We start from the raw sequence: 63,079 nt of genomic DNA, 5'->3' as shown, positions 1-63,079 counted from the left end.
ACGAAGAGTGTAATGGAAGCCTGAATAAGGTGTTCATGCAGGATGGGCACCTTACAAGTGACATCGACTAGATAGATGTAAGGAACGGATCAAAATTACTAAATTTCTTTTTGTTTTAAATATAGAAAATAGTGCCGGGAGGATCCCAGCACTCATATGTTAAGTCTAGAGGGGGACCAGGAGCTGTGGTTTCTTAGAATTAACTGGTAAACCTGAGAACTGCAAGGAGAATAGACCAAATCCATGATTGACCAATTAAAGCAAGGTGTATTTCAGGGTCCAGTATGGACTGGCCAGCCAGAACAATTCAGTGAAGGGCCAACAGAATCAAGCTGAATCAGCCATCTTGGAGATGAATTTTGAACCAGAGCAGCTGAGTTGTACCAGACAGCTCTAGAGTAACAGTTCTAGAGTTCTGAACTAGAAGAGATGCACTTACTCACCAGCAAACCTCCAAGAGGACAATTACATCAAGTGAAACTGTGGGGTTTGACCAAGATGCAAGACCAGTTAGCAGGACCAGGTTTGCCTCTGGCTTTCTCCCTTGTATACTGCACTACACAAACACAAGTTTTGCACATGGGTTGTGAGGCACCTGTAGCCCAGCCTGAGAGAATATAGCACCTTTAAAAAAATACAAATTTATTTTAAAAAAACATGCTCTTCCTCCAGTTACTAAAATTCCAGGGCCTTCTTTGTCCTTGTGTGGCAATAAAGGGTTGGAGAGAAAGCCTTCAATAAAAAATGAGTAATCTAACCTGGGGAAGGTTTGGGCTTTACCCAGCTGCCTCTGGGAACCCAGTGGTGCTGTGTGGAGTATACCCTCCCAGGAGACTTTCCAGAGGACACTGGAATCCCAGATCGGACTGGAAGCACGACCTACAGAGTGCCTGAGCCACAGGGAGCCAAATCTTCCAGACCTTTCTGCTGGCAGGGAGCAGGAACCGGCAAGAATCAGACCCAATTGTCTGAGTGGAGAGGCGTGAAAAATGTCAGCCCTTCTCCTCTGTGTCTGACGTGATATTGGAAAGAGGGTGAAGGAGATACCAAGCAGCTTCCTCCTTCCTAGGAGCACAAATTCAGTCTCACAACCGGATACGGAAGCAAACATGAATCCGATCTTAACAAATCTTTCCATCTTGGCAGGGAATGGTTCAGCCCCCAATTTGAGGAAACCGGGAGCCACTGGAGAAATGCAGCCCTAATAACACACATGTTCTTTTGCCGGTTATTAAATATCAGGAAGGCAATGACAGGATTCAGCTGAACAAAGTCCCTGGAGGCTTTCGGTTATTTTCCAAAATCTTTGTCTCAATGCTGCCACCAAGTGTTCAGTGCCCTCACTTCTCAAACCTCAGCTTAACCGGTGACGGGGAAGCTGTTTAACCCTAGAAGAGAAAGATCAAACTTCTTTGCCTTGGGGGAAAAGGCATCTGTGACGTATTTTGAGTGGGGAAATAAAAAAAGTAAGTTACAAAGCAGTATGTACTTTTGAATCCGTACACACAGATTGTGTGTGTGTGTGCCAACCTTTTCATATGTGTGTATGCATAAAACAAAAACAAAACACCTGACACAGAGCTGAGAATACGGTTCAGAAGTAGAGCACTCGACAAGTATATTATGAACCTCCAGGGCCTCATACCAAAAATAGGTGGATGGATGGGTGGGTGGACAGACGGATAGAGATCAAGAAACAGTTATCAGTGATCATTATCTCCAGTTGTGGGATTTAGGGATATTTTATTACTTCCTAGCTTCATCGTCCAACTTGCAAGAGTATATTGGCCACAGATAGTGCATTCATCATCTAATGGAAAACACTACCCGAACCCCGGTGGCTTAAAACAGCCTAATCTCATTCACCCACAGTTTGGGCAATCGCAAGTGGGAAATCATGCTCACTGGACTTCCATGGCCTCTCTCTGTCCAACACCAACCAGAGCCAGCTGAGCCCTTTCCACTGGAGTCTTACCTGTTTTTACCTAGTTTTAAAGAATCGCACCTCCTGGCATCGGGTTGTTTCCTGTTTAAAGTGCTGTTCAGAGTACAGGGTTCTCCTCCCACAAGGGAAGATTCGCATTTCCCCCTTTGTTTTGGTGTGAACTCCCAGTCCTTGGAGGATTGGACACTGTATGCTGTGCACCCTCAGACCAGGTAACAACCCATTCTGTTTAGCTTCTCTTCTATGGTTTACAATTGCAGAAAGCCTCAGAGGAAGGCTTGCCAGGCAATAGAAGGTAAAGGTTGAAAGGCTGCCTGGGGCAGGGGATATGAAAAGAATGAATGTTCAAACAGATGGAGTCTATAGCGTTAGGGAAAACCCCCGAAGCCTGGGGTACAGCCAGTGGAATAACACTGATCTAGGGTGTGAGTCCCCCTTAGAACGAAGTGGGAAAAGCCACTGGACCACCCTGTAACCAGTACCTGGGGAAAGACACAATCTGCTTCCTCATCCAGGAAAAACTGCTCTACCCCTTCCCAAGGACTGTTTCGAGCCTGACTCTGATTTCTATTCCCATCGAACTGTGTGTAAATGAATTAGGGATTCTTTCACGAAGCAGACTGAGATTTATTTATAATCTATACGAATCAGAAATGAATTCCATTTTGTGACTGAATAACATTCCATTTGTGAATTTGTCTTATTTATCCATTTCCCCGTTGATGGACTCTTCAGTCGCTTCTTCCTTGGCGCTGTTATGGTTAAACAATTCTTGTTACTAAAAGGCCACCGTGGTACTGACAACCACCATCATTTGTACAGGCCCAAGGAAATTGTGTCCCACCTTTAGCTCAGCATTAGGTAATGGCTGTCTGCAGTCTGATGCTTATGAGAAAATCTTGGTTTGGTTTGACTTTGCAGTGGTAGAAACAAAGAACTTTGTTCTATCACTGATCTACATCCTCGGCTCCGCGAACAGAGTCTGGCCTATCAGAATGCGAGGAAGTGGAGGAATACACTGGAGGGGAGCAGCTGTGTGCCGTGTCCTGTCTCTGTGCCCTCGGTAAGTTTATGCACGTGATAGGGGGTTCATTTCCCTGCTCCGGGAATGTGCGGTGACACAGGGAGAGGGAGAGTTTGGGGGCCTGGTTTTAGGATGGGAATTGTAATCAAAATAGAGGTAAGAAATAAGCTACTTCTGAGGAGACAAAGTGTAAATGGAGTATGAATAAGCCACTGAAGAGGAGTCTTCGACACTGAGGAAATGAATATGAAGGTGAGATTTGGGAAATTTATCTCATGCGCATGAATTCTTCAGGTAGATAGACTGCGCATGCGTGCGTGCGTGAGCGCTTGCGCATGTCGTGCATGTGCACATGCGCGTTCATGCGCGTGCGTGCGCATGCGCGTGTGTGGTGTCCTGGGAACCAAGACCAGGGCTTTGTGTATGCTAGGTGAGTGTTGTGACCTTGGGCTTCATCCGCAGCAGATTCCGTAAGTATGGAAAGAATTGGGTGGGGAAAACCTATCCATCAGTTTCAAAGCCCTTACTACAGTCTGGACAATGGCTAGGAGGCAGAAACTGATCATGCTGAAAGACAGAACACATAAACTAACACGAAAACAGAAGACAATAGGACAGAATGTCTCTCAAAATGGAGGTAAATACACACACACACACACACACACACACACACACACACACACACACAACTGCAAAAACCCTGATACTTCCACTGAGCCAAAATTTGAAATTAAACTCTTGGCGGGAAATGTTATTGCTATGGCAATAAAGCACAAATAATTATTCATTTTTACCGGAGAAGAGACTCCTGGCATCATGCTTTTAAAGAGAAACTACTATAGTTTTCAAATTTGATAGGTTTTTGTTCTTAAGAGTGAGTTTGCCTGATAATGTAGTAAAATGACCTTGCAGCTAAGAAATTTGTAGCATTTTCCTTTTCCTGTAAGGAAAGCACCAGACAGCTGCCCTACATAACTGAAAACATATCCCCTTTGGAATAAGTTAGCTTAAAGTCATTAAACATGGTCTCCGCACCAGATCGTGATGTGGTTATGGACACACTACCACCCCCTGGAAATATCTCTTCTGAAAAATGTATGTTGTCTTTATAACACTCAATATGGTTGCGTTCCTGTGGCAGGCTGGAGAGCTTGGCACGGAGGGGAGTGGGGATTGTTCTCTGTTTGAGAATTGAGTGTTTTATAATCGACTGAGCTGCTAAAAGCAGGATCCCTGGGCAGCAAATGGCGTTAGTAACTCTGGGCCGTGGACCCTCAAATCATTCCTTGCTGTCAGAGTCCAGCTGACACCTTAAAAAAATAGTCTAAATTATGCACAAATTAAAAGGTTAAGATGCACAACTTAAAAAGATGGTGTACGGGGTTGGGGATTTAGCTCAGTGGTAGAGCGCTTGCCTAGGAAGCGCAAGGCCCTGGGTTCAATCCCCAGCTCCGAAAAAAAGAACCAAAAAAAAAAAAAAAAGATGGTGTACAACTATAATCCCAGAATTCCAAAGGAGGAAGTAGGAAGATCAGGGACAGCCTGGGCTACATAACAAGACCCCAGGGCTTAGAGAGGTTCACTAAATATTAGGGTCTACAAAATACCCAGGCAAACTTCAGTAGGTTAGATCGTTTGCTCTCTGGCAAAAGACCGGAGGAAATCTGAGCAGATGCGTAGCTGCGCAGTCTCAGCCCAAAAAGTAATGGCGTCATCCTCCGTGGAAAGCTTTTCCATGGTGATATGGCATCCTGGGGAGTGACTTGCCAAGCCGTTGATACAGAAGTTTGACAAAAAGCCCTCTGAATTTTGCAAAGGTTCCAGGGAAGATGGGTGCCCCTATGGAGAACTCTTTACTCATAAAGACCATGAGTTACAGATAATTGATTAGTAAAATAAATGCAATAGAAACATGCCCCTGATTTAAGGAGTGGTTTATATTTAATACTCTTGGCTTCCTTTAGTTTTGGATCTCCTTCTCTGCTGTTGACACCGAAACAACTGGTTATCTCAAGATAACAAGGGAGGTGACAAGACTGTGAGCCTTGAAATAACCGAGGTGTGTGGAAGGGATGCGGTGCCAAATCAGGAGCCTGAGCTGCCACGCACAGAGCGCAGTAGCTCCAGAGAGTTCCAAAAGAGCAGCGCCTCGCAGCGCTCAGCATTTACTTTTTCCTCGCTTGCCAGGGAATTGACTGGAACAAATCGTCTCTTACCCCTGACTCACCAGCAGGGGGCGGAGTCAGGGTTGCGCAGCCTCTAGACTGGGCCAGAAAACCAGAAGAGGTCTTTAGTGGAAGCCTGAATTCAGTCTGTGAATTCCAGCTCACTCCTTTATTTTAAATCTTTCCGTGAGAAAGTCACAGGATTTAATACAGGAGCACATATGTGATGACGTCTGGTATTTTCAATAGCCACTAAGGTTTATGAGAAGCAGCCGGAATCTAACGCTCAGAGCTCTGTGCATACGTATGTGTGTCGTGCACGTATGTGTTCATGTATGCTTATGTGAGGCGAATGCACAGGCACATGTGTGCATAAACCAGAGGTGGATGTCCAGCGTCTTCCTCCATTGCTGTCCACTTTGTTTACTGAAGCAGGGACTCTCACTGAGCCTGGAGCTGACACACTGGCTGGCGAGCCAGCCTGGTCTTGATGATCCCATCTCCACCTCTCTGCTTCCCCGAGTTACAAGTGGGCCATCCTTCTCACGCAGCTTTTACTCGGTTGCTGGGATCCAAACTCCCACCTTATGGCTTGAAGACCTTTACCACCCCGAGCTGCCTCCCAGGTCTCAGAGTCAGAGCTTGTTTGTCAGGTTCCTAGGAATTAAGATTACCCTTTAACAGGTTCAGGTCCTACCAAGCCTAGCACTCTCGAGGGATATGTGGACACTATTTAACTAAGAAGATGCAGCAAATTTGGCTCTCGAGTTCAGATTCCCTTCTTTCTAATGAGGCACCTGTGTATCTGAGTGAGGACATTTGGAGGGTTGTTTGTTTGGTTGGTTGGGGTTTTTTTTTGCTTGTTTGTTTGCTTGATTGTTTGGAGAAACAGACTATGTGGCTCAGACTCCCAAGTGTGAGACAGGGTTTCACTGTGTAACCCTGACTGTACTGGAACTTTCGGTATAGACCAGACTGGCCTCGAACTCAGAGATCTGTCTGCCTCTGCCTCCTGAGTACCGGGACTAAGGGCTTGTGGTACCACTGGCCAACTAACGATTATACAGGTTGGGTACTGAGGAGAGGAAGGCCTGAGCTTGGCAGAATTGTTTTACTTCTTTAAGCCTTACGGTGGGAGTATACACAGAAATGCCTCTTACTCCTCCCCCACCACATCAAAGCACATAGTGGGACTTACATTCTGTACCCCTATTAAACTCGGACAGCACATTTGGTTTCCTTTGGTCGGTGAAAGGTAAAAAGTGGAACTTGTCCATCCTGGGTGGTATGTAAGAACCAGGGTGGAGTTCTCATGCTTCCTTATCTTACCCCATGGCAACTGCACTGGCCTGTGTTCCAGAGAGGGGATAACCTGAAGAAGGCTCACAATAGGATGACAGTGGGGCCAAAAATTAAGCCAGTGATATTTTAAAATAATAAGGTATTTGGAATTGTTTGTTAGGATAGTGGAGTCTAATCCAGATGACTGTTATAACCCCAGCTTTCTCATTTGTCAACGGGGATATAATAACGTAAAATCCTTAAGAAATTGTAAAGCTTAAAAGATTTAGTACACACTTTAAAAGATTTAGTACATTGCCAGACACATGGGACTTCAGTGGCAATGAAAACTATGAGAGGGCTGGGTATGTTACCCAGATGAAGGAGTGCTTGCCTTGTACTCATGGAACCCAGGGTGAAATTCCCAGCACCCCATAAAGCCAGGTACGGTTGCCCACAGTGGCTCATCATAGCATTTGGGAAGTGGAGGCAGTATCAAGGTAATTCTCAGGAGCATCTCAGCCTGAGATGTGTGAGACTCCATATTTTTAAACACTGGGGTTGCAGGGGGAGATCTCAGCCCATTCAACTTTTTTTTTTTAATTTCTAAGACAAGGACTATGCTGTCAACTTGATAGAATCTAGAATTGTCTGGGAGCCTCCGGGCTTGATTGCATTAATTGAGAGGGGAAATCCACCCACTGTGAGTGGTACCATTCCCCTGGCTAGGACCTTGGACTATAGAAATGGAGAAAGGAGCCAAGGAGCAGCAAGCACTCATCCCTGTCTGCTTTCTGATTGTTTGTGATGTGGCAGCTGCTTCATGCTCCCACCACCTTGCCTTCTCTGCCATGATGGACTGTACCCACGAGCCATGAGAATAAGCTCTTTCTCCCATAAATGGCTTTCCTCATGATATTGTATCACAGCAACAGGAAAAGAAACAAAGACAAATTCTTACCATTCATCTATCCCAGGCTGGCTCCTCATTCACATACCTGTGCCTCAGCCTCCCAGAACCGGGGTTACATGTGTGCAGGACCACACTCAGCTTTCATTAGGTTTCAATGAAAGAACAAATCTCCTACCCATCAAGCTGCCTGTAAAATGTTTTACCTCTGCTTAGATTCACAGATTCTCACATCCAAATACTGTCATCTCACCAGCATATGTCAACACTGGTGGTTATAATTTCTCTTTTATTTATCATTTCTCAAAAACATAAATTTTACTCTAATAATAAGAAATAAAGGGCTGGAGAGACGACTCAGCGATTAAGAGCACTGACTGCTCTTCCAGAGGTCCTGAGTTCAATTCCCAGCAACCACATGGTGGCTCAGAACCCTCTGTAATGGGATCTGATGCCCTCTTCTGGTGTGTCTGAAGACAGCGGCAGTGTACTCACATACATAAAATAAATAAATCTTAAAAAAAAAAGAAAGAAATAGAACCTACTAAACTAGGATTTCCTTTTTCCACACTAGAATAGCAAGTGTCTCTTTACTGAGTAGCTGCTAAAATTCTTTACTCTGCCCTGTTTTAGCTGATCCTGAGACTGAACGGTCTTTGGAGAGATCAATGTATGCGTAAGGGGTGCTGTCATCAGACGATGTCCTGAATAATGAATCACCTTTCGGTTCCCTAAGTCACAGAATGATTGTTGTGTAGCCAAATAAAAGCTAGCCTTTCACAAGTTGAGGACCTGACAGAACAGAGGAAAAGCCAAGAGAGACAACAAACAGAGTGTTTATGTTGAGCCTGTTTTTGTTGTTGTTGTTGTTGTTGTTGTTTTGAGGAGTGTTTTTCTCTTGGGGAGGGGCTTGAAGCCTTAATTTGCTGCTATGTAAGTATTAAAGAGCTTGTTCCTAGTTTCCTCACCATTTGATATAGCCCAAGGTGTGCCTCTGTCCATCCTGGTTGTTACAGCTGATGTTATCCAGGACTGGGTGGTTTAAAACAAGAGAAGTTGATTTCTCACAGTCGCCAAGACTAAGGATTGGGTGTCCGGTGAGAGCCTGTTTCCTGGTGTTTAAATGGCCAGTTTCTCACTATTTCTCACCAGGCATAAGGAGGAAGGCACCTCTCCAGAGCCCTCTATAAAGGTACCAGTCCCATCCAGAACTCTGCCCTCACACCTCCCAAGACCCCACCTACCTTCAAACACCGTTGCAGCAGGGATTGGGTTTCAAACATTCCAGCTGCTGTAGACACCATCTCTGCCCACAGATCTTCTAATTACAATTAAGAGAATAACAGATGCACTTGAATTGCTGATTAGGTGAATTAACAATGCAGAGCAGAAGGTAGACCCCAATTCAGCATTTTCACAGAATGCCCACTTTTCCTAAACTGTAATAAATGCATCAAACTTTTGAAAGCCCTGTAGACCGTAGCCCAGTCTAGAATAGTGCCCTGCTTAACTGCTCCAGGTTCAAGCCTCAGTGCCGGGAAGAGTTTAAATATGTGTGTGTGAGATGATGCCACAGATGAGGCAGGTACAAGATAGAATGAGGCCTGTCATTGGACGAGAAGAAAAGATGGGCGGGAGAAAAGTTTGAAGGAAGAGGATACAGGAATGGAAGAGAAGGAGGGAGAGAGTAGCCAGGGACAATATGGCAGCTGACGTTAAGATTCCACGCTGCACCTTTACAGGTTGTAATGAATGTTCTTAAGGGATGGATGTGTACAGGGCTTTGTATGTTTAGGTGGGCAATTATAGCTTATCAATTGGATCAAAGGTTATTGTGTTGTGTGTTCTTTCATGTGTAGATTTAAGTGTAAGGGAGTGTGGGGCGGCTGGGCTGGGCCGCCACGGAGTTGGGATGTGTGTTTCTGGCATGGAAACCTGCCTTTGGGAACTAGATAGGTAGGTAGAGGGATTGCTGCCAGGCTCAGGGAGAGGCCTTTGGCAGTGTCGTATGGGATGGAGCAGAGTGGGTGAGACACTTTGCTGACTGAGAATTAAGATATCTACCAGATATCTTGGGGCACCGCAGATCTAGAACAGGATAAAAGACTGCTTTATATTTTATATTTTTACAACAACGTGTGTGTGTGTGTGTGTGTGTGTGTGTGTGTGTGTGTGTGTGTGTTACAGTATACACATGTGATGGCTATTCCTGGTTGTCAACTTGACTATATCTGGAAGGAACTACAATTCAGAAATGGGGGGCCACACTTGTGACCTGGATCTTGAGGCTGGAAGACACAGCTTTTGATTCAGATCTTGATGTGGGATGACTCACACTTTTGATCCAGATTGGCACACGCCTTTAATCCAGATCTTAGGCTCACCTTTAGCTGAGCCGTACCTTCTTCTGGAGGCCCTACCTAAGGACAATGGAAGGTGGGTTTGGTTTGTCCTTCTTTGGCTGCTTGCACTCACTTTGCCAGCACATTTGTTCGAGCCTACAGATCTCCAGGTTCCAGATTATATAGAAGACCCGCTGAGCCACCCAGATTAGATTATACAGAAGACCCGCTGAGCCGCCCAGACTATACGGAAGACCCGCTGAGCCGCCCAGACTCATGGGACTGAGCAACTACTAGATTCGCCTGTGAGTCCTTTGGATAAACTCCGTTCATGTATGTTCATTCCATACGCTCTGTGACTGTGGAGAGCCCAGACTAATATAGACGCACAGATACACATACTTACACATGTATACCCAAGGTATGTGGAGTAGCCATGGAAAAGTGCAGTCTCTGAGCAAACAAAATGAATGCCCGAAGGTCAGAGAAGGTGGAACTTCACAAGGGAACTGTGCACACCAGCCCTACACATCCGTAAGCCGTACCTTGTATGACTAAGCGAAGAGCATTTGAAAACATCCAGATGTGTGTGGATGGCCGGTTAGACCCAGATGTGTGTGGATGGCCAGCTAGAGGCAATCAACGTTCAAACAGCCTTTTATTTTATCTCTGTCCTCACCATCCTTTTAACCGATATTCCCATCCCCATAATTATCTATGCTTTGAATTAAGGTTGTTACAAGACAGCATTGTTTTAACCAAGGAATAAATTACATGGTGAAGATCTTCACACCGGGGGACAAAGCCTTGTGGTATTAAATCACACAGGTCAAGATAGGGAGGGACAGGCGATATTTTACTGTTCTGATGGGGCTCCATCCTCTGATGTGCCATTTATATACATGGTCAGACTTCTGAAAACACTTTCTATGTGACTTCTGGAGCGCTGTGTGCTCAGCATTACCTAATTTCCTCATAAACCTCTTGCTTTTTAATCAGCTAAGTGGCTCTCTGCTGAATTTTCCCTTTTATTGATATATTGTGAGGGTTGAGGCTATGCCCAGAAACTAAGTGATTCCGCGTGGATGAAATGGCACATCACCATAATTATGATAGAAAACAGAGTCGTGCCTGGCCATACAGAAGACCTTGAGGAGACAAATGTTTACATTAAAGCTTCCTTAACTGGCAGGCTCTGCTACTGCAGAGAAAAGGATGCTCTCAAGCCAGGCTTTTCCACAGAAATCTTCCCAGCGGCTCTCACAGGGTGAATGGCTCAGTGTCTCCTCAGGACCAGGCCTTCTTTCTCCCCTGTTGCCTACTGTCTGGGGCCTTGATGCTGGCTTTGATGCTGACCTTGATGCTGGCTACAGGTTAAAACTGGATTCCATTTGCCCCTTATCCATCCGTCTCCGTATGAGTGAAATGTGTCTCAATTCTTCCACGACCCCACCCCACAACGGTTACCCTGGGACAATCCTTTCTGAGTGAAGTCCTGATAATATGCCCATTAAAACAAACACTAGCCGGTTAAGGTAGTGCATATCCTGGTTCCCAGCACATGGGGAGGCACATGTGGACCTCTGTGAGCTAATGGCCAGCCATCACTACATAGGGTGACCCTGTCTAAAACGAAGCCAAAATCCATCAGACTAGTGAGATGGCTCAGCCGGTAAAGTGAAAACATTAGAACCCGGGTTGGGATTTGGAACTCCCACATAAAAGTTGGGCTTTGTCACAATTATCTGTAACCTCAGGTCTGGGAGGCAGGGACAGGCACATCAGTCCTGGGGCTGACTGACCAGCAAAATGAAACAGTGTTCCAAGGTGAGAGGGAGGGAGGGAGGGAGGGAGGGAGGGAGGGAGGGAGGGAGGGAGGGAGAGAGAGAGAGAGAGAGAGAGAGAGAGAGAGAGAGAGAGAGAGAAAGAGAGGGAGAGAGAAAGAGAGGGAGGGAGGGAGAGGGAGGCTGTTTCAAAAACTAAGGTGGAAAGCAATACAACCTAATATCAGCCTCTGGGGTCTGCTCACATGGAGGCACATGGGCAAACAGGTCTGCACACAAATGTATACCCACCTTTACACACACCCCTGTCTCCATCTTCTCTCTCCCACCCCCCAGTTTAAAATTCCCTTAACAAACAATATGGAAGCAATAAAAAATGAGATTGCTAGCACAAGTAGTCCTGGGGCCACCCCCTAGAAACACCACTGATTAAATATATATATCAGTTGGCTGTCAGATACCTTGGTATCAGGGGGGAGAAATGTTATCTGCCCATCCAAACACAGCAATAACGATTGCATCAGCCCTTCTCTAAATTGTTGCCACATCCAGTTACATAGTGTATCCACACGGGGGAGCCAACGAGCAATTCCTTCATATTGTTCATTAGGCGTTGGGGTTTGAATGGGTTTTGAGAGGTTCTAGAACCTTTGGAAATGTGGCCTACCTGGCATTGATGCAGGTAAAAAACAAAAACCCAAACTGAAAGGGCAGTTTAAATGGCTCGTGGAGAATGAGAGACTATTTCATTCCGAAACATTTTACACTCAGCATGGTCATTCAAAAATACAAACTGTTGATTGCTGCAAAGGACACATGTGCACACTCGGACCCAGCGTAGCCCCCAAGCAGATAGGTCATGTCTGCCTTGCCTCACCTGATTCTGAAAAGCTGCATAGGAAGGAGAACGTGAATGCACCAAGCTGTGTAATATCTCCAGGGGGAAGCAGAATGGTGCTGCACAGCTGTAACCCTGGCACTCAGGAGTCTGAGGCAGGAGGATCAGAAGTTCAAAACCAGCCTGGGTCATACAGTAGGGCAGTCTCACAAAAAACAGGGGCTGAGGAGATGGCTCAGTGGGTAAGGCGCTTGCCACACAAGTGTGAGGAGTGAGTTCTAATCCCCAGAATCTATGCAGAGCCAGGCAATGAATGAAGGAGATTCCATAATGCCAGCGTTAACTGAGGGGAGACTGACGGTGTCCCAGAAGCTTGTGGGTCAGCTAGCCTGAAGCTACCCTTCAGGGGACAGCAAAGAGACTCTGCCTCAAACAAGGGAGAAGGTAAGAAATGATACTCTCTGCTGTCCTCAGATCTCCATTTAAGATCTGAGGCGTGTGCATGCCCACACCCACACATATGTGAATGCATGCATGCATACATACATACATACATACATACATACATACATCACATGCACGCAGGCATGCACACACACACGCGCTTGCTCAAAGACAAAAACAGGAATCAAACACTCGGATAGAGCTCCACAGGGAACCGGGGTTAATCTCAAACCAATATACACTGTGTGACTCTATTTCCATGAGTTTAAAGTCTTTTAATAATATGAACACTTACCCCAAATTTCTTTATTATACCTATACAAAAACCATTTACATAGAGTTTTCTAAAGGTGACATCCTGGTGGCTGACATTATGCTGAAGCTGCATGTTCACGCCGTGCTGCGGAAGTGTCAGAAACCCACGAGCATCATAAACTGGTGTAAACAAGGAAGACACTCTCCTCTCAGTCAGGATTCCAGAAGCCCAGCACCGACCTACTTTAGTGTTTCTGGTTTGGAACCACTGCTCACTGCTCCTTTCTTCCATGGGAAATGATTAGCATTTTGTTTCCATTTTAATGATAATGCTTTTTTTTTTCCCAACCAGAGACAGCAACCAACTTCTCAAGCTCTTGTCCTGCTAGGAGAACTTGCAGCAGGTAAATTCTCTAAACTGTGGCTTAGCGAGGTAAGGACAATGGGGATGACTATTCCTGGGCACCAGGGACATTTTTAAAAGGGTAACAGGAGTGTATTTGCTTGGGAGAACTTTCAGGATGTAGTGTGGGGCTGAATGTGGGATGCCCAATGTAACAGGCGTTGAGAGCAGTTTGTTCTGGAACTCAGAACACAGGAGCAAACGTGGCTAGGGAGGAGAAAGAGGACAGACGGGCGGGACTTGTTATAAGACATCAAAGAACACAACTGGGAGAGGATTCCTGTACTCATTAGCTGCTTTCAAAGTAGTCACAGTTTATCTTGGGAGTTCTCGAGTGCTGCCACGCCCATTTTCCGCACCACCTGCCACCAAGGAAGCAGCCAGTGGGTGTCTAAATTCCATAAGGCTCATACTTATAGTGACTGCCCCCGCAGAACAAAAATGTGAGGCTTCCAACAGAGGAATCTTATTGCACAACCATCCCAGACTGTCCCAACTCCTAACTACCTAAACAGCCCTGAAGCAGGTCCCCCATCCTTCCTTCTCTTCTTATATGTGTCTCTGAGACCCCAGCAAGGGGCCTTGCACTGGTCTCTCTGACGGTGACAAGAACTGGCACTCAACACACAGAAACACTGCCCTCGGACTCTCTGCTCTGCTTTGGTATTTCTAGTTTGGAATCACTGATCAGCGTTCCTTTCTACCATCTAACCACTGATGTAATCCAATACAGTGGGCTTTCCCTCTGAGGCTGATGTCCCCTCAGATAGGCCCTTGGCAGTGGCAGGCTCTACTCTCTCCCGGTGGCATGCTCGCTGGAGTCTGTGGCTTGTCCAGCTACAAGACTGCAGAGTGGGTCTCTGAGAGACCACTCTCCTCAAGCTTCAGTCCCAGATTGTCGATCCCGATGCTGGTGACGGGGGGTACGCTGCTTTCTGCTGGCTCTGCTGTGCGTGTTGGGGTGGAACAGTACAAGATGAAGCCTACCATGATGACTGTGAATGACAGGATGTAGAGTCCTGAGAACTGTGAAGAGGAAACAGGCAGTTAGTCACACTCCCTCACAAGCAAGGTGCTGTGGCCTGTTGTCAGCCGAGATCTACCTTCACAGTCTCTTCCTGGAAGTCATCAATGGAGATGTCAACACCCTAACCCTCTCCTACACACTGGTAAGTACTGGGCTCAGACTATAGAACCTGGCTTGGCAGTGAACGGGACCCTTGGCTTTTGTTTGTTTGTGTCAGGGTCTCAGGTAGCCCAGCCAGATCGCAAACTCACTGGGTAGTCAAGGCTGACCTTTTATGTCTGATCCTCCTATTTCTTCTACCTCCCAAGTGCTGGGATTACAACTGTGGGCCACCACATCCGATTCGTACAGTGCTAGGAATATAAAGCTTCAGACATGTTAGGCCAATGAGCACCAACTGAGCTACGTCCCTGACCAGATCCTTGGGTCTGTGGGTGGAATCTCTTTGCCTTCTCTATAGCAATCCACTTATGGGGGCCCATCCAAAAAGCTGTCTTACAAAATGGAATAATTAACTGGCAAGTGTGGACACTGTGAGAGAGCCCAGCTTATGGTTCTATTCTCCACCATCTGCTTGGCATCTTCTGGGCCTACATTATCCACTGAAATTCATCTCACTAGGTTTAACAAACTGTCGTATCTCTGTAGGTAATTCTCACAATAACAACAACAACAACAATAATAATAATAATAACAAAATAATAATACCCCCACAATAACTGAGCAAATGCAGAGGGTCAGGACACTATTCTGGAGGAATCTGAAGTCCAGTGGGCTGACCAGAGCAAGGACACTATAGAGAACAGTTCCCATAGGAGGCATCTGCTTCCCTTCTCCAGAAGGACCGAGACGGAAAGGGCCCATGTTAACAGAGGCACCACAGGATGGAGGAGCTCCTAATCCCTCATCTGCTCACCCTTTCTTTTTCCTTCACTTTATTTTATGTGTACTGTGTTTTGCCTGTGTGTTTGTCTGTATATATGGAGGCACAGCCAGTTCTGAGTCACCCTTGAGTGCTGGGAACTGAATCTGGAGCCTTTGGAAGAGCAGGTGGATCTCTCCAATTCCTTTAACCTATTCTTCCTGAGACTGAAAATGACCACCCGGGGCAGAGTTTGAGAAGAGAAGACCAGTCCTTTGTCCTCTTCTGACCTCGGCGTGCGTGCACACACGCACGCACACACACACACACACACACACACACACACACACACACGTACACACACACACGCACGCACACACGCACACACACACGTGCGCACTCTCGCGCCTACACAAAGCACATCTGAAACTCTGAGGATCGTGGTAGAGCTGCCCTTTGCTCTCTGAGTCTTCAAATGGCCTTTGACCAAAACCAATAAAATATGATATCAAAGTCAGCTGCCAGACATGCCGGTACAAAGGACCATTAACAAAAGCTCTGGAAGGGTAGTCATGGACAGCGTGCTCCCATTCTGAGAAGAGCAGTGTGAGGTCATACCCCCGACCATAGGACACAGAAACACACTTCTTCATGTTAACCTCAGGAGCACTTGATGATAAAGTATTAAGATCCTAGGCTGAAAGGTTTGGGGTTTGTGGGAAAAGTATGTTATGATTCAAAATATAATAAGTATGGACAAGTGTACCTCAAACTATAAGGTTTTATCCCTTTAGCTTTATCTCCTCCTGGACATTATTTTACTTAGAGAAGAAAATAAAAAGTTAAATCACTAATGGTGATATGGTTGGTTAAAAAAAATAGGAAAAGTAGGGCCAGCGAGAAGGCTCGGCAGGTAGTCACTACAGCACGGATGCTAACAGCCTGAATTCAGTCCTCGAGACCCACATGATGGAAAGAGAGAGTAGATCCCCAAAAGTTATTCAGGTCTTCAGATAAGCCATGCCACAAATATGTGCTCACACACAAATAAATAAATGTAATGTAATAATGATTCTTTTAAATATAGAGAGAAGGTTAAACAGGTGAGGAAGGTCACAGATAGCCACTTCTCTAAGTTGGAATCCCAATACAAAGCAGCCTTGTCCCCAAGAGGGCCATGTGCAGCCTCAGTGCCAACTCCCTTGGGAGAAATGTGTTTGCCCTTAACAGTTCTCATAGGAATATACATGTATGCACACACGGACAGTTAAGGAAAGAGGAGGCTATAGATTTGAGGGGAGAGGGATAAGATCTCTGCAAGGGTTTGAAGGGAGGAAAGAGAAAAGAGAAATATTGTGATTATATTTTGATCTCAAAGGGTTAAAAAAACCCTGTGCCTATCATAAAAACCACTCCTCTGATTCACTTTAACGTTTTTATGCGACGCTATCAATAGCCAATAAATATTTCGCTGGTGTTAATTGAGAGATTCCTTCACCAGCAAGTATTCAGAGAGATCAGGCTCCTGGCCCACCTCACCTTGGGTGGTAAAAAGGTTTACACAAGATACGCAGACATTTCTGAGAACCCAGCGAGCTTCATGTACCAATACTTCAGATAAGCCTTGTGGGTTCCTGGCTCCTAGGAAGAGAATACATCAGCCCCAAGGGTTCCTGTTTGGGTATCCAGAAGGTAACCAGGTCTGCACTCCTACCACACAGAAAGTAAAGGCAAGAGGATCCTGAGTTCAAGGCCATCCTCTTTCACACAGTGAGTTTGAGGCTAGTCTAGGCTTGTCTCAGAAAAAAAAAATTACCACTAAAGATGGAACTATTCTAGCCACACATGCATAATAACAGGCCCAACCCTCCTGCCCTTCATCAGCTACCTCAGACCTTTTATGTACAAAAAGAGATGAAACCCACTGTATTTAATCACTTTGGAAAGTCTCAGAAGGGCGATTCTCTTTCAGACCAATTTCTAAGCTATAAACAGTTACAGAATGGGTGAGGCCTGTCTGGGGCCTGTCTGGTAAGGTTAAAGGGTTTTGGTTTTTTTTTTTTTGTTTTTTTTTTCTTTTTGAGATCCAGAGTCTTATAGAAACTTGTTGTAGCCAAGCATAGTGGTGTGCAGGAAGCAGAGGCAGGAAGATCTCTATGAGTTCAAGGCCAACCTGGTCTACAGAGCTAGTTCCAAGACAGCAAGAGCTTTGCAGAGAACCTGTCTTGAAAAGTGAGAGGGGTGGGGAGTGTGTTGGGGGTGTATCTCAGTTGGGAGAATACTTGCCCATTGGTCCCATCTTCAACATAAACTAACCATGACAGAACAGAAGTTGAAGATCATCATTAGCTGCACAGTGAATCTCAGGCTAGCCTAGGGTACCTGAGCATGTCGCAAATAAATGGGCAAACTCGTCTTAAGTTTTCTTGTGTCTTCTTATTTGAACACAATCTATTTTCTTACCTTATACTCGAATAGGAAAAGCCCAAAGAAAAGGCTGTAGAGGTCAGCCGTCAGGATGCCCAGGTTGACTGAAGTGGCACTAGTGACTTTCATCACCAATGGCATGAAGCTGTACAGGCAGAACATACAGAGGGCGAACGCCACAAACAGCAGGGCTGTGAAGAAACGCAACGGCTCAAGTCAGGAAGAGACATCAGGAGACAAGGTGCTTAGGTTCGAATGCCACAAAAAAACTCCCTGGTTCCCTGCAAAGCTTCTCTTTACCAGTCGGCCGTCTCTAAAGAGACTACAAAGCTTTCTGGAAAACGGTAATCGTAAAATAACATGCTGTGCAAATCCGACAGGGAGTTAGATGGTCAGCAGGCCAGCAGCCATCAACCCGCATCATTCACCGAGACAAAAGGCTGGCTGTGATATAAAAGTTCAACCAAAGCCAGGTCAATATCGCATGTCAAAACAAAATTCCTCACTGGCCTTGTGTGCTTTTATTTGACTGGCCAGTTGCTGTGGTACGTATGATTGGATTCACAATAAAGTATTTTTAGGACATCGAGGATAGACATCAGGCCCACTACATTTTATTTAGCCCATTGCTCTACATGTTCCAAGAAAGAACAATATTATTCTCTACTTTAGATCAGTGCTGACCGTGTAGATGTTGACAGCAGTAGCAATGTGTCTGTTTTATAAGCACTTTTTAAAACCCCGTCCTATGCTACACACACACACACACACACACACACACACACACACACAAAGCAGAGAGGCATGCACTTTTGGGATATCTAAGATATTTAAATTTCCCTGCATTATCTCATCATAGCATACAATCTTCAGCAACATTTGTGTACTATTTAACTACTTCTTACTGATCATTAAGGTTCAAACCTTTCTTAACTCCCCTAGCACCTTCTGCATTATCCCCACAAATGTCCAAGGATATCAGGAGTGGAGCAACAACAGTGGGCAGAAGGTGATTATACGACCATCCATCACTTGACGTTAATGCTTCACAACATACAGGAAGCCCGTGGTAACCTCTAAGAGTTCAAGGACCTAAGATGTGGGCTTACTTGCTTGATAGCTAGTGTGACAAAGGTGAGTCTTGGTTTTATTCAGAATTCCTAGGAAAGAAACCCTACTTCTTCAGATGAAGATTAAGACAGAGGCTGGCCCACCAATGCTCAGAGCAGGCTGTCGTCAAAGGTATGAATTCCCGAAGATATGAAAATATGGCTGAATTGGCGTGCATTTTCGTCAGTTAAAGGACAGAATGCAGACTTAAAACGCTGTCTGTTAGGTACCTACCAATTTTCCAGTCCCATTGAATCCGGGCAATGTCTTTATATTCCACAATCAATCTAAGATCAAAACAAGAAGCCGGGTAAAGACTCACGTGTTAATTTCTCTTATTTTGTAGAAAGTTTAGAAGCTGTAATTTGGCCAAGATAAAGAGTTATGTTGAGCTTTAAATTTTTTTCTTAGAATAAAAAATATCAACCGGGCGGTGGTGGTGCCTGCCTTTGTGCAGCACTCGGAAAGCAGAGGCAGGTGACTCTGTGAGTGTGAGACCAGCCTGGTCTACAGATCGAGTTCCAGCACAGTCAAGGCTACACAGAGAAGCATGTCTCCGAAAACAAACAAACAGACAAAAACAATATAAAAATATCTAGATAGGCATGTGGCTCATGCTGGTAATCCCAGAACTCATTAGGCTGAAGCAGAAGGATTGCCATGAACTCTAACCTAAGCTACAGTGTAGAACCGTGTCTCAAAACCAAACAAAATTAAGGTCCTCTATTAGATTTTATCAAGTTATTAATTTCAAATGTGATTTGGGGTTAAACAAATATTAGTTGGAGAGGGTAATCATCTACCAAATATTTTCTCATTAATTATTTTAGATTTGTTTATTTTTAATTTATGTGTATGAGTCTTCAGCCTGCATATATGTCTCTGTGCTATGTATGCTGCCCTTGAGGTCAGAAGAAAAAGTTAGACCCCTCGGAAATGGAGTTACAATGATTGTGAGCTGTCAGGTGGGTGCTGAGAACCAATCCTCCTAGGTCCTCTGGCAAAGCAACAAGAGATCTCAACTGCTGAGACATTTCTCCAGCCCTTATTACTAATTAAAAAAAAATAAAAGTAAGTCTGCATGTTAAGTAATGGTCTTTATTTTGCTATTTTATTGGCATTATATTTATGTGTGTGTGTGTGTGTGTGTGTGTGTGTGTGTGTGTGTGTGTGTGCGCGCGCGCGCGCACCTGCCACAATGTGGCGTGGAGGGGAGAAGACCACTTGCAGGAGTTTCTTCTATCATATTGGTCCCAGGAATTGAAGTTAGGTCATCAGGCTAGGCAGCAAGCATCCTGAGGCATTTTGACGTACTACACATATATGTCATCACACTTTGCTATAAGTAATTCCCCTTCCTGACTGTCCTGCCCCCTGGCCCCACATTCGTTGGTTTTGGTTTTGTGAATAATTTTAGATTCTTACAGCTGAATGCCACTGATGATTGTTCCAAATAGTCCCACCATTCCTAAAAATTCCTGTCTGCTCAGCTTCTTCACGATGTACTCTTCACACACGTTAGACACAGCGTACAGGGAAGCCCCAAGCAGGACCAGGATGTCACCGATAAGAACGTCACTCCCTACAGGACAAGACACAAAAAGAAATGTGTTGCCAACAGGTAAGCGAGGAGTTACAAAACACTGCTCATTTGAATAAAACTTTATTGACTCCTAGTTTCTGTATGTTTAAAGGCTCTTGCCCTTCCTGTCTGGCACAAACAACACTGCCATCCTTTTCACATTTTTACTCCCTGGGAGGCCGACCGACAGAGTGGAAGATGGTACCGTATACCATCATGAAAGAAAGCCGTTTAAAGACATGGAGAATTCATAGAATGAACTGCAGGGAATTTGTTTAGAAATATGGGAAAAGATGTTCGGTTAAAAAAAAAAAAGTGGTTCTATCTTGATCCAAGGAGATATTAAAGTTATCTTGGAGATCTGGTGAATTCGGACCTAGTTTAACATCTATATTCCAGTCAGGCAGTGATGGCAGCCACCTTTAACCCCAGTACTTGGAGGCAGAGGCAGGCAGAATTCTTTGATTTCCAGGTCAGCCTGGTCTGTGGAGTTGAGTTCCAGGACAGCCAGGGATATACAGAAAAAAAGAAAAAAAAATCTTGTCTCAAAACAACACAACAAAACAAAATAAACAAACAATAAAAACCAAGGTTTCCAGTCCGAGTGGAGCTGCGGATGTCCTCCCACAGCAGTGGGGGTGGGGCGGGGGTGGGGGAGCTGAGGAAGGAGGGTTTTGAGTTTTTGAGTTCAAGGAAAGGAAGAAAGGGGAGAGGGAGGAAGGGAGGGAGAGAAGGAAGGATGGAAAGGAAGGAAGAAGGAAAGAGATGGGAAAGAGATGGGAAAGAGAAGAAACAAAAAGGAAGGGAGAAAAAGAAACAAAAGAATGCCATAAAGGGGAGAAAAAAGAGAGCTAGCTCAAGAACAGAGGGTTTCGGAACAACACATCCAAAACGATTTAAGAAAAAGATGATATCTACAAATATATTAAAAATAAATCCTTAAACATATTTAAACGGGAAAATGCAGTTAAACAAGAAAACGACCACCAAACATTTAGCAGCAACTGGGAGAGTGCTACCGGAAACCGGAAGTACCAAGTGCTGAGGAAGCCAGCTCACCTCACTGAGGAAGGGGTCAGCCCAGCAGGCACACACTTGCTCGCAGCATGGATTCATGCTGAGTTCTGTCCCAGTAACTGACAGACTAACCTGAAAACACGAGCAAAGACACTCCCGTGGTGGAGCAAGTGACACAGTCTCACCTGAATTATCCTCTCGCCCGGCTAATATGTCTGCGCCAACCATGGTCCCTACACCCAGCAGACAGACAAACACGGCAATGAAGTGGATCACTTTGTATCTTGCCCGGAGAATAAACCAGGAGAGAGCCATCAACACAGGGATCCCAAAGCAATCCAAGAGCTGCGGGGGAAGAAAAGCATGCAGCCTCAACCATTTCAGCAGCATGAGTACTAACAAGAGAAAGCACCCAGGGAACGCTTGTTACTGATGGCCCTGAATGCAAGCGCTTACCTGAGCTGACTTGTTTGCACAGTCCCTCTGTGAGACTGGGACTGCAAGCCAGGTTTTAGATGTGCACACAAAGGCTATCGAGAGATTAGTTGCCCCAAATCATATGGTTAAAGATCAGGCTGGGGATGCAGCTCAATTAATAGGGTGTTTGCCTAGAAGTCACAAAGCCCTGTGTTTGGACTCTAGTTTGATATAAAACAGTACTTTAGGGGTAGAGGCAGGAGGACTAGGAGTTCAAGGTCATCTTTGGCTACACAGCAAAGTCTAGACCAGCCTGGGATACATCAGATCTTCCTCAAAACAAAGCCACTCAAGGCTGAATCTGTTCATTTTACCCTGGGGCCTCTGCTTCCCCCCTCTGTGTTTATCTTTAAATACAGAAGGCAGAGTTTCCTTCCAATACATCCATTTACACCGCCAGCAGATATTTATTAGATATATCCAGTGTCCAGGACTCTGTAAGAGGGTTTGGGTGTGCAGCTTAAGTATTTGCCTGGCAAGCACAGGGCCATGGGTCGGTACGTCATAAGAGGAACTGAAATATAAAGTTGAACAAGATAGGAGCCCTAACCTGAGGAGCACAGACTAGACTGGACAGACAGGAAATTAGGAGTCACAAAGTCCAATATTTAATTGTAACTGAGCAAAGTGCTACCAAGTACAGGTTACAGTGAGGCAACAAACAGACATCATCTCCCTGATAGAGAGTTCAGTTCTACCATGCTTGCTGCCAGCAGATTCCCGTTCATTTTTAGCATATGTTCCTCCATCATTTGAGGTCCATAAGATGCTTGTACCCCCATAACTGCTTTTCTTATCAAACAGGGATGAGGGCTATTCAAACTATGGCAAATCCAAAATCAATGGCAAGATAAGGAAGAAGAGAGAATTCAGTTACTCGGTTCTTAATTTGACAGTGTGTGTGTGTGTGTGTGTGTGTGTGTGTGTGTGTGTGTGTGTGTGTGTGTGTTGTGTATTCAAGGACAAAATACATTGGAAAACATTTTTAATTTGGGGGTGGATGTGTAGGCCAGAAGAGCATGTTGAATCTCCTGGAGCTGGAGTTGCAGGCAATTGTGAGCCACTGATGTGCATGCTGGGAACAACTCCCGTTAGCTGCAAGGGCAGCAAGCATTCTTAACCCCCGAGCCATCTCTGCAACTCCTGAAGGCTCATTCTTGATGCACTGAAGTACGTACAGAACTAATATGTAAATGCACGCCACACACTAATTACATTCCTGAAGTTGTCTACGATCAGTCTGTGGGGTTTTAAGTTTGCTCCTGGTTTCCTCCCTGTCTGTTAAGTCATGGACAAGACAGACAAAGCCTTAAGCCCCCAGCAGTCTGTAGGATCGCAACTAAAGCAGTTCACTGCTTGTTTTCCCAGCAAAGCCATCACTGGAGGCCAGCATTTCACCAGTAGTCATGGGCCTGCCATGTTAGTTACTCTTTAGTCTCCCTGAGCTTCCTTGACTGAACATCAAACCACTAAACAATGTCCTGGAAGACACCAGTGGAGTCCAGCCATTATAGCTTAACACTGTCAAAGCTAGTCTATCTTTTAGAACCCTGGAGGGAGCATGACCTTCAGAGACTTGCTTATGTCATGGGAAGAACTGCATAGGCTTCATCTCCAACTCTACCACTGAGTAATCCCCAGCCAGCCAGTCTCTGAGCCAAAACCCAAAATGCCGGGACCAGATCTAGTGACCTCAGGTTCCACCCTCTCTGAAATGCCACCACTCCTTGTCTGACACGTGTTACCTTGGGCCGTGTATCTACAGGAACTGCCTTTCTGAATGTTTCCTTGGGGTGGAGGTCTGTTTGTTTGCTTGTGTGTTTGTTTTGATACTTTACGTTCCAACAGTTTCATTTAATATAAGTTTTTAAATTATCATATTATCACAGTGAACAGAGTACTACATACCCTTGGATAGCATGGGTATAAAAATGAGTTTGACCAGAGTAGAGGCACAATCGTTTAGTCTGTGCTCACATTGGAAAACACCGGTTTTCACCAAGCCTTGCCTTTTCAAAGTAAAACATGTTTTGTTTCACCTCAATTTATTGATAGTTTCTAGAATTTGAAGATCTAAAGAATATATCTGTGTTAGGATAGTGAGAAAAATGAAACCTCAACAAGTTACAAGAAAAAACTAGAGAGCTCAGTGGTTAAGAATACTAAATGGTTCAAGAGGACCAGACCAGAGTTCAATTCCCAGCATTTGCATGGCTCACAAAATCCTGTAACTCCAATTACAGGGCATCTGGTGCCCTTTTTTGACCACCAGGTACACACATGTGTTACAGAAATACACACACACACATACACACACACAGGCAAAATGGTCATACACAGGGCAAGAGAGATGGCTTCGAAGTTGAGTAGTTGCTGTTCTTGCAGAGGACCCACATCCCTGCATCCACATGAAGGCTCACAACTGTCTGTAACTCCATTTCCAGGGAGTTTGACACCCTCTTCTGACCTCTGAGGGCATGAGGCAAACTACATGGTACATGGCTACGCATGCAGGCAAAAGATTCACACACACACACACACACACACACACACACACACACACACACAATTAAAAACACCAAAATACATAAAATAAAATTTAACTTTAAAAAAGTTGAAAGAGGAGGGTCAGGGTGGGTGTTTACCTCACAAGCCTAAAACCTGTGTTCAGTCCCTAGCGAGTGTTGCACAGAACCAATGTGGCATTGTATACCTGTAGTCACAGCCCTTGGGAGGTGGAGGCAGGAAGACCAGAAGTTCAGGTTCATTCTCAGCTACAATGGAGACCAACCTGGAATACACAAGACCCTGTCTCAAAAATGTTTAAAAAGCTATAGAAACCAGGCACAGTGGCTCCTACCTGTAATCCTAGTTTTGGGGAATGGAGGAGGTGGGAGACTAGGTGGCTGAAGTAGTAGGATTGTGAGCTCAGTGCATAGTGGATACCAGGCTATCCAGGGATATATAGCAAGACCTTTTGTTGAGAAACAAAAGAGTTACAGAATCATTAAACCCTCAGGTCTCATCTGGCTCACTTTCATCTCCATTCACAGAACATTTTGATGTTATGTAACACGTTAACACGTGTTAATCAGGACCGTGGCACGTCTCCTCATTCGCTAACACTAAGACAATTGGTCTCTGTCTTTCTCCACAATACAAAGTGCAGACATAATATTTTCCTTTCAACCCAGAAAGAATAAAGCCAGTCATGGGCTGGTGAGATGGCTCAGTGGGTGAAGGCTTGCTGGGTAAGCTTGGGGGCCCCGAGTTCAATCCTTGGAACCCATATAAAGGTGGAAGAAAAGAAGTGAGTGCATACAGATGTCTCCTGGCCTCCACACGGTGCCATGGCACACTCGCACACACAGTAACAATGGTAATAATTTTACAGTAAATCTGTGAAGAAACAGGGACAAGAGTTTCCCCGTTGTCAACACCTCTCCCTGGTGTGTCCAGCAGGCTCCTTCAGAGGGTCTCTCTGTCCTGCTTGACTTGCAAACCTCCATGTCTGCAGTACAGAGCCACACTTACTTCTGTGTTCACGTCCAATGTGATGTCGAATTCCTGTCGACATCACAACAGCGAGCGCAAGCTAAATATTTATGCTCATTTTGCTCAGCAGTGTTCGGATCTGCTCTAGTGTAAGAAACCTCGAAAGTGGTTGATGTGTGTACATTGTCAGTGACTGGGAAGCACCTATCACCCACCTGTGTTCAGGACTTCTTCGAATACACAGCTTCCCGATAAAACTAGATAAACTTATACAAGTACATGTCCTCTTCTAGAAAGCATAGAAGCCAAAAAACATCCAAACCCTCTCTCACCTGGACACTGGTCAGAGTCGTGTACTGGTACGCTCTGACGATCAGATAATTGGCTTCCACATCGGCAAGCCCCAGGAGAGTATACTTCCACCATTTTCTTCTCAAAATCTCCAGAAGGTTATCACTGCCTGGTTGAAAGAAAGCTGAGTGAGTAGAAGTCACTTGATATGACATGACATGACAAGGCATGACACGACACACATCAATCTGTAGACCAGAAAGTTAAAACAAGGGTCTGCTATGGATTTCAAATCCTAATTTCAGTGACCCAGAGGCTAGACATCTGTGTCATCACCACCAGGACTGCCTAGCAGGAAGCTGAAGACTACACAGTTATGCAAGGAGAACACCAGGGAGAAAAGAAGTGGGACACGAATACAATATTCAGGACCGGGGATGGGGCTCAGTTGATAGGGTGACTGCCTAGCATGCAGAGTCCTAGGTTCCATCCCCAGCACCACAGAGACCTGGCACAGTGATACACAGCTGTAATCAGGAGGTAGTGATGGGAGGGCCAGCAGTTCAAAGTTAGCCATGGCTATGTAGGAAGTTAACAGCCAGCCTGAGACATAAGTCCCTGTCTCAAGCAATAATAATAAACAATATACCCATCTATGGGCATGACTAAAGCCATTTCTGGCAAGTCACAGACTATTCTGGAAAAGAAAATGTTTTGACAATCTAATAATTGCTTATCAAAACCCCCTAGCATGAGTTTCTTTAAAGAAAACATAGCAAGCTCATTCTTTAAAAAAAGACATATTTTCAAGTGAAATTCGAGCCAGCAATAAGCTTGAGGAAAGCCTTAAATGATTTTTTTAAAGATATATCAATTTATTTTATATATATGAGTACACTATCGCTTTCTTCAGACACACCAGGAGAGGGCATCAGATCCCATCACAGATGGTTGTGAGCCACCATGTGGTTGCTTGAAATTGAACTCAGGACCTCTGGAAGAGCAGTCAGTGCTCTTAACCCCTGAGCCATCTCTCCAGCCCTAAATGAATGTTTTTTAACCACCGTACACACCACAGTTCTTTTGTTTTAAATTAAATAGGATTGACTCATCTCTGGATTCACAAGAGATCAAGAACTGGCACATATGTTGGGGAGGCTTTGTGGTAAGATGATCTACAAAGAAATGGCAGGGCACAGTGGTACAATCCAATCCCAGCAGTCAGTGGGTAGAGCAGGGTGAGTCTCTATGAGTTTGAAGCCAGTTTCGTCTACGCAAAGGAGCTCCAAACCAGCCAGGGCTGTATGATTGAGAACAGAAATGAACAAAAGGAAGGAAGGGAGGGAGGGAGGGAGGGAGGGATGGAGGGAAGGAGGAAGGGAGGGAGGGAGGGAGGGAGGGAGGGAGGGAGGGAGAGAGGGAAGGAACTAAGAGGCAAAACAAACCTTTGCTTCCTTAAGTTACCTTTGTCAGATATTTTACCTCAGAAATGAAATTCACATAGTAACCACATGGCTATCACTTCTTGGCATTTTGGCTAAGATCAAGAACATTAACCAAGTAACTGTAGTAGAATAAAATAAGGTAGAAAAGACTTCTCCTGCTACCTTGATCTCGAGAAATGGCTGAAACAATGGCTGTTGACCTTCCCAACCCACTGACTGCCTGGCAGGCTTATGTAAAGTTATGCCTACTTGCCAGCCCCACCTAGCACAAAATGAGAATACCAACTGGACCCAGCACTGAAGCCCTTCAGGAGCTGTCCTGTCTTCGGTCCACAGGTAACGTCTCCTGGCTTCCTCTCCGGCTGGTGTTGGTGTGTTTATTCCAGAAAGATTCCTACATCATAAAATTCCAGCCACCAAGAACATCCTGAAAATCCAGAGCCGGTCCTCAATGCATGACAGAAAAGCACAGGACAGCCATGGCCTCAAGGGACCACACTGATGTGTCTGTGAATCACATGGTCTTCCTGAAGACAGTGCCTCCAAAGGAAAGCAGGGTTCAGCTCTCACAAGTCAGCTACTTCTGCCAAACCCCAGATACCACCCTGGAGACCTTGCCAGCTAAGGTACCTCAATGTATTTCTCCGTTCTCACTACTGGCTTCTATTTCCTACAGCAGTGATGACAATCAATAGTAACAATGTTATAGTCAGGTCTGCTGGCTATAATCCCAACTACTCAGGAGGCTGAGGCAGGAAGGTTAAAGATTCAAGAACCACTTGGTTAAGGTGTTTACAACAATGTTTTAAAGCTTGACAAAGGGCTAGAGAGATGGCTCAGTGCTCACAATCATGGGGAGAGTTCCGATCTCAGAACCAGAGAAGAGGCAGCATCCTGCACACATGCATGTGACCCCAACTCCAAGGTAGGTGGAGTCGGGAGGGTCGCTCAGGCTTGAAAACATAGATCTAAGTTCAGGGAGGAACCCTGCCTCAAAACCAGGAGAGTATTGCAAAAGAATAGCCGATGCGTTCGTCTAGCCTCTATGCATGCCTCAACACACATGTACACCGAGACTCACGTGGACACAGGACATGCAACAAATAAATCTTCAAAGATGTAAAGAGAGGATTGGGAACAACACTGTAAACTCAATCCCTAGAAGCACGGGAGGGAGGGAGGGAGGAAGGGAGGGAGGGAGGAAGGGAGGGAGGGAGGAAGGGAGGGAGGGAGGGAGTTATTAATCTAGCATCACAGGAACTGACTCCCTTAGCAGGTAACAAACATATTAGTAGTTTTAAATGATAGAAATGGAAATACTGCACCCTCCTAGTTGGTTTAAGTTACACACACACACACACACACACACACACACACACACACACACATATACACACCACATACACACACAACACACACACATACATACATACCACATACACACATCACATACACACACCACATACACATACCACATACACACACATCACATACACATACCACATACACACATCACATATACATACCACATACACACATGCGCACACACCACATACACATACACGCACACCATATACACATACCACATGCACACACACATATACATATACATACATATACATATACACACATATGCACACATACATATACATACACACACATACCACATATATGCACACATACATACCATGTGCACACACACATACACACACATATATACACACATACTCAAATATACACATACATACATACATGTATACACATACACGCCACACTGACACATGCAGAAAGGGTTTTAAAAAGAGAAAAACACGAAATGGATGGACCAGTGAGTCCCCCGTTTGACATACCCGATTGAAACGCCAGCATCACGGTGTAAACCAGGAAGAGCAAGCAGTAGTTGATGAAACTCTGAAGCATGGGCGTGTTCACTCTGTACTTTTCTGCCAAATACTGGCTGGTGATGGCTGTGCCACAAATACACAAGGACAGCATCTGGCCCAGGGCTATGGTCTTCAAAATATCCCTAGAAAATAAGAAGGAACTCAGATTGACTTGGAAGAACCTGTAATTCACACATACACACACTTTCTGCTATCAACGCAACATGAATTACTGTGGAAATAGGAATTATTCTGTTTTATTCTAATAATTATCCTAAATAATTATGCCTTATCATTCATGCATATGTGTACAACGTGTATGTGTCCTGTGTCTGTATGTAGATGTGTTTGTACATTCATGTGTGGGGTTCAGAGGACAACCCTGGGTTTCCGTCTTCCTGTTTCAACTCTGTGAACAGGGTTGGTTTGGTTCACCGATGTGTACTCCAGCGGTCTACAAGCTTCCGAGATTCTCTCATCTCCTGCAGAACCACTGGGATTGCAGATGTCCACTACCAGCTCTCCGTGGTTTCTGGACATCTGCACTTTACCCACTGGACCACTAATTTATTCATTTAATTTAGAGGCACAGTCATGTGACCCAGGCGGGGCTTGTACTTGCCACGCAATGGATAATGACTTTGAACTCGTGATCTACCTGCCTCCACTTTCCTAAGGCTACTTAAGGTCACGTACCACCACACCCAGTTTATGACGTGCTACAAACAGAACCCAGAGCTGCATCCATACTAGGCAGACATTCCACCAGCTCAAACATATCCCAAGCCTCTCGATTTCAGGGTATTGCTTACCTCATGAGCACAAGGGTTGAGTTAATATAGTTTGAAATATTTTATTTTTATTCTTTTATCTTTCTCATACCACCCATTTCCAAGAAGACTCACTCTTTCATTCAATAGCCATCCATTAAAAGATCATTTTGTTTACTTAGCTCTCCGTGTACTACTGGGGTGGGGTGTATCATATATGTGTGCCTACACACACACATACAGAGCGAGAGAGGGAGCGGAGGAAGAGAGGCTAAATAAATTATTCTTTTTTTAAAGAAAAAATGAGGAAGTGTCAGCAAAATGGCTCTGCATATTAAGGTGCTTGCTACCAAGCCTGATGACTTGAGTTCAATTCCCAAGCCCCACATGGGAGAAAGAGAGAACAGACCCCGAGAGTTGTCCTCTGATCTCAACACGCACACCGTAGCCATTACCCTCCCCCATACACACTCACAATAAAGAAATACATATCTGAAATAGGAGACTGAGGAAGGAGGACCACTTACAAGTTCAAGGACAGTTTAAGCTACAATGTGAGTTCGAGGTCAGCCTGTGCTACGAAGTGAGACTGTCTAAATAAATAAGTAAGTAAAAAAAGGGGAGGGAAAGGGGATGGGGAAAGAGCTTGGGAAGCAGGCAGCAATGGAGGGCAGGATGTGTCTGTCATTTTCGGAAGACGGGTCGAAAAGAGTAAGAATCAAAAATCATACAAATATCAAAGGCTTAAACGTTTAAAAAAAATGCAGCCATAGACATACCATAAAAACATGGAAGAATTTTTAAATATGTTATTGCATTTATTTACTGTGTGCCTGCACGCTCACTCAAACATCTGTGGAGGCCAGGGAGTAACTTGCAGGAATCTATTCACTCCTACCATATGGGGCTGGAGACAGAATTCAAGTCACTTAATTTAACAGCAAGCACCTTTATCCAGTGAGCCCTCTCACCAGCCCCCAAGAGTTTTTTTCTTTTAATATTGACTGCTGGGGTTCTGTGGGTGTGGCCTGTAGAGTTCCTTCCTGCAAGGGACTCTGTGGTTTGGGAGGTAGCTAGCTACCCTTTCCTTATTGATCTCTCTCCCCAAATCCTGCCTCCACACTAAAACAGCCCCTTTCTAAATTCTGATCTAATGGAATCACTCCCTGGCTAAGGCCTTAAGTGGGTCCCCTCTGCCCTAACATGAGAGCCCAACTTATTCAAAGTCCCACCCAAGCCTGGCCTCTCTCTTCTCATCACACCCCTTCCTTGAGCGAAACTGGCAAAAGTTGGGTATTCACACTAGAAAGCACAGAAAATGCAATCAAGCCCTGAGAAGCTAATCAAACCCAGACCATGGTCCACATCCCATAATGATCTCGATAGCAATGATACATGTGAAAGAGGTGAGCGTAAGAAATGGAGATGCTGAGCCCTGTTCACACATTGCTGAATTCCTACAGCCCACTCATTAGTCTACAGCAGCACAGTTAAGCAAGCCATCCCCCAACAGTGAAGTATGACAGAGAGAGAGAGAGAGAGAGAGAGAGAGAGAGAGAGAGAGAGAGAGATCCAAATTGAATGCGGAGACTTAAAATTACAGCAACAACGAACTTCTCCTGGCTCCAAATCCTAATGACCTCATCTATAATGGATGGGGGAGGGGGGCTGGAGGGAGGTAGGGGGAGGGGAGCTGGAGTCAGGAGGGCTAGAGGGAGGGGAAGGAGGGTGGCTGAGGTAAAGGGAGGGAGGGGAACTGGAGGGAGGTGGAGGGAGAGGGGCAGGGGAAAGGAGGGAGAGGTTTAAGAAAGAAAGGGAAATAATGGAAGGGCTTCAGAACCATCTCAGGCCCCACAGGCATTTTACCAAAGGGGCCTAGTCAGACTGCACACCATACAAAACAGCTAAAGGAAGCTTCTGGAAACAACATGCATCCCGCTGTGGATTATATCCTGCTGGTCTTTTCATACAGAACCTCCACTGAAGTGAACTTCAAAGAGCAGGATGTCCACAGCCTACAAGGTGGACTTCCCAGTTTCTGCCTGCTTGCTGTGGGAGCAGGGTCTCCAAGAGCCCATGACCTCGGGCAGGAGTGGAAAGACAGAAAACAGGATGAGTATTTTACTCTCTGCCTCGCTTCTGTTTGCATATTTCTGTGAATTTGAGAACTTAAAAAATAAGAAAAGGCACGTTATTCCCCTCTCTTCTTTCGTCCAGAAAACTCTAAAGTACATAGCTTAGTATTTTTCCACTCCAAAACACCAAAATACAGCAGTGCATTGCTTTAAATAAAATTATATTTTCTTTTATTCACGCAGTAAATTCTTTTAAAGTTTTTATTACCATATATTAACCCCCTTAACACCTTCCTCCTCCGAATCAGTCATCTTCCTCTATGGTGTGTGTGTGTGTGTGTGTGTGTGTGTGTGTGTGTGTGTGTGTGTGTGAGAAATAACTTAATTAGGGTTAATTACAGGAGCATAGGCAGATAACTTGCCAGTAGCTGTCCTGCCAATGAAAATATGTCTCCTTTCCCTAGCAACCATTAACTGCCTTCAGCTCTCCAAGGTAGGTTAGAGCCTTAGGAGTCTCTTCCCACTTCCATAATGTGCTAATAGGCCCAAGCATGTTGAGGTCTCGTGAATTCATAATTCAAGTTAATCATGGCTGCTACGAGTTCACGAGTGTAAGATCCGTGTTATGCCTGGAAGGCAGCAGCTGTTCCACAACACTTTGCCCCTTCCTCCAGCTTGTAACGTTCTTTCTGCCTCAGTCAGTCAACTGCCCCAAGCCCGAGGCACCTAGAATTATTTTCAATATAAATATTCCCAGTCCAGATTCTTTGCTGAACCCCTTATCTATAGTACCCCACACACTCGCTGCGGCTCACATTCCAAAACCCTAAGCTCCAAGAGCAGGAAGACACTGTAGCCGTCATAATCAGCGCAATGTCTGCTACACTGAGGGTGCCTAAGGGATGTTTGCCATTGTTGAACATCCCCAAGTTTCTGTTTCTGTGAGGATCTAGACCAAACACCAAGGACCGGGACTTCCTGGAGAAAGTTCCCACAGGAAGAGAGGATAGGCTACTTCCTGATAAACTTCAAGGGAAATTCAAAAGAGGCCAGCACTTGGTATTGTGCCTAATTCAAAGACAAATTCTGTAGAACATACATAAGAGACAGACACAATGACCAGTCTCCGACACTTCTCATAATGACCGCCACCCTACCCTGGCATGCGTGCAAAACGCCCACCACCCCGTGTCCAGCTGCTCTTTAGAATAGCTCCAAGTTGGACCAGACATCCGTCACTTATGTGTATATTTCCAAATCATCAGAGGCTAAAAAATAAATAAGAGTATAGCCAAAAACTCTGCTCAGAGCAACTTAACCATATTCTAGGGTGGCATAAACATCAGTGAGTTCTACTGAAGCATCTCCTGGAGAAACAGGAGGCAACTGCTCAATTAGTCTCTCCTCCTCGTTTGATTTCTTTTAAAAGAGGTCCAAAGGACCAATAAAGCACATCGTTTGACTGTCATCCACGGCTCCCCTCCATGTCTCAATAAATCTGTGGTGCCAAGTCGCACGTTGTCAGCTGAAGACAGGTTTTCAGTTTGAAAGCTGAAAGGTGTCTATGTAGTTTCTTTGGGGAGATTCAAACACCTAGTTTGCCTACTACCTGTAGAGGAATACTCACTCATTAACCCCAGCGCGAACCTGAAGTGTGAATACCAGGGTTCCACACTTCACAATAGGCTACCCAGTTCCATTTCCAGAGCACTTAAATTATATTTAATTTAATATTAATTAATGAATTATTTAATAATAATTGAGCTCAATTAACTCAAGTAGATTTTTCTCCACACAGCATGACTGATGGCTGATCTTTGCCAATGAAAATGAGTTTAGAGTTAGCATGAAAACACACCTTTGGGTGTGTACAAGAGAGTTTGTTTTGTTTTGTTTTTTCAGAAAGGTTTTGTGGAAGAAGGCAGGTCCTCTTGGAGCACAGATCGCACCATCCGGTAGACTGAATAAAGGGAGAGTGTGAGCACGAAGCCCGAGTGCATGGCTCTGCTTCTTAACTCTAGGTGCCCTGCGACTGTGCCAGCTCCTGCTCATGCCAGCAATCCTTCCGTGCCATGATACCCTCAAACTGTGAGCCATACGAACCTCCTCCCCGTGCTCCATCAGGCATTTTGTCCCAGCAGCCAGAAAGGCAACCAGCACACGCGGAATAGCAGCCTCGATGACTTTTGCTTCCTTGAGAGCTCAGCTATGGTGTTGATGAGCACAGCTCTAGCCGCACCTTTCAATTTTTAATGGGATATAAACCACCTAGCACTTCTGTGTAATTGCCAGAGCCTTGAGATTCTCTATTTCTTCAGAGTTAAATGCTAAGGTATAAGGATGTTGGGAAGGTGGTGGATTTCAGAACTGGGGTGGGAAGTTATCAAAACGGGTCTGGGCCATCTCATCACAGCAAAACACAAGAGGTCTGGGGCTGGAGAGATGGCTCAGTGGTTAAGAGCACTGACTGCTCTTCCAGAGGTCCTGAGTTCAAATCCCAGCAACCACATGGTGGCTCACAACCATCTGTAATGAAATCTGATGCCCTCTTCTGGTGTGTCTGAAGACAGCTACAGTGTATCCATATACATTAAATAAATAAGTCTTTAAAAAAAAAAAAAAAGAGGCCTGAGATGCAGCTGACAGAACAAAACATTCTAGTCACAGTAAGAGTACCTCAGTGGGCCAAAACACTTATTGGCACAGCAAGGATGCTGCAGTGGACCAAAAGCAGATGCCGGTACAGGAAGGATGTAGCAGGGAGCTGAGACACATAAATGTCTGAATCTGGACATAACAGCAAGCACCAACTTTCAAAGGGGCACTGCTTGGCCCTGGAAAGATTCATTACTTAAAAACTGTAAATGAGAGGAAGCAAGAAAATATTATCCTGCCTTTTCTATCCAAGTGATGACCCATGAGATGGCCAAAGGGTTGGTGAAGGAGAGTTTGTAGAAACCCTGGGAAGTTCATGAAGATGAAATACAGAGACGAGATCACTTGGTTGGCGCCCCTTGAGAAGCCCCATGCCCATCTCCCTGGTGTGTCTTACTTTCTTCCCAAATGCCTGTCTTTCCCTTAATGCTTTAAAAACCCATTTCATAAGCTTCAACCGTGCTTCTTCTCACTCATCCTAAAATTCTTTTCTGCCACAAAGTCAAGAGTCAAAATCCTTAAAAGATAAAAAAACACTTCAGCTGAGTGGTATTTCCACCCACGCACGGGCCCTGACTGTAAGAGGAGAACGAAGGTTCAGGAAGAAAGCGCTACCACTGAGGATTTGCCAAGCAGCCTCAAATCTCTCTTATTGTGGTTTTTCAGGCTAGCGCCATGCCCAGCCGGCCAGTACAGGGCTTCTAGGAATCTGAACGCTGGTCTTCCTGCTTGCACAGCTATGGTTTAACTGCTGAGCCACCTCCTGATCCCCACAGTGACTTGTACTGCACTCTTGAATGATGCCAGATAGCAACAGTCTTAGGACCCAGAGGGGTCTTGACAATATGTCACTCTGAAAACAAAGACAGAGGGAGGTAGAGCCTCTGTCCTCATGGCTTCACAACACAGCAGTGAAGGACAGAAAAAAAACTACAGAGAGTGGGGTGGACGTGCTTAAAGAGACGGACAGCTAGAGAAGGATTTCATAGACTCAAAGAATAAAAAGTCACTTAGGTCAAGAGAAGAGCTATCAGGGATGAGGAGGTAGGTCAGGGCATGAGGACCTGAGCCCAATCCCCAGAAGACATGTAAAGAGTTGGGCATGGTGACACATATTTGTAACCCCAGCACAAGGAAGGCAAAGGCAAACAGGTCCCTTAGGCTGGCCCAGCTCAGTCAATTAGCCCCAGGTCACAGCAAGAGACAACCTTTCAAAAAAGGGGCCAGAGATGTCTCAGTGTTCTTGTTGTGCTGGGCGATGGTGGCACAAGTTTTTTATCCCAGCATTCAGGAGGCAGAGGTACACTGATCTCTGTGAGTTTGAGGCCAGCCTGGTCTACAGAGTGAAACACACAGAGAAACTCTGTCTCAAAAAACTAAATGAATGGATGGATGGATGGATGGATGGATGAGTGGATGAACGGGTGGATGGACAGACAAAAAGCACCCGTTATTCCTACAGAGGATATGGGTTTGGCTTCCCACACCCACATGGTGGCTCACCACCAGGATAACCTTCCTGAGGAACAATACTCAAGCTTGTTCTTTGGCCTCCACACCACACACACATATGCACATACATTTGCACCAGCACATACACATACACACACACACACACACACACACACACACACACACACACACATACAAATACACATGCATACAAGGGTGTTGGGCCCTACCTTGGTGTTTCCCTCCCGCCTCGCTGAGCCTTTTAGCCTGCTATAGCAAGAAGTTGTTTACACCCTTGGCAGCTGCTCTTAGCCCCTGATTTGGGGCTGGGATTTTCCATGGCACCCTTCCTCCCTACTTGAGTCTTCCAACTTGTTGTTGTTTAAGAAGTTGTTTATGCCCCTGACTGGGGCCCGGAACTTTTCACCACACAGACTTTTCCTGTTTTCCTGGTTGGGGATTTTCACCTGCCTTGTTGTTTTCCACGGCTTTTGCCTTGAGTATATAAGGAGATCTCAGTAAAGCCTTGGTGGCACTCGCTGAAAACGGGTGACCCGTGTACATGTTTTCTTTCAATCCCGCAGACCTACGCCTGATATTCACACACTGGCGGCACAGGCGCCGACACAAGGGATGGAGAGAAATGCCATGGGAAGCATCTTCCCACTAAAAGGGAGCACATTCTCCAGCACAAGTGTGGAAGAGTAACTCACCCAAGGGAATCGAGCTTCTTTCAAGCCCATGGCACAAATAGAAACCAGTCAGTGGCAGTTGGGACTGGTGATTACAAAGAATGAGTATGTGTGGAAAGCTAAGTAAGTGAAGAGGACTGAGGAAGACTGCCCTGGTGCCAATTATTGCTACATTTTCACCAAATGCAGACTGTACAAGCTGCCCCCACAACTCACTGGTAACCCCGGTTGACCTTACACAATTGATTAATCGCCTGCTTCAGCAGCCAAAATGTTGGGTTTTTAGGTCTGTAACCTGCCCTTAAAGCTACTTGTTTCATTGTATCTTTTTTGGTCCTGTGACCAAATCAAATGCAGGAGGGAAATAAAGGCCATTCCACAAGACCCACATTCTTTCCTCAAACATGTAAACAGGACACAGGTTAAGAATTTAGAGCTAAACCAGGCAGTGGTGACACATGCCTTTAATCCCAGCACTCGGGAGACAGAGGCAGGCAGGTCTCTATGAGTTTGCAGCCAGCCTGGTCTACAGAGTTCCAGGACAGCCAAGGCTAAACAGAAAGTCCCTGTCTCAAAAATCAAAACAAAAAAAGAGCCTTGAGCCAGGGGACATTGTCCTGGTTCATTATCCAGGAAGGCCCAATATGGAAGATCCTTTCTCATCTATGGTCAGAAAGACCAGAGACTCTGGCTTTGAGGATGAGAAAGAACCAGAGACAAGAAGTTCAGGTGACTTCTAGAAGCTGGCAACAAAGGACTTGATTCCCAACTAGAGCTTCTGTGAAAGGGTACAGCTCTACCAGTACTAATAATTTTGGCCCAATGAGGCTTCTGTTGGTTGGCCTTCTGAGCCACAGAACAGAAAGGTAATAAAGTAGTGTCGCTTTGGCCATTAGACTTAATGAAGATGAAATAACAGAGACACGATCATTTTATAAGCCGTAATCTTAAAGCCTGACTACAGGCTAGGCACAGTGGCACAAGCCTTTAATGGAAGCACTTGAGAGGCGAGGCAGTTTGTTAGGACAGGAACAGGTAAAGTAACAGAACTAGCTTTGTGTGAGCCGATTTGAAACAGAGTCGCACTGCTAGAGCTGCTTCCATTGCTCTTAGTAATTTGCTTAGGAGAAAGATAATCACATCAAATAAAGTGTCTATTAAATAGCTGCGGGCAAAGCCAATCAGGAGCCACTTTGGATTAAAACACCCAGCACTTGCCAGGGCCGGGGGGAATAAAAACCAGGCCTTCAAGCTAAAAACTGAGAAAACAGTTTTATACAAACAAAATTAAACTTGTAAATCTGCTGGTTTCTTCTTACACAATAAGTTCTGTGTGAGCCTCGGATAGTCAAAAATATAGAGGGCGCCGTTAGTAGTTTCTCTGCTCCTGTACAGTAAAAGATCCCAGGGGAAGTGACAGTCACGGTGCTGAGGTCCCACATGTATTAGCTCCCTGGATTTTCACACAACAGGAAGAGTAGACTTTTCCCTTGCAAAGCTCACATCATCAAACGTTGTCTAGCCAAGTTCCTGTGTCAAAGATCAAAATACAAACATTAAAGTCCAAAGATGATATTGGAGTCTGTCTTTGTTTTTTGTTTGTTTGTTTGTTTGTTTTTTGTTTTGTTTTGTTTTTTTTCCATTCTGACTGGTGCAGAAGATGCAATCATGAAGAAGAACAGAGGTAAGGAAAAAGATGGGGGCTGCAAGATGGCTCAGTGAGTAAAGGCGCTTGCCCTGAAATCTGCCCTGGGATCTGCATGGTAGGAGAGAGAACTGACAACTGTGGCTTGTCCCCTGGCTTACACACACACACACACACACACACACACACACACACACACACACACTCACTAAAAGAGAAAAATAAAAAGGGAAAGGCCCAGAACCAGAACGTCAACCTATAAATACCTACTTTTTGGTTATACTCTTTACAGTCCCATTTTCTACGTTGTATGCCTTTTGTCTGTGTTCCTGGGTCTACACATGCAGACGTTGTCATGGATAATTCTGACTGCTTCCCCATATCTGGAGTCACATTAAACACCTAGCCATGACAATAAAGACAGACATTAAGACTGCTCCGATGTACGGAGCGCACACTGCAGAGCACTTGTCTAAGGGTGGTATAGGTCTACTTCACTTGTGACCCAACAGCCTATCGGGTCAGGTCCTGTGACTGCTCCTGTTTGTCCACAATGAGGCAGAGATGTGAGGCTGTACCGAAAAGCACTACCCCTGACCCTGATGATTCAAAAAGAATAAAACAGTAGCCTTCATGTCCAAATAGATGTGAGGTGTCGTAATGAAACACCAGTGGGCCGGATATCACATTAAACACCCTTCTGTGTCACCTCAGTCTTACCAAAACTCTCGCAAGATAGAGATTATAGGCCCAGTTACACAGAGATGAGAGACTGACTTTCAGTCCAAGCCAGAAAATCAAAGTCTGTGTTTTCCAACTCTGCACACTAACCCTTGATAATCATAATAGAATATGATGCTGACCCAAGGATCAGCTGTTATGAGTGATCCCACATCTCTAACAATGGGTATTGAAGCGCGGCCCACCGTGGACACGTTTAACAAATACTTCGATGCGTGGTATTTTGTAGCAAATAAGAGACAACGCATAAAACCTATCCTGAAAAGATGGCTTGGCCCTGAGGGCAGGATGAAGAAGCACGGGGCTAACCTGGGGTAACATCTACACTGTTCTTTCAAGCCTGACCTCTAAGAGTTTCCAGCCCAGAGGCAACCCACAAGGCCGCCTCTGCCCCCTCATCTGGCAGAAGAACTGAAGACAGACCAACCCTGTTCTCAAAAGGCAGTCAGGAAGCCACAGCCCATAAAAAGTGTAGCTCTTAGCGCAGCTTGCCAAGCAAGGCTTAATTAAAAGTTTTTGAAAGGCTATTTTTTTCCAATATCTAATTTTACCTGCTTGTAGATTAGCAAAACAAAAGTCATTTTCCCCCTCTGGTTGGTTGGTGTGGTTTACACTGTAGAATGCAATCTTCAAATAAAGACAATCATCTGGCCTGAAGTTTGAAGCAAGAAGCCCACAGTGAAGGTGGGGCATGGAGCCGGAGCTCCAGTGTGGTTTGGGTTCCTGGCTGCAGCTGCCTCTATGGCCTGGCTGTGGTTTGGCAGTGCGGCCCTCCTTGACTCTGCAAAGCAATGTATTATTTCTCCCATGCCAGTGGTGAGCTGGCTTTCCCTAAGAACCCATCTACCATGCTCATCAAATGCCAGCCAGGCGTCTGAGGACAGCAGAGGTGAGAACCGGATCTTGGAGTTCCTGGGACAGGGCCCAGTGAGAGAACTGGGAGGCACTGGGGAGATTTCCTGTGAGTCACTGGGCCTTAATCAACCTTTCCACACCCACCAGCTTCAAACTAGAAAAACTCCTTCACACTCGTCCCTTAAGTCATGTTCATTTGGCACTGATCCCGCAAGTCCACTCACCCCAGTGTTCTCAATCCTTTTAAGAGAACTTCTACTAACAGACAAGAAGGAAAAGAGCATCAACGGAAAGCTGATGTGTGGGCGCGTGCACGCATACACACATACACACACACACACACACACACACACACACACACACACACAGACTTTTCAGTGATAGACACCTCTACAACACATGGAATGCATTATGTCAGGGCTAAAAAGACATCTCAGTCATTAAAAGCATTTACTGTACAGCTGTGATGACCCCTGACTACTGTACAGAGTTGTGACTCCAGTACATACAATGTATCAAGCCGGGCATCCTGCAAATGCCTATAACCCCAGCTCCAAGGCATCTACACTTTCTTTGGGCTTCTGTGTGTATGTACAGATACACACCACACACACATGTGCACATATGTTCACAAATACCATGCATAAATAAATAAAAATTTAAGTGCATATGCTAAAGAGTGTGTGTGTGTGTGTGTGTGTGTGTGTATGTAAATGAATGAATGAATGGGATTAGAAGCTAAATAAGAAGAATACTGTGCAGAAAAGGAAAACCACCAGACTCTACAGAAGTTGAAATACAGACAACAAATAAACAAATCCAGAATCTACTTCATCAACAGGCAGGATAATTGTTGTGAGCTTGAAGTCAGCCAGGCCTACGTATGAAATTCCAGACTAGCCTGACCTAAAAAGTGAGACCCTTTTTATTTTATTCTCAAATAAAAAGAATCAGTCTGAGGAAACGGTTCAGGCAGCATGATAAGTGCTTTACCTTGAAAGCACAAGGACATGAGTTCAATCCTTAAAATCCATATTAAAACAAACAACAAACAAACAAAACAACCCTAAGCCAGATGTCGTGGCTCATGCTGGTGCTGGGGAGTTGGAAAACAGACAGATCCCTGAGGCTTCGTGCCCAGCCATCTACCCCACTTGCTGAATTCCAAGCCTGTGAGAGGAATGATAACCAAGGTGCCTCAAAATGCACTCTTATGTGAATGCAAAGCAGACAGATAGTCTCTCTCTCTCTCTCTCTCTCTCTCTCTCTCTCTCTCTCTCTCTCTCTCTCTCATACACACACACACACACACACACACACACACACACACACACAAATACCATTAGTAATCAAATATATGTGAGTTAAGAGACTTACATTTATGTAGCTGTTGAAAATGCCAAGTCTGACATCAAGTGTTAGAAAGGACCTCGGTCCACCCGGATCTCACCTGTGGCTGGTAGGGTGTAAATCAGTGTAACTTCGGAAAACAGTTCAATACTGCTCTACAAAGTTCACATCGTACGGCCTGCAGACCAGCAATTTCTTACCTAGATGAGTGTATATCTGCATATTTAAAGAAGCTTTTGCAAACATTTGGTTTGTTCTGCAGCACTGGGATCAAACCCAGGACTCTGGGCATTATATACCACTAAGCTGTGTCACCATCCTATAGGAATGCATGGAAGGATATTCCTAGAAGTCCTGTTCACAAGAACAAAACCCTGGGAAATATCCCAAAACCTACTGACAGAGCGAATGCAAGAATGAGCCAAGGAAAGAATGACGTGTGGTGTATTCAGAGGAAAGAGTATTATTTGAGTAATTGTGAATATTGCCTGGCACCCACAGAACGAATTTCAACTTATTGCATTGTATGCTTTTTAATGAGTTGAAAAGGTTTAGTAAAGACTGCGGAGATCGCTCAGCAGGTAAAAGTGCTTGCTACTCCTGTGAAGAAGGATCCGAGTTCAGCTCCAGCTCATAACTGCCTGTAACTCAAACTCCTGAAACTGACCCCTCTTCTGACCTCTGAGAGGGCACCTGAACACACACACACACACACACACACACACACACACACAGAGAGAGAGAGAGGGGGGGGGAGAAGAAGGGGGATAAAATTAAAATAGGGGCTGGAGAAATAGTTCAATAGTTAAGAGCCCTTGCTTCTCTGTCAGAACACCCACAGTTCCCAGCACCCACGCAGCAACTTGGTTTCAGGGGATCTGACACCCTCATCTGATCTATTTGGCACACAGATACGAATGCAGGCAAAATATAAACACACACATAAAATAAAATAGTCTTTTGGACACACATACAGATATGTCCCATTATAGTAAACAGCTGTAAATCCACAACACTGGAGAGGCGCAGACAGGAGAATGAAGAAGGAGTTGAAAGTCATATTTGGTCATATACGGAACACAAGGCCATCCTGAAATAACTGAGACCCAGACTAAATGAAAGAAATGCTGAGTGTGGTAGAACATGTCTTTAATACAAGTACTCAGGAGGCAAAGGCAGGCAGGTCGCTGGGAATTAGATGCCGGCCAGGTTTACATAGGGAGCTACAGGACAGCCAAGGTTACATACCCTTTCACAAAGAGAGATTGCCGGAGGAGGAATGGGGGATGGAGGGAAAAGAAAGTCATACAGATACAAAACTACCTAAAACACACACACACACACACACACACACACACACACACACAATAGATGATATATAGTCTTTCATGTTATATATATACATATATTATATGAAAGCAAAGAAGTAGCAAAAGGAAGACCCAGGTGATGGCCACCTGTAGTTATCTGTAGTCAAACAGATAAATAGATGGAGGGGAATGACTTCTAGGTGTACATAGATTCTAGTTTGAGCTAGTAGTGAATTCATGGGAATGTGTTACATTAAAAAATTAGTAGAGCCATTCATGTGCCAACACATGGACCAAGAATTAGGATTAATCTGTTTTCTACTCCCAGGCAATTGCCACATGGCCTAGGTGGACAGAGAAAGCCTGAGAGGACCCTGCCTGATGCCATGGAGCCCAAGATGGCAGACCAGGCCCAAGATGACCCACAGCCCCGTGCTACTTAGTCTAGGCAGGCAGAGCAAGCCCATGACAACCAGCGCTATGTGGCCCAGATCACGCTAGAGATAACCCGTTCCCCCAGCACGGCATGGTGAGTCACAGCACTCCTGAGATGATCCCAGACATCCAGAGACTCTGGGTACCACTAAGATGTGCAAGTAAATGGTGGCGAGATGGTGGCGAGAAAGAGAGGCAGAAGGATGCATGGAACTGGAGACTCAAGGTTAGTGAAGAACAGCCTGATGTGAGTGTCCAGCACTGACACCTAAGGCCATGGCGAGGTTCTGTCCATGTTGCCATGTCTGGGTCTGTGGTCCTGCAGCAGCAGAGGCTGTTGCCACCAAAGGCCACCAAAAGCCATGGGCTGCCTGGGACCATGTTGATGTCTGAGGGCTGTGCAGAGCTGGCCCCACCCCTCACCAACTGCACTGTGAGTGTGTGCAACCACAGCTCATCCTGGTTGCAGGGTTGCACGTGAGCATGGTAAGCAGGAGAGCTGGCCCTCAGGTCATGAGAGTGGAAGAGCTGGCCCAGCCCCTCACCTCTCCTGCACTCCAGAGAGCGCTAGCCCTGCTGGCATGGGCACTGGTCGAGCCAGTCCCCAGGGTGTGAGAGCTGGCTCTGCTCCCCTGCTGCTCTACATTGGATGAGCTAGCTCAGGCAGTGCTGGAGAGCTCACCCTGGGAGAGTTAACAGGCTGACCAGTTCAGCTGCCCACCCAGGCCTAAATCCAGGGCTTTGAGTTAGCCTGCCCCAACAGCTACCCCATCTTTGAACTGCTGGAGTGCATAAAGGGGCTGGTCCTACAGATCCAAAGGAACTCCATGACACAGGGCAACAGGGTATCCAAAAAGAGTCCTGGTGAGGATTCAGTACTGATAGTGTAGCAGAAGCCAGAGGCCTTGAAACAGACCAATGACTCCTTGCAATGGACATTTGCAAGTAAAGAATGAGGATAAAAGGATACACTGTGGGACACACTGTGACACAATACAGCTTCCACAACAAGATTGTCTTTTCTTTTGGTGGGGAAGGTTGCAAGGGTGGCGGCGGCGGGTATGAAGCAATGGGGAGATGAGTGAGATTGGGGTGCATGAGGTGAAATTCACAAAGAATCAATAAAAAGTTAAACTTAAAAAGATTAATCCTGGGCTGGAGAGATGACTCAGTGGTTAAGAGCACTGACTGCTCTTCCAGAGGACCTGAGTTCAAATCCCAGCAACCACATGGTGGCTCACAACCGTCTGTAATGAGATCTGATGCCCTCTTCTGGTGTGCATGAAGACAGCTACAGTGTCCTTATATATAATAAATAAATCTTTTTTAAAAAGATTAATCTGCTTTGAGCGATCGGAGTTTAATATGATTCAAGGGGGGAAATGAGATGTTCATAACTGAGGCGGTTATGTGCTATCAGGCACGCCTGGAGATACAACCGCCTCAGTGGGAGAGTGCCAGAGGCATTTGTCTGTTTGGAGTGGGTGGATTGCTTGCTTGCTTTTACTATCCCTCTCACAAGCTATGCGAAAGCATAAAAGGCTAACAGCATAGAAGGTTGGGTCAAATTGCCTGAATGGGGAAAACGCCGCTGGTTCCAGGTTGCAGTGTGACTGTTCCCATTAGACAGAATTACTAATGCTCCCTTTGCCTCAGTTTCCCCATGTTCAACTGGGGAAGTTAATACAGAAATTTCCCAGAAGCAAAATATATAGATCAGGAGAAGACTGTTTGCCTAGTATTCAAAAGTCTCTAGGTTTAGTCTCCAGTATTCAGAGCTGAGGTACCACAACGCAGGAGGCAGAAACAGGAGGTTGAGGGGTTGAAACGGGTATGAGAGACCCTGTCTCTAAAAACTAAAACTAAAAGTATAAACGAGGGACTTCTTTAAGAATTCAGGAAGTTCAGTAGGACAAGCGGTTCAGGACTGGAGAACTAGCTCAGTGGCTAAGAGCACTGACTGCTCTTCCAGAGGTCCTGAGTTCAAATCCCAGCAACCACATGGTGGCTCACAACCATCTGTAATGGGATCTGATGCTCTCCTCTGGTGTGTCTGAAGACAGCTACAGTGTACACACATATATAATATAAGTAAATATTAAAGTAAATAAGTAAATCTTTAAAAAAAAAACACGTGGTTCAAAATTAATCCAGGCCACCCCAAGTCACAAGGAGAGAAAGTTAGCAGAAGAACTACACAGAGCTGAAGCCATGAAATACTGTGGTTACTCCACAGTACACAGCCATGCTTGGCTGTGCCTGCTTTCACCTGTGTTTGCTAGCCTACGTGAAAGCCAGGAGCTGCTGGGTACAATGTCACACACCTATATAATCCATTATAATAAAAGTCACACCTTTAATTCCATCATTCTAAAGGCAGAGAAATTCTGTATCAAAAAAAAATCAAACAAAAATCAAAACTATTAAAGTGTTCATGTGTGGCCTGTTTCTAGCAGTTCTAAGGTACAAAGCTGTTCAGTGGGTCCTGGAGGGTTTAATAGTCAAAAACTAATTTTAAAAGAACACACGTTTCCAGAGATATGCTTGATAAGACAGAAAAAAGTCACATGGGACAATGTGGGAGTGAGAGTTAGAGGACATAAGAGAAAGAGTTCACTTAGTGCCCCAGGGCACATTCTTGTTACTCTGCAGAGTAGTAAAACCCACAAGAACCGAGGTGGCGCCAGGCTGAGTGTGCTTTGTGTGTGGAGATGGGAGTGTTCTTGGGTCTTAAATGTGCAGTGAAGAATTTAATTGATCTCTTGGGGCTAGAAGCATGGCTTTGTGGTTAAGAGAACGTGCTACACAACCGTCAGGACCAGAGTTCAGATCCTAGCGCCCATGGAACAAGATGGGGTTCCTAAAACCCCAGCTCCAAAGGGCATGGAGACGGGGATTATTAGGGCTTCCTGGGTTCCAAGCCAAGAAAACTTGAGCCCTGGGCTCAGGGAGAGAGATTCTGCCTCAAAGGAACGGGTAGAATATGGAAGAGGAAGACACTGTCCTCTGACCTCTGGGTATAAAAGCACATACATCTGTACACACACACGCACAGACACATACATACACACCAAAGAAGTAAGTGAACTTTCCTGAAAAAAACAAACTGTTTTGATTTATTTTCTTTTTGTGTTGTTTTGTATGAAGTGGGGTCTTACTGTGTGTCCCCAACTGTCCTGAAACTCACTGAAGCTGGCCTTGAACTCACAGCAATCCTCCTGCCTCAGTCTCTCAGTGATGAAACTACAAAAGTATACCATAATGGCCAGCTAAGAATTTTAAATAAAATTTTGGTTTGAGTTTTTGGTTTTTGGTTTTACCAGAATCTCTAAGGTTAACACCAGATGGTCCCGCTAGGTAATTACATGAATTGGTTCACCCTGGAGAGTTGTCTCGTACCCGCCAACTCAATATTGAAGAATAGCTGCCAGATATTATGCACAGAAAAACTACCAGAGTGAGAGACACAAGGAAGCGCCATTCAGTCGCACCTTTTAAGTAGAAGAACAAGCTTGAAGCTTTCAGGAAAATCAACTTGCTTGAAATAAGTTCTGTAATGATCTCAGTAACAGAAGGAAATTTTCTAGCTTTTGTCACGAGGGGTGGGGATAAAGGGAGCTGTTTGATCAGTTGTGGCTGTTTTGAGACATGGTCTCATGAAGCCCTGGTGGGCCAGGAGCTGGCAGAGGCTGTAATGACCTTGAACTGAAAAGAGCTGCATGCCACCCTCCCAGTTTAGGAAGTGCTGGGGAATTGAACCCAGGTCCTTTGGTGTGCTAGGCCAGTGCTTTATGCACTCAGCTACAGCCCTAGTGGCTGTTTAATGAGCTTAACAGAGCATGTATCAAAACGGTTTCCAGGGATGGCAACTCCTCTGCCCATGTAGCCTCTCCTTCCAAACATTCTGTAAGCTGCCCTTCAGAAAGAGCCTACTCTTACTTCAGTCCCAGCTCTCACATCTTAACACATCTAATTAAAGGGGGAGAACCACACATAGTAGGCAATGATTCCCCCAGAAGATGGGCTATTAAGTGAAAATCTCAGTACCGAGGTTGGGATACCTTCCTATGTGTTACTGATCAGGAAACCCCACAGGCCCTCTAAACAACATATGCTACCACCATTGATCTTGGTTACCCAGGAGAACGAGATGACGGTGAGAGCCTATTGATGAAGACACGATCCACTTTGGTTGTAAGACAGTGAAATCAAGCTGGAACAGACCTGATGACCTTCTCTGGCGACTCCTTTTCATTGTGCCAGGGGGTGTGTGCTATGTGTGCAGTCTGTGGTGGGGAGGGAGAAGAGACACCCGTGGTACCCATTCAGCCAACCCTCGACACTACAATTCCAACCTGCAAGGCACGATGTGTGCATTGACGGAACAGAAGCATGAACAGTAAGGGGGTTGGCAACTCCTTTTACACTGAACTTGAGGCTAGCTCCACAGGAAGGAATTCGTGTCTGGTACTATAAACCTAGTCAAGAGTCCATAGCTGGGGAGGTCACTGGCCCCAAGAAGAACCTACTCCTGTCATTTTGTTTACCAGCACAATTGTCAAACTGCCTTCTAAACTGGTACAATTCTTGTACCCCGGCTGATATGTGCTGCCCTCAACCTTGGCTAGAGAAGCTTCTCTCTGTAGTGGTTAGCAGTTAACTGAGAGACTCATAACTAGTCAAAGAGCTGTGAACAAGTGTCCATGGAGGACTCAGCCCTAATAGGACATCTATATCAGTCCCATCCTTCAGGCTCAGGGCATCTTGGCAAAGGGATGGAAAGATGCAGGAACAGGAGAATGGGGGAAATGCTGCCTTCAGAACATGATATGGCTGCTGAGCTCATGAACTCAATACATCTACAGTTACCCATGTGACATCAACTCAACAACGATCAGTCAGCATTCCAACAGGCAGCACCTGAAGGACCCGGAGGGTTACTAATAACAAAAGCAGACGGGATGTGAAGGAGGAAGGGAGGAGCAGGGAATTTCTAGGAAGGAGTCGATCGTGCATATAATCAAGGTACATCATTCACACGTATGAAACTGCCAAAGATAACAAGTATTCTGCCTTTTAAAATGGGGCTTTATTGTTCCCATAGATCTCTCCTATCTCCAAAAAATGGGAAGAACCACTTCCATTTTGGATTTGTGCCAAGGGCAAAGAACTCCAGGCGTTCCAAGACGAGCTACAGCCTCTGCCCTAAAGGACTCTCCCGGGCCGGTGATAACTATCGTCGAGCTTTCAACCGTAAACCAGTGAGGATGGGAACACGTACCTTACAGGTAGAGAAGAGGGTATCCAACAAAGATGTGGGGGAGGGCGGGTGGGAGGAGGTCACAGCTACCATCCTAGTGCCGTCTACGAAACTCCATCCTTAAGCCTCCTCCATAAGAAGGCAGATAGCAACAGCACTGAGGGGGGAACCAAAGGACAAAGGATGGCGTGTCTCTGCCTCGAAAGTGAGCATCATTCTGATCGATGATCCAGGAATGGGAAGTGGGCAGGCGAGAGGGGGCCCTTGTACTTTGCATGGAGAGGCCTAAGCCCTCAGAAAGAGACAAATGCCATGTGAGTCCAGCCCATCACTAGGAGGCTTCTAGACAAGTCAGACCCATAGACGAAGTAGATTGGGCTTGACAGTGTGGCTCAGCAGGGAAAGGTGCTTCCTGCCAAGCCTTACCGTCGGAGTTTAATACTCAGAATCCACACAGCAGAAGGAAATGATTCCTGAGCTGTCCTCTGACCTCTATACACCTTCAGCTAACTAAGCGCGCGTGCGCACACACACACACACACACACACACACACACACACACACACACAGAGGAGGCGGGGAGAGAATAGGTAGGTAGGTAGATAGATAGATAGATGATAGATAGATGACAGATACATAGATAGATAGATAGATAGATAGATAGATACATACATACATACATACATACATACATACATACATACATACTTTTAAAGGAAAGAGGGAAGAGTAAAGGGAAAAGAAAGAACTGGGTGCTGCCAGGGCTCAGAAGGCAGGGGATAGCTTTTGTTTGGAATTTGGACGAAGGTGAAGGCTGCACTGTCTAATAATGTCTGCGAACAGCACACATAGAAGCAGCTGTAAAGGGAAAGTTCAAAGTCTGTACATTTTAACATCATTTAGAACACTGAAATTAACTGCTATGTGCAGGTAAAGTGGAAGAAGGGAGAAATGGAGGAGCGAGGATGTGAGTGGAGGAACCCGTGGTTCTCAGACTTGTATTAGCTGCAGCTTTCTTCAAACACAGAGATGAAATGTTGTTACCCAGAGCAGGTACTGAAGGAAAGGCCACCCAGAGACTGCCCCACCTGGGGATCCATCCCATTTGCAGCCACCAAACCCAGTCACTATTGCTGAGGCCAAGAAGTGCTTGCTGACAGGAGCCAGATATGGGTGTCTCCTGAAAGGCTCTGACAGAGCCCTACTGATACCGATGAGGATGCTTGCAGCTAACCATTGGACTGAACAGGGGGACCCCAATGGAGGAGTTACAGAAAAGACTGAAGGAGCTGAAGGGTTTTGCAACCACATAGGAAGAACAACAATATCAACCAACTACAGCTCCCAGGGACAAAACCACCAACCAATGAGTACACATGGTGGGATCCATGACTCTAGCCACATATGTAGCAGAGGATGGCATTGTCCAGCATCAATAGGAGGAAAAACCCTTGGTCCTGTGAAGGCTTGTTTCCCCAATGTAGGGTAATGCCAGGGCATTGAGGTTGGGGTGGGTGGGAATGGAAGCATCCTCATAGAAGTGGGGGTGGGGGGGAGAAGGGGAGGTATCGGAGAAGGGGGGCAAGGGGATAATATTTGAAATGTAAAGACATAAAATATCCAAGAAAAATAAAATTAAAAAAAAAAAGAATCTCATCCACAAGATGGCAGCATGTAAAGGCTCAGCTTTGGACGTGCCGCCATCTTGTGGAGTTGCTTAGATCATGAGAGTGTGTGCTGGTTAGTTTTTGTCAATTTGACTAAACTTGAGTCACCAGAGATGATGAAAACAGGGAACCTCAAATGAAGAACTGCCCCCATCAGACTGACCAATAGGCACATGTGTGTGGGCATTTTCTCAATTAATGATTGATATGAGAAAGCCAAACCACTTCGAATGGTACCTCCCCTGGGCAGGCGGTCCTGAGCTATATAAGAAAGCGAGCTGACTAAGCCATAGGGAGCAAACCAGTAAGCAGTATTCCTCAGTGGCCTCTGCTTCAGTTCCCACCCGGGGTTCGTCCCCTGGCTTCCTTCTATAACAGATTGTGACTTATAAAATGAAATGAGCCCTTTCCTCCCCAAGTGTCTTTTGATCAAAGTGTTTATCACAATAAGTAAAGTAATTAAGACAGAGTTCATCTTTATGACTGGGACCGATGTGCAAAAGAGAGACTCCAGTTTGCTCTGTCACCATTTGCTCTGTCACCGCTTCTGACGTGCAAAGGCATCATGGGAAGATGGCCATCCACGAGGAGGTAAATATGCCTTCACCATACACCAAATCTGCAAGAGCCTCAGTCTTAGACATCCCACTTTCCAGAGCTCTGAGAAATGAATTCTCGTTCTTTCTAAGCCACCTAGCCTGGAATAATGCTGTTAATAAGTCAAACAACTAGCATGAAATCCCAACTCTATAAATAGCAATAGCAATGTATCTGTGGATGCCAGAGACCACCTAAGAAACCTACCAGGTCCCCTTCTTCACTTGCACCCCAGGGTAACATCTGAGCAACCTCTAGGGACTTGCAGGATATCTTTTGGTTTGTACATCATTGGTACAGGTGAAGGGCAGCATCCTAAAGCCCTGCCTTCAAGTATGATACGGTGAGGTTTCGGAACTAGTAAAGCAGGTTTCACTTTAGAATCAACTGCAACTCCTTCTCTCTCTGCCACTCGCCAATTATGTGATCCAAGCAAGTTACTCATCTGTCCCGTCCAGTGAGAAGCCAAACTGTGCGGGTGTGTCCCGGGGCCGATGAAATGTAAACAGGGAATTCTCGGTGGATGAAGGCTATTGCTACCCTCTTGTTTTATTGGACATCTCTCTGATTCCTGTGTAGTGAGGTGACTGGTGGAGAAGATGAATGAGACCATGAATGGAAGCTGTAAGAGTCTGGATGACAGATGAGAAAGGTTTCAATTAAAGTAATGGCTGTGAAGGGCTGAAGGAAAGATGGCCTGAAGGAATATTCTAGAAGGGTTGTCAAGAATAAGTTTGTCAAAGAATAAACTCTGACAGCCATCTTCTCTGCTTTCAAGTCAACCTGGGAAAAAAGGGCAAAGAGAAGAGGATGAGCCCAGAGGTTGTCCAGAACTATTCTGGGGAGAGATCCTGGCCAGAGGCCCATGTAAAGCCTCTTGGAAGAGAGCTTTTAAAGTCTACTCTCTCCTCTCCAATGTACCACACAGACACCGTCACTGACTTCCTGTCCTTCGACAAATCCCTGCAGTACTGAGCAAGTTGTGAATCAGGTCAAACAGGTGCAACACCCATCAAAGCACTCAGCTGTGAGCTATGGCCCAGGCAGGGTTCTAGGCCTCCTCGAGCCCCTGTCTACTGTCGCCTGGCCATTGGTTCTTCTTCAGCACTCAAGAAGAAAACAAGACAACCCTCAGCACAGACCTGTGTTCTACGGGTGGAAATGGGAAGTTTTTGGGCACCGTGGAGCATAAATATATGAGGCAGTTAAAAACAAACATCTGACGTGCTTGGAGATACTTTTGATTGTAATATGGGGTATATGTTGAGGGGCAAGGGTGTTGTGTTGGCAGAGGCCAGGATTCACAGCTGTTCCCAGTGAGAAATTATTCAGTCCAAAATGTGCTATAATAAAGTATGTAACCGTGGACTTGACATTACTCCTGACTTGTAAGTCTAGGGGAAGCAGATAGTAATTAATTGCACAGTAGAAATGGGGCTGGAAGAATTTACAGAGACAGGTAGGATAAAGGATTACCCAGGTCCCCACAGCACAAGGCACATAAATGTCTCATTTCCTAAAATTCCTATAAGTAATGCCATACAACAGCACCCTTCATTGGTCTAGGAAGATGGATCAGCAATTGAAAGCACTGACTGTTCTTCCAGAAGACACAGGTTCAGTCCTTGGCGCCCACATGGCGGCTCACAGATGACTGGAATTACAGTCCATGGGGACCCAATGCCCTCATCTGACCAAGAAGGCATGTTCCACACAGGTATACATTTACACAAAACATCCACCAGTCTGTAGGAAAATCAGGTTATTCCTATAGACTGAAGAGGAGTGCTCTGCACTGACAGTGACAAGGACCGCTCCTGCACTGACAGTGACAAGGACTGCTCCTGTAGACTGATGGACTACTTACTACTGCTCGCCCCTCCTCCAGCCCATGCCTTCTTCAAGCTAATTTCCTTGCCACCCATTAAGCCAAATACTCAATAGTCCTCCAAACCTGGCTACCTCTTTCACACCTGGAGGATTCAAGTTTCTCAGCTGCCTGACCTTCGCCCTCCTTCATACGGTGACCTTTGGAAGGCAGCTCTGTTCACTACTGCAGCCCAGCACCACTGCAGAACTTTGCACTTACAACGACTGGTAGTTACCACAACTCTTAACGCAATTTCATTATGAGCCCTCTTGAAAACAGAAACTAAGTCATTCCTACTGCCACCACTACAAATATTTAAGGTGTGCTGAGTGAAACAAAACAAAATAAAACCAGACCAGCACCGTGGCACGAAAATACAATGAAAAGCTATGCCCTCAGTAGCTTATCATCTATTCGCTAAGGGAAATGATAAGCTCATGAAATATTAAAGTTTTCTGCTAGAGATAGAAAGTTGGCCATCGTGAGGAATGTGTGTTTTGAAACATGAATAAATGAAGGTCTCCGTTCCAGAATATACACTATGTGATAGTGTACAAATAGTAAGTGTGTGTCATCGGGCACTTCTGGAAACCCCTGGCTTTAATTAAAGTGTATCACTTGACTTGAGAGCAATATCCAACAGAAGTCCAGCGAGGAGCAGAGTCTATTTGAGGATATTTGTGGTCTACCGCCCTGATTGCTTCAGACAGTAAAGTGCTCGCTGAACTCGTGGAATGAGTAATCAAACGATCTGATACCTTTTTCTTTTTCCTCGTCCTCCTCCTCCGCCTCCTCCTCATCATCATCACCACCACTATCATCGTCATCCTCTTGCTCCTCCTCGTCTTTTTCATTTGCTGCTCTGGGTGTCTATTGGAAGCCTTAAGCTCATTCAAAAGTGCACAGACATGAAATGCTTATAAATTGTAGTGCTAAAGCGCCATTAACACCTTCAGGCTTTAAGAGAGAAGAGGAACTACACCTCATTCCATTGATTCAAGACCAGGGAAAGCTTGAAAGAAGGAAACAATGTTTATATCCTCTTCTTCATTGAGACAGGGTATCACTATGGTTGGCCTTGACCACCCAGGATGCCTTTGAACTTTCCACTCCGCCTACTGAGTGCTGACACTGCAGGCGCACACCACCATATCAGTCTAGCCGCATGGTATTCACACTTCATACCCTGAAGGGGGTGGGTATGTCAAGAGTTAGGGTCACCTAGAATGTACACTTCACATAAAGGAAATGACCTGCTCTAGGCCCCTAACTTTTCCCTGCATTTGGAACCCACTTGTCAAACAAGGTATTCCTGTTTCTTTTGGTGAAAAAAGAGAAGGGGGGGGTGTTGTCTCTAGGAAGCTACAAACTATTTTTCTATATCCTATCTTCTCTCCATTCCCCATGGTTCCTTGGCCAGGAAGGTTAGGAGTTCAAGGCTAGCTTCAGATAACACAGAAACTTAAAAGTCTGCATGGTCTACTTGAGACCCTGGAAAACAGCAACAAGAAAGAAAGTTGCAGATCTGTGGCCCTCGGAATAAAGATGAACGTAGGGAAGCAATCAGAGTGTGGAGGAGAATTTCATCTCAGGAAACAGATGCACACACCAGCAAACCCAAGCACTCAGGAAGATAAGGCAAGAGGATCGTTTTAGCACAAGAGTTTGCAGCCAGCTGAGGACAACAGAGAGACACTTATGAAAAGGGGGTATGGGAAAACTAAAGACAGAATAAGAGCGAAGAGTGTTTATGCTTATGCTCAAGAGTCCAGAAATATTGTGAGCTTGGTTCACTTTTCCGGCGTGCAATTTTGGGATTAGGAAAAACAAATGGTTTATAAGCAAAGAAAAGCAGTAAGGGAAGAACGTTATCATCTTTTAGCTGTCCCCATGCTAGGGGTTCTGCGGACTGCACAAGTGACCTTAAGTGATGCTAAGCAGTACCCTCCGAGGGTATGTAAGATACCCACAAACCACCACCACACAGAGAAGATAGGAAAAGTCCCACAGGGAGGGAGGTGCACAATAAACCTCACCTCAAGGGAGAAGAAATCTGAAATGCGTTATAAAACATACTCTCCGAAAAACACTACGGATGAAGAGAAAGCCATCTTTGCTCGTCCTCACTTCTTGCTGAGCTATCCGCTGGATTCTACCCCAGCCTAGGGTCACTGGCACCTCCTCAGTTACCACATGTTCCCATTACCACGGAGTGGAGAGCGCGGACGGTGGTAACTTGTCTGTGCAGGACTCTGAAATGGGCCAGGCTGTGAGGTCAGCCAATGAATCCACTCGAAGCCCTACAGGGTAAGCAGGTTGTGGGGAGGGTGGTATAGAAGCCTGCTGATACTTTTTTTTTGCACTTATTTATTTTGTACATCCGTGTATATGTATGTGTGTGGACATGCATGCTGCAGCACACGCCTGTAGATCAGAGGACAATTTGGGGAAGTTGGTTCTCCTTCCGTCTCACATTTAGGTTCTGGGTATTGAACTCAGGTTTGGTGGCAGGGGCCATTAACCACTGAGCCATCTTGCCTTCTCACCTGCGCGCGCCCGCACGTGTGTGTGTGTGTGTGTGTGTGTGTGTGTGTGTGTGTGTGTGTGTGTGTGTGTGTTTGCTATTGTTGAGAACTGAACCCATAGGTCTGACCCAGGTGGAGCATGAATGCTCTCACTGTGTTGTGGTATTGCAATGACCCTCAGTACCAATCGTGAACGCAGAGTTCTGTGGCTCGTCCAAACCAGCTCTCTTAAAGATTTGAATTCCAAGTTTGCATCTTGGGTTATGCCACTGTATCATCTCCCTGCTAATCAATTACTGCCGAATTATAATGACATTACACAGCTGTCGGAGAATGAGCAATTTGGGTCATTTGCCCCTCTGAACTGAGCATCTATTTAAAACTATGCTTATTTACGACAAAAAAAATGCATGTATACACATTTATTGATCAGCTCTGAAGGTGAGATGCTTTTCAAGGACATAGCTTTCAAAATCTTTCAATTGAAATCCATTGCCCAAGGTCGATGGTGGCACATGCCTGTAATCCTGGCATTCTCACTATCCCCAAGTGAATTGCTTAGCCTTATGTTTCCGCACCTGGAAAGTGGGTCTAACAATAGCGCCATATACTAAAGCGAAGAAGATGCGGTGCTATTGTCTACATAAATGGCTAAGCGCAGTGCCTGGCACGAAGTAAATGTTCAGTAAATGGATATCATTATTTGGATGTTAGCCTTTGGTATCTCCAGAATTCAAGTCGCCCAGTGATCACAGAAAGCTTTCCCCAGAGTCGCTGCCAACTCTTTAAGAACATCTCTACCTACAGCTCAACAGAGCACAGTGACATCAGCCACCTGCTTCCCTGGACCAGATCCCGGAGGTGGCCATGTCGCCTCGCTCAGGCCCCAAAACCCGGCAGACACTGTCTCCGGGTTCGCAACAGCACAAAACTTAACCCAGCTTTCTCACTTGAGTGAACTCCAGTTGGAGGCGATCACCAGGCTAGGTGGGCACGGATCCCGATCTGAAGGAATGCGGGCACCGAGCCAGGAAGGGCAACACTTCCACCTGCCAAGCGCTAGGTTGGGCAGCGCCCCTCCACTGCATCCACGGTGACTCCCACCCTGTCACAGGGAAACGGGGGACCTCTCTCACAATGCCAATCTGATGAATTCCCCGCGTACTCTCTGAAAAACCAGCATTGCCACGGTTTGGGGGGTGGGAGCACCCAGGTGAAATGCGACCCCTTGGGTGCCTTGAGAGCGCAAGGAACCGAGGTCGAGGAGCCGCTGCCTCCGCTCCGCAGACACGTGCGCGCGGGTAGCCAGCGGGTCCTGCCTGGGGCCCCGCCACCCAGGCCCGTTCCGCGCGCTGCACTCACCAGGTGAAGAGTTTGCCTCGGATCCTGCTCAGTTGGCTGCCGATACTGCCCACCGTCCCCAGCGCCCGGGGCTCGCTGGCCCTCGTGCTAGCGGGCGACTCAGCCTCCATGGGGTCCCTACGAGCCTCGCGTGTCCGGAACCCGGAGAAGTGCTGGGGCCCGGAAGACAGGAGGCGGTGCCTGTGAGGATAGCGCGGACTCGGCTCGCGCCCTGCCTTGCTCTCCTGCTGCGCTCGCTAGTACGCTCGCCTAGGTCCCGGTACTCCTCCGCCCAGCTCTTGCGACAAATCGTTAACTGTCAAGCCCTTAAAGCCAGACAATGCTTTTGCAGATCGCCACCTGGCACCTTTGGGAAGCTGGAGGAGAAAGGGCTGGTCTGTTTTCCCCGCTAGTGTCAGAGCTGAGTAGGGCTTAATGTAAATTTAAGATGAGAGGGTTGGGCTTCTTCCTCCCCCACCCCCTGTGGGTGGAGTTGATTTGGTTAGTTTGTGTGACCTAAGGTCTCACTCTGTAGCCTGGACTATCCTGGAACTCTCGATATAGCCAAGGATAACCGCGAACTCTCAGCAGTCCTCCTGCCTCAGCTTCCAGAGAACTGGAACTTACAGGTCGGGGCTATCACGCCCGGCGCATTTCAGGGTTTTATGGTTCCTTGTTTGAAATCAGCAACCTATAGGTAACCGGATAAGAGATGTTCTTGGCTGGTTTCCAGGATGTCGGTACAGACAGCGAGTCAGTGCCCTCTTGAACTTTGCTAACTGGAAGAACCACTGACCCCGCCTGTGTCCCGGTCTCCCTCCTCCTCCCTTAAAAGAACTGAAGAAAAGCTGTGGTTTCTTTTCCTTGCAAAAGGAAGATCGGGGAAGTGTGTCTCTGTGGTGAAGGCCGAGGCAAGCCTTGCAGAGGTGCTGGGTTGCCTCGCCACCCACAGCGCTGTCCTGGCCTTGACCCGGGCCACGCCTTCTGGTGCTTGGATAGACCTAGAAGGAACGAGAGGGAATTAAAAAAAAAAATGGATGGGAAAGTTCCTGGTTCTTGCTGACAGAAGCAAATCTGTAGTGCTGATTAAGCTTTTTTCCTGAAAGAGACCAGGCACACAAAAGAAAAGGTGTTGGGACCGATCCCCACCTCCTCACCCTGACCCCAGCCTCCTCCTTTACTGGATAAAGGAACGCTGTAAATGGTAAATTCTAGAAGACTGTGTGTGGATACAGAAGACCAGGTAGTTTTGTAGAAGACACTAAGAAAAACCAGATTTTTTTTTTGACTTTTTTTTTTTCTGAGCTGGAGACCGAACCCAGGGCCTTGCGCTTGCTAGGCAAGTGCTCTACCACTGAGCTAAATCCCCAACCCCGAAAAAACAGATTTTTAACCAGCTGGTAACTCATGCTTTTAATCACAGCTCCTAGGAGGCTGAAGCAGGAGCATTGCCTTAAGTTCGAGGCTAGCTAGAATAGTGTGAGTTCTAGGTTAGCCTGAGCTAAAATGAAAGCAAAAACACGAGGTGGGGGTAGGGGTGTGTGACTCAGCCCATAAAGGTAGCTGACACCAGGGTTCAGTTCCTGGAGCCCACATGGTGGATGCCGAGAACAGATCCCTACCAAGTTGAACTCCACATTTAAGCAATGGCACACACAAACACAATCAATCGAATCAATATAACAAAAAAATGTTTATTAAAAAAGGGAATAGGTTTTGAAAAATGTAGCTAAATGGGCCTTAGGTTTGCCAACTACAAGCGCTGTAAAGTTTAATTGTTTCTGCTTATTTTTGCCTTTTTGAGACAAAACCTCACTCCATAAGCTATGCTAGATGAAACTCAACTATGTAGCCCAGGCTGGCCTCCAATTTAGGGCAGTCCTTCTGCCTCCTCCTCCCAAGGGTTGGGGCATGCACAATCGTGCCTAACCGAAATGATTGTTGGGAGTACTTGTCTAATTTTATTTATTTATTTTGAAGATTTATTTGTTTTGTTTTGAGACAGGGTCTGGAGATCTTAAATAACCCTAGCTGTCCTGGACCTCACTCTGTAGACCAGGCTAGCCTCAAACCCACAGAAATCCGCCTGCTTCTGCCTCCCAAGTGCTAGGACTAAAGGCATTTGCCAATATCGCTGGCTATTTTTTCTAACTTTAAAGGGACTTAATTAAATTTCTTTATAAATGCTTGGGAAAAATAAACAGGATGAATCAATTGGATATAAAGTGAGTTGGATATAAGCTGAGACTGAAATTATTTTTGTAATTTTTAAAATAAATATTCTTATTAAAATATAATAAAATACATGTTGTAGCGATTGCTGAGGTCAATAGTAGCGAGCGAGCTCAGCTGGCTTAGGGCCCTGGGTTCATCTCCAGACACACAAAGATATAATTACACAGATAGATTTACCCAGATAGATAGATGTGTCTGTGTAGATTGTCCAAGATGAGAGTGAAACTCAAAACTAGATGACCAAAGAAGACTGAATATCATGGGACACCTTGATGAGCCTTCTGAGAGCATTAGATGCCCACGTAGAGGCTTGAGATGTGTCTCGGTGGGGAGAGTGCTTACCTAGCATGTGTGAGGATCTCGGTTCAGTCACCAGGATTGGAGAGAACCATGTCACTCATGCCTGTAACCCAGCACTGTGGAGGCAGAAGAGTTCAATGTCATCCTTAGCTACGTGGAGGGTTCAGAGTCAGTCTGAGACACACGACGCCCTGTCTCAGGAGGGTGGGGAGGACTTATAAACAACACCCATTAAACTCAACAGATTGGCAGTGTGGAAGTTTTGGACACTGTGGCTTAGGCCTTTAATCTCAGTACTCGGAAAGCACAGGCAGTGGATCTCTCTGCGTTGATGCCAGCCTGGTCTACATAGTGAGTTCTAAGATAGCTAGAGAGCAACACAGAGAACCCCTCTCAAGAAAAAGAAAAAGGACAATGTGGTATTTTTCACCTGAACCCTGTTTTCATCTATGTTCTTGGCACAGCACACACGCCTCCTCGTGTGATTATGTAAGACCGGCAAACGACCTCTCAGACTCCCATTCTTTTCTTCATGAGACTGAACCACTCATTCCCACTGACCAATTAGAACAAAATACTTATTAACCAAGTTTTAATTAATTGATGGGGTTGGTGGTAGTGGTGGTGGTGGTGATGATGGTGGTGATGATGGTGGTGGTGGTGGTGGTGGTGGTGGTGGTGGTGGTGGTGGTGGTGATGGTGGTGGTGATGGTGGTGGTGGTGGTGGTAGTGATGGTGGTGGTGGTAGTGGTGGTAGTGGTGGTGGTTGGTTGGGTTGGTTTTATGAGACAGGGTTTCTCTATACTATATTCCTGGCTGTCTTGGAACTCTTAGACCAGGCTGGCCTTGAACTCAGAGCTCTGGCTGCCTCTGCCTCCTGAGTGGTGGGATTAAAGTCATACACCCCCATCACCATGCTGTTGCTGTTTTTAATTTATCTAGAAATAGACTGTTACCCAGGCTGGCCTAGGAATCATGGTCCTCCTACCCCATGGTCCAAAGTGCTGTATTTATGCAATTATCAGCACCCCTAGCTTTGATGAACTTGAATTTTGTCTTCTAGCCCCAGGCCTCTGAACTTTCACTATCCATGTCAGCTTTCCACAAGAGCCACTCCTAAAAACAGGCCACTTTCAGCTAAAACCTTCTCCATCTACTGTCAATCAAACCAGCTCCCTGAAGTCTTGGGATTGCCCCCCACCTCCCTGCTGAAGTAACTCTCTCTCTCTTTTTTTTTAAGATTTATTTATTATATAGAAGTACACTTTAGCTGTCTTCAGACACACCAGAAGAGGGCATCAGATCTCATTACAGATGGTTATGAGCCACCATGTGGTTGCTGGGATTTGAACTCAGGACCTCTGGAAGAGCAGTCAATGCTCTTAACCACTGAGCCACCTCTCCAGCCCCCTGCTGAAGTAATTCTTGTAATGATTCCCCTGACAAAGCCTCTGTCTTAGACAGGGTTTGTATTCCTGCACAAAACATCATGACCAAGAAGCTAGTTGGGGAGGAAATGATTTATTCAGCTTACACTTCCACATTGCTGTTCATCACCAAAGGAAGCCAGGACAGGAACTCAAACAGGGCAGGAACTTGGAGGCAGGAGGTGATGTAGAGCCATGGAGGGGTCCTGCTTACTGGATTGTTCCCCCTGGCTTGCTCAGCTTGCTCTCCTGTAGAACTCAGGACTACCAGTCCAGGGATGGCACCACCCACAATGGACTGGACCCTCCTCCCTTGGTCACTAGTTGAGAAAATGCCTTACAGCTGGATTTTTCTTGAAGGCATTTCCTCAAGGGAGGCTCCTTTCTCTGTGATAACTCCAGCTTGTGTCAAATTGACATACAAAAGCACAGCCTCTCCTGAGTATAAGACGTGTTTGGTTTCTGTATGATTATAGAGAAAGTTATGAGCTTTAGCAATGCACATAAGCTTAAAATAAGGCCAGAGAGGTGTCTCGTGGTTAGGAAAGCAGGCACTTAGAATGAACTAAGTGTGTCTGGGACTTCTACGTTCAATCTACCTCACCAAGACCTGCCCCCACCTCCCAAAAATGGTGGAAGAATGAATGGTAAGCAAAGGAAAAACTTCAAAAATGTAAAGAAAAAATTACCAAAAGAAATCAAACAATAAGAGAGAGGAGAGAGCGAGAGCGAGAGCGAGAGCGAGAGAGAGAGAGAGATCAGTAAAGCTGGACATGGCAGTTTATGCTTGCGATCCCAGAACTTGGGTGATGGGAGCAGAAGTGCAAAAGTTCAAGGCCATCCTCTGCTCCGTAGGAAGTCTGAGGACAGTCTTGACTATGGAAATCTGTTCCAAGCAAACAAAAAATAAGATGGATTTGGTACAGCACACCTATAACCCCAAGATTCATGAGATCAAGGCAGAAAGATTGCCTGAATTTGAGAAGTCTGTTGCCTATTGAGTTCCAAGCCATTCTCGTCTTCAGGGTCTATTCTTCAAATATGAAACAAGCAATAGCAAGCATGTATCAAATAGTCCTTTAGTGTATGCTAAGATTAAAAGTTCACATGCAGCTGGTCATGGTGGTGCAAGCCTTTTCATCCCAGCACTCAGGAGACAGAGGCTGGCAGACCTTGGAAGTAGTAGTCCATCCTACAAGAAACTCAAATATGGTGAGTTCCAGGACAGCCAGAGCTATATACTGAGACCCTGCCACAAAACAAACAAAAGAAAAACCAAAAGATATGAGGCTAGAGAGATGGCTCAGTGGATTAGAGTACCAGCTGCTCTTCCAGAGGACCTGAGTTCAATTTCCAGCACCCGCGAGTCAATTCACAACTATGACTGCAGTCTCAGGCTATGCAGGGGTACCAGTCACTCACGTGGCACACAGACACACTTGCAGACAAAATGCCACACATATAAAATTTTAAAATAAAATAGATCTTTTAAGAAAAAAGTTCAGGAGGCTGGAGAGATGGCTCCGTGGTTAAGAACACTGACTGCTCTTCCACAGGTCCAGAGTTCAAATCCCAGCAACCACATGGTGGCTCACAACCATCTGTAATGAGATCTGATGCCCTCTTCTGGTGTGTCTGAAGACAGCTACAGTGTACTTATATAAAAAATAAATAAATCAAAAACAAACAAACAAGAAAAAAGTTCAGCTGTGCCATACTCAATGATGTCTCCAGCCCCCAAATACAGGCTGAATCTGTAGAACCAAGGGTAGTTGTCTTACACAGCAATGGGGACTTTGTAAGTTTAATGAAGGGCAGCATCCTGAGATGGGAAAGTGATCCTGGATTATCCAGTGGGCCCTAAAGGAAGTGTCCTTACAGAGGGAGGAGGAGATTCTCACCAACAGAAATTACATAACGGGACTGGGAGTGACACACTTTAAAGACAAGGAAAGTATGTCTGAGAGCCATACAGGTAGCTGCTACGGGCTCAGAACCTCCAGAAGAAACAGCCTTGACAACCTTAGGCTTCAACATAATAAGGTAAAACTGATCTTGGACCTCTGGCCTCCAGAACATTGAAGGGAATAAATAAAATTACCCTACTTTAAGTGACAAATCAATGACGACTTACGACAGCAGCCAGCCAGGGAGACATAGGCTACTTTGAAAAGATTGTGACCTGCTGTCAAGTGAAGCAAGCAGGCTTCAGAGAACCATGCTACACGAATCCATTACTGAAAGCCACCAAAGACATTACTATCTTTGTATCTGCATATGCATGATTCACACATATTTACGCTTGCTTCTGTTTACGAGAACCAGAAGAGCAGGCGTGCTGATGGAGCCTTATCAGCTCAGCACCTGCAAGACTGGGACAGGAAGTTGCCTCACACCCAAGAGTCTGGGTCCAGCCTGGGCATCATCATCCTGAGCCTCCAGCTCAAAAGGAAAATGGAAAAAAAAACTGGAACCACCCAGAGTAGAGCAAGCCTGCAATCCCCTGGCCTACTAGTGAATTCCAGGTCAGCCAGCACTACATAGCGAGACTCTGTCTTAAAAAAGAGAGGAGAGGGCTAACGTGTGGGAGAACACATGCCAGGAAATTGAAAATTGGTTAAATCATGGGCACGGTCAGGAATGGAGCTAGGGAAATAAGTGAAGAGAGATTGTCGTTATCTATCTTTATTTTGGGGGGTCATATTACTAATTTTGAAATGTGAAAATATTCAATTAAAGCATTTTTCGATGTGTCAGGTTCAACATTATACTCCAAAGAGAAAATAAGGACAAGAAGTACAACCAAGCAGTACATGAAGTTATATGGCATGTGTTCTCTACACACGGGGTCCTCCCCAGAAAGTAGGACT

General features: G+C 45.6%; 1 protein-coding gene across 3 annotated transcripts; it reads right to left on the bottom strand.

Annotated features, from left to right (window-relative positions):
• Window positions 1–12,987: 12,987 nt before the first annotated feature.
• Slc35f2 (solute carrier family 35, member F2) lies at window positions 12,988–57,276 on the bottom strand. 3 transcript variants are annotated; one of them, NM_001395734.1, is made up of 8 exons: window positions 56,269–56,626; window positions 28,975–29,150; window positions 25,721–25,848; window positions 21,602–21,761; window positions 20,243–20,399; window positions 19,052–19,104; window positions 17,744–17,898; window positions 12,988–14,417 (listed from the first exon to the last, which is right to left on the bottom strand). In NM_001395734.1, the coding sequence occupies exons 1-8, from the start codon at window positions 56,376–56,378 to the stop codon at window positions 14,229–14,231; spliced, it is 1,128 nt and encodes a 375-aa protein (NP_001382663.1). In that variant the 5' UTR covers window positions 56,379–56,626; the 3' UTR covers window positions 12,988–14,228. The 3 variants fall into 3 exon arrangements, with proteins under 3 accessions (NP_001382663.1, NP_001100292.1, XP_063121186.1); NM_001106822.1 differs by lacking the exon at window positions 21,602–21,761 and having other exon boundaries at window positions 12,990–14,417; XM_063265116.1 differs by lacking the exons at window positions 12,988–14,417; window positions 19,052–19,104 and having other exon boundaries at window positions 17,747–17,898; window positions 56,269–57,276.
• Between the last annotated feature and the right edge of the window lie 5,803 nt (window positions 57,277–63,079).

This window comes from Rattus norvegicus, chromosome 8 (assembly GCF_036323735.1).
Source record: "Rattus norvegicus strain BN/NHsdMcwi chromosome 8, GRCr8, whole genome shotgun sequence".
In the NCBI taxonomy this organism is placed as follows: Eukaryota; Metazoa; Chordata; class Mammalia; order Rodentia; family Muridae; genus Rattus; species Rattus norvegicus.
This window is presented reverse-complemented; position numbering and strand designations above follow the sequence as displayed.

Coding starts and splice junctions, on each gene's coding strand:
- Slc35f2 (NM_001395734.1), bottom strand. CDS start 56,378: ATGGAGGCTGAGTCGCCCGCTAGCACGAGGGCCAGCGAGCCCCGGGCG. Junction 29,151..56,268: donor CGAGGCAAACTCTTCACCTG/GTGAGTGCAGCG, acceptor CTTATTTTCTAG/GGATATTTTGAAGACCATAG. Junction 20,400..21,601: donor CGGGCGAGAGGATAATTCAG/GTGAGACTGTGT, acceptor CTTGTCCTGTAG/GGAGTGACGTTCTTATCGGT.